Source organism: Centroberyx gerrardi, chromosome 5, assembly GCF_048128805.1.
Source record: "Centroberyx gerrardi isolate f3 chromosome 5, fCenGer3.hap1.cur.20231027, whole genome shotgun sequence".
NCBI lineage: Eukaryota > Metazoa > Chordata > Actinopteri > Beryciformes > Berycidae > Centroberyx > Centroberyx gerrardi.
This window is the reverse complement of record NC_136001.1, coordinates 3937132-3998079: the sequence shown is the minus strand read 5'-3', so window position 1 is coordinate 3998079 and position 60948 is coordinate 3937132. Positions and strand designations below refer to the sequence as shown.

The 60948-nt window shown below is 41.8% G+C and overlaps 2 protein-coding genes across 3 annotated transcripts; both read left to right on the top strand.

Moving 5' to 3' along the window:
- Nucleotides 1-1809: 1809 nt before the first annotated feature.
- ppp1r15b (protein phosphatase 1, regulatory subunit 15B) lies at nucleotides 1810-10999 on the top strand. The gene is made up of 2 exons (XM_071914836.2): nucleotides 1810-4661; nucleotides 8648-10999. The coding sequence occupies exons 1-2, from the start codon at nucleotides 2616-2618 to the stop codon at nucleotides 8858-8860; spliced, it is 2259 nt and encodes a 752-aa protein (XP_071770937.1). The 5' UTR covers nucleotides 1810-2615; the 3' UTR covers nucleotides 8861-10999.
- Nucleotides 11000-15300: 4301 nt separating this feature from the next.
- LOC139923913 (uncharacterized) lies at nucleotides 15301-29267 on the top strand. 2 transcript variants are annotated; one of them, XM_078283638.1, is made up of 17 exons: nucleotides 15301-15511; nucleotides 16402-16566; nucleotides 17181-17229; nucleotides 18117-18266; nucleotides 19278-19350; nucleotides 19630-19824; nucleotides 20136-20304; nucleotides 20476-22911; nucleotides 23221-23351; nucleotides 23922-24045; nucleotides 24775-24924; nucleotides 25554-25650; nucleotides 25931-26055; nucleotides 26341-26526; nucleotides 27093-27218; nucleotides 28396-28509; nucleotides 28584-29267. In XM_078283638.1, exons 1-17 carry the CDS (start codon nucleotides 15353-15355, stop codon nucleotides 28716-28718), a joined length of 4584 nt encoding a protein of 1527 aa, XP_078139764.1. In that variant the 5' UTR covers nucleotides 15301-15352; the 3' UTR covers nucleotides 28719-29267. The 2 variants fall into 2 exon arrangements, with proteins under 2 accessions (XP_078139764.1, XP_078139763.1); XM_078283637.1 differs by having other exon boundaries at nucleotides 25551-25650.
- Nucleotides 29268-60948: the final 31681 nt, after the last annotated feature.

Here is a 60948-nt window from a genome sequence, read left to right as displayed (position 1 = left end):
CTATCCCAACAGTCTCAAGGCAAATAAAGTGACATCAGGCTGTGTGTGAATTACGCTGGATTAGGCGTACTGTCTTCTATGTGACAAATATTCAACTGTTGCGTGAGTGTTACTCATAGATGACATGGTAGCTCATAGAAAACAAAATATTTGGAGTCATGTATACTAAAGTAGTGCTGATGCTGCTGCCAAATCAGCACTGAGGCATCCTGTATCCCCTCCAGTGTGCCTGACTGTACTGAACTTGGTCTCTATTTTGAGAGTCAACAAGTAACTTGAACATGCAGTACTGCTCTGCATGGCACTCTGTAGATAGTTATAGTCAGGGATGTATAGGGGGTAAATCATACCCTCCATACATACATATTATTTGCAGAATAGAGTTTACAACCTTTATAGGCTGGCATGAATCCTAATGATGTAAATACTTAGTCTACATCATAGTAAGTAGTATCAAACTGATGTATGAAGATAGAGTCTATAAAGGGGAAAAAAAACCAAATCAATGCTTTTGTGAAAATATTAATATATTTGCACTATCCCAATGTTGGCCAGTAATAAAAATGTGGTATAATTGCAGTTAAATCATCATATTTTTCTGAATAAGTTTTATGTTGTGCTGTCATTCCCATGTTTTTTTTTTCATGAATGTTGTTCATATTGGTGGCTGTGGATGATGTCACTAACTTACCCTTTTTATTTACCACTACATCAGTGATTACTACTAAAGATCTCAACAACATATTGACTAATGGGTGTTATTCCTCTCTGGTCTTTTAAGACGGTACCCAAATTTTAATTTATGAAGACTTAAGTGTATTTCATGCTTGTTTATGGGATATTGAAGGCTGTTAAAGTCAACAACAGTAGTCAATGACGCCATGGAATATTGTCTGTATATACTGTTTGTTCCTAATGTCTCTGATGCTATAAATCATTGATGGATCACACAGAGACAGCTGCGGTTGCTGCTGTGTGCAACCTTGTTTTTAAGTGGAGAAGCATTCCTCATGTATCTTTAATGCAGAATAAGACAGTGCCTTGCTGAAAGAGGACACGTGATGCAGCTTGACGGTCCTGTACTACTCACTGGATCTAAAGTACAGTAGACCCTCCATAGAATTGGTAAATTTCTAAAAAATAAAAATAAAAAATAGTATTCTATTCCGATAAAAGTTGTCAACATTGAAGTGTTTACTAGATATAGTAAAAAAATAAAAAAAATAAAAAATTCACTGCTGGGATGTTTGCATAGGATAAGATAGGATAAGGTGCTAAATGTGTTTCATCCAACAGCAAAACCGGGTTCTTCAATAAATAAAATGGAGTAAAATTACAATTCTATGCAATCCCTTTAGGGGTTTAGTGAACTGGCTACCTAACTTGAGATATTCAGCTGTTAGGCCTACAGTGCTGTGCAGGCACATAAAGGAGACAAAGCCACTGGAAGGTGAAATCAATAATGATATTACACAAGTGTTGCATGTGTAAAATCTTGTCTTGCCTGCAAAAAATGCCTGTTTTGCAGGCAAGACCATTTGTCTTTAATCATTTTGATGCCCTGGACCCCAAATAGGCAGGAGAAGCTGTTTGAGAAGGGACACGCTGATAAGCACATGGCTTTGAAAAAGACTTGCAGTGGGCGGATTCAGACCTTGGGCTCACTTTCATTATGTAACAAGCCTATGTGCGCCATATGGTTTACATGCTTCCTTCGCACCAGTAACACAACGACTCTCCCTGGCGTGTCATTTACACAGCCGTCAACTCTTCTGCGACGGTCCCTAAACTTTCTGATGAAATCCTCAACTGAAGCGCAACCCCATAGAAGGAAACGACACGACTGAGAAAATTCGCTTTGAGAGCGAAAGCAAGACAATCTTAACACTTGAAGTCACTTTCAGTAACATAACGAGGGTAACGTTAACGACAGCTGTTTTCGGATCTATCGCTGTTTTGTTGAATCTGTTATCGCTCTCGTGTTCAGCTGCTTATGCTAAGCTAACCTACTAGCATCACCGGCTACCATTGGAAGTGAAGGGAACCTCCAGCCGCCACCGGCGTTTTCACCGACATAAAAGAAACAAAATGGCTTGTCTTTCATCGTCTGGCCTGGATTTTTCCTTACACGACGATTCAAGAGTGCTTTCCCTGTCTTTCCATACCACTGCTGTTCCTGTTTTTACGAGGCTCACTACAAGAAAGAAGTGTAACCACCACCACCCTCAGCAAAATGTCCCCGGTCTGAACGCCGCGACAGGCGCCTTTAACATGGACAATGATAGTCACTGGATTCCCTCTAGCAGAGCTAACTCGTATGTCTGCTGGTCAGTGTAAAAACATGGATAACTGAAATAAACAGACGTTCTCATGTGAAAATGGACAGTGCTTGGAACTGCTCCTAGAATTAACCTAGACTGTACCCATTGCAGCCTTGTTCTGCAATTTGACAGCTGTCAAATTATCACTAGCTAACGTTAGCTTGCTAACCGCAAATTGCATAGCACTAACGATTGAGTAAGCTATGTTGGTCACTTAAATTCATATACATATATATATATATATTTTTTTTTTGTTTGTTTTTCGCATTGTTTGTTTTGGACGAAGTGTGCAAAATGTTCAGGAATATGAGTGGCGAGGGACATTTTTCCGGAGGGCAAAGCCCATCCTCTCCGACCGGTCATGGAGTGGCCTCTCCCGGACTTGACAACCAGGAAAGCTCGTGGATTAGCCTGCTCTCCGTGGTGTCGAGGCCTGCACTGTCATTCCTCCAAAAATACCTACCGGGGCGACGTCGGAACTCTGCCTTGTCTGATAATGTAGCCGGCTGGGTTAGTGGAGATTTAAAGCATCATTTTGTTGATGAAGAACGCGCATTTTTAGGGCAGCTGGACGACATACTGCCTCTAACGCAGCATCCAGCGCCTCGTCTGGCCTACCTGGGGTGCCAGCATGACGGAGCCGCCGGCCTCATGGAGCCGAGGAGTGGGAGCACTTTGCATTGGCTGACCACAGACTCCCTCCGCGAAATAGGGATTCAAGACGCGGATGAATTGGACGTGACCATTAGTCAACAAACCCAGATTGGATATTTATCGACCGCCAGGAGCTTTTTCAGTCACGTTTTGGTGAGTCCGGCGTCAACTCAGGAAATAAAACACGCCGGAGGAGGGAAGGACTGGCCGACGGAGGCGGCGAGTTCCCCGGTGAAGAGTGTCGGTAGGACCTGGTGGGGCGGCTTTTGGGGAAGCGAGGAAAGCTCTCAGAGCCTGTCATCAAATTTATCTTGGGGTAAAGAGGGGACGGTGACAGGCCAGCATTGTCCGCAACAACCGGCGGCTGGTACAAAAGCCACCGTTGCCAAAACAACCGAGCTGTTTGTACAGAGCAGCAGCAGGGAATCGATGCCAGGAGAAAACGCTGGACAGTCCGGCCACAAAGAGGAGCCTGCTGACAATGGAGGCCTTCAAACAGCCCAACCAGAGTCTCTCCAGAGATCAGATGGATCCACACCAAACCACCAGCCCATCATCAGCATCAGTAGCCATCTAATTAGTTCAGGAGCTGCCGCCGCCTGCAGTGAGGTGGCACTTCTGACCCCAGACCAGGACAATGGTTACTCCAGTCTGGAAGAGGAACACTCTCATATCTGCCACCTTTTCATGGTGAAAGCCCACTGTGAAGAGGAGCCACAGCAGGTAGCTGAATCGAAGGGAGGCCGTGCCACCATGAAGACAGAAATGGAGGGAGAGATTTCTGAGGAGGGAGACTCTACGCCAGTTAAAGGAATGGAGGTAGAGGAGAGACAGGAAGTGATGGAGGGCTCTGACATCAGTGGTTCAGAGGATGAGGGAGAAGAAGAAACACCCACTCAGGAGGGTCCGTCTGTGGCCGCTACAGTGGTCACCACTCCCCGGTGCCAGAATAAGGCCATCGCCTACATCATGGGCAGCCCCTGCAGCGACGAAGATGACGACGATAGCCAATCAGACGGAGAGTCCAGTGAGGATGACGATGGCTTTGACAGTGAGGGCTCCTCAGAGTTGTCCGACTCGGGTGATGAAGATGACGACGACAGTGAAGGCTCTGACTCGGACAACGAGGCCGATTCTGAGACGGAGCGCCTGTGGAGCTCCCTGTGCCAAAGCCGGGACCCATACAACCCCCGAAACTTCACCGCACGCCTCCACACCAACAGTACCGCCCCGAGGACCATCCCCACAGCCGCCTCAGCAGCCTCAGCCTCCCCCCACTCCACCCCGGCCTCCTCCCCCGACCAGGCCCCGTCGCCCCTCTCCTGCTCCCCGGCCTCCCCACCACAGAGCTATGACACCTGGGACGACTCGACCTCGGCCAGCGAGGTGGACGAAGCAGAGAGCCTTCGCCTGTGGACGTCTTTCAGTTCCTCCTCGGATCCCTACAGCCCCTTCAACTTCCAGGCCTCCCTCAGGACTCGAGCGCCCGCCGAGGCAGGGCCCGGGGCCAGGGCTAGGAGCAGGGGCAAGAAAACCTCCCCCCGTCATACTGCAGCCGTGTCACCGCCCCAATATAGGAAGGAGGAGGCGGAGGAGAGGCTGGACAGTGGCTTCTCTGAACCCTTGGCCAGCACTGTGGCATCATCTATCACCTCCACCACCCTGGGCTGTGTCACAGCGAAAAAGGTCAATATGCTCTTTGTTTTCCTTTCTTTCTTTGTTTTCCTTTTTTTCTTTTTTCTCTGTCCCACTTCTCTTATACATTACATTGTCTTTCTCCCTCTAATCAGCAGTCACCGTGTGTGTGGTTAATTTTGACGACTTGTGCTAGGCAATGTTGGGTAGTAACATATTACAGTAATAGTATTGGTTTTCCCAGTATCAAGTGGCGTACAGTTGTCTGTCCTAAAGTCTAACATTCAGTGTAAAAGGTCTCAAAAATGTCAGTTTATTTCAGTTGGGAACTTGGTCTTATATTTAACTCTAACTGGCATCAGACAGGCTCTTAAAAAGTCTTATAAAACAGTTAGTTCCGGTCAAGTAATTTGATTGGACAGGAGGCATTCCATGAGACAGGGACGTTTTACTATTTGTATCACTCCGCTTTCTAAAGCTGTTCTAATATAAACATATTTTGTTGCTTGGCAACACTTGGTAGTGACATCCTGAGGGAACTGCTTTTGTTGGCGGAGATGAACAAAAGGCAACAGTCAACATTTGTTGTCTCAAATTACCATTGCTTTGTTTATAGAATTGTTGTATAAAAGCAATATTCATGATCTTGATAAAAGCTATTTATCAAGTAATGGTAATGTATTAAATTGTAATGTACTGGTAATATGCAACATGAAAACGTGATAACTATAATATCATTTATAAACAGAGCTTCAAGTTTTCTCTGAGCATGAAAAACCTTCACAGGCTGTGTGCTGCACAGATATAATGGCTACTGAGTTCTTCTATTCATTTAAAACACAATTGGCAATTTTGAAAGTAACTGAAAAAAGTAATACAATGAGTAGTGCAATGAATTACTGCTCCCAGGGCATGTTAGAGTTAAGTAGCAATGTACTTTTGAAATTATTTGAATAGCGTATGACTTTGAGGCCAACACTTGCTAGACTAGTCAAACCAGGCCATGATGGCTCCTACTGAAACTTTGATGCAAACCATCTTAGACTGAGAGGTTGTGCTTCCTTGTTACTTTATTTAGAACATCTTATTTTACTACTGGTTGACACAGGCAGGAAAGGCTTCAAATGACTAGTGATATGACTCATATAACAGTACAGGGTCTCCTATGCTCTCTTCTAAAGGTCAGTCCCCTTTGGGCTGATGAACTATGCACTTTCACGCAGACCAACACACACATACTGAGCCAGCAGCTTGTTTGGGGATATTTGTCATAGTAGTCTTCTGTATGCTAAACTATAACACTTGACTGGAACTGGAACTGCTGGTCAACAGCAATTTTTGTTGAGCTTTATATAAAGGTAGATCTATCAAAACAGATCTACTGTATCCAAGTCACATGCTAGCACTTAAATTGTAAAAAACATGTGATTTAATTTGTGGCTGCCATTTCTTGGAATCCATGAGTTCCTTTTTACCACAGCGATATCACCAAGAAACTGTCAATAAGTAGCTAACTGAGGAGGAAGTGTCGACTCATTTCTCCTATGTTCAGATAATAATTAAGGGTTGCATCTCATTAATTATTAGCAACATTTGTGGTCGTCTGGAAATGCGTCCTCTGATCAGACAGGCATTTCCAGTTTGGAAATTCCATCTCGACTATGGGAGAGTTATTTTTTGTTTGCAGGAAGAAATGATGTAAATCCAGTGCAACACATCCCTCCCTCCTGGCCCGGGATGGTCTGGTGGAGGCTTCCTATTGAGGCTCTTAAGGAGAGCAGAGTGCTTTTTAAAACCTGCATTTATACACTTCATGTCATACCAGATGGCATCATCCACAGCCAAGACCCTAATTCATTAGCATTGAAACAGCCACGCTAGAAAAAATACTCTCTTGTCGTATTCGATTGTGTAGACTTCACAGTCTCCATTGGTGGCTTTATAATGTACTCATGTCTGTTACTTCAGGTGTAATTGCAAACAACTAGTACTCCAGTCTTTTGGTGTAACTATTGAGTAGAGAGATGAGATTGAGGAGCAGTGTGCAATATAGCTGCACTGTATTGTGGTCTTGTGGCAGTAGCACCATTAGAAGATTACATGGTTCCTACCCAGGTCTGGAAATGTGTGGGAAAAAAAGGTTATTTCCAGGTCTGGATAAATTTGGAAATTGCACCAAAAAAAGTGTGGAAAAGTATGAAAAAATATTGTACTGTCCCAATATACATGCGACTACACATTTTTGGTAGTTTTAGACCCCTGTCACCTCACATATTCTGATATTTGTTGCTGTGAAGAATAATCTATATCTGTAGAGTGATATGGGATAGTTAGTAGGGGCAAGATGACTTTCTGCATAAATCATATTGAACACCAAAGTCCTGCCATCCTTCAACTGTGCCCTTCTCTGTTCGACCATAAACTGTGACCTGGCATTTTACCTAGCAACTGCAGTAATAGAAGTGGGTTGAGATGAGGGAGGGAGGCAGAGAGAGAGGAGAAAATCTAATATCTGATGGCCTCTTTCTCCTTCTAACAGTGTTGGGATTTTAATACATTTTAGAATAATAAAGTTGTGATTGTGTACTCTAGAATGATGATAGTCTGATAGCTTAAGTTGCCTTAAGCTCTGAGTCTGTGTAGAGATGTGACTTTCATATAGGGCTAATAAATACTGCTTTGATGCTGTGCTCCATTTTTGCTACACTTTTCTCTAAGGGGACTTGCTTATTAAGAACTTGGATGTTCTCTCATCCTGGTTATTTCATGGTTTTTCCAAATTCTTCTAATTCTGCTTCTGTGGTATCAGCAGTCTTTTATAAAAGCAAAGTGGTTTGCATAGAGTAAATGGAACTGACATACAATGTAAGAGAGCACAGCAATGATTACAGTCACATTAGTATTGTAACAGCTGCCATTTAGTGGACACCATTATCCAAAGTGTATACACTTTTCACACGGGTGGCCGCAGTGGGACTCAAACCCTTAACCCTGGCAGTGTTAGTGCAGGATTAAACTCCTCTGGCTCAGCTGGCCTGATCCTTCTGCACTGATCTAGCCTCTTTAACTCCTAGCTTCTTTCATTACCCCACAGTGATAATTCACATTTCATCTAATTCAGGCTAATCTCAGAAACTGTGTTGCCTGGTGGCCCCAGAAAGTATATGGGAGGTGCAGCTTTTTCTGATCAGACTAAACTATTTACTATTTTAAGTTTGTAAAACTGAAAGTGAAACATCAGCCTACAAATCAACAGGATTCCATAGTTGTGCACAGGGTATCTGTGTGAAAAGTCTTAAGTTATGAAAATTTAGGGCCTTATAACTATTTAAATGTCTTAAATACAGTTTTAGCAGTTGTAATTTTCACAAATGACAGGTTTATTTTAATTAAGTTACATTTTGATGCAACAATACAATTAGATAATGGTAGAATCTTTAGGCTACATTCAGTGATTTAGTCAGGGCAAAGTTGCAAAGTAAGGCAAACCCCCTAAAGATGTGAATGGGACCGGAAATAGTGTTGGGTTTTATTTTCTTAGATGGTATTACACTACTTCACTTCCAGTTGGTCACATTATTCAGATAAATACAGGACAGGGTTAATACAACTTGCTAAACAGGCTTTGTTTTCATTGCATCAGCTTTAATACACACAATTGTCCCTAAACATTTAGTTTCCTGGTTTCCTTATACTGCTCATTTATAATTTTAGAACTTTCATTAGCTTTGTACAGTCAGAAATAGTCTGTTTTTGCCTGCTCTTTGTTAATTTATTTTTATTAAATTCAATTCCATTTAGCATTATAAAGGTCTTAAAAAGTCTTAGACTTGACTTTCTGAAACGCACAGATACCCTGATACAGGACTTCTGAGGCTTTTTCACTTCCACTACCCAAACTTTGTAAATTCAAATTCTTTGTACACCCTGTTGAAGACCTATTTTGGCTCTCAACTTCTAGTGCAGGTCTGGACAACCGCCACTAAATGATCCAACGAACACTCTTAACTCGAGACCTTTCCTCCTCCCCTGTCCAGGTTCGTTTCTGTGAGGAGGTGGAAGAGTTCTTCGCCAGTTGTGGCGAGGAGGAGGAGGACCGGCGCGGTCCCTGGGAGGAGCTGGCCAGGGATCGATGCCGCTTCCTCCGCCGATGCCAGGAGGTGGAGCAGAGCATCGCCTACTGCCTGCAGCCCCGGCACCGCAGCCTGGTTTACCAGAGTCGGACCGTGTGGTACAGTCAGGAAGCTTGAGGACAAACGATGAACGATCTGACAGCCGCACGGTTCAGCACATCACGTACTCACGAAATGCAAGCCTACACTTATGAATTCTGTTCAACAGTGACATCTCTTCAGAAATTTTGTTCATCGTAGCTTATTGCACACATTCATATAGATATACACACACCAGGTCGGAGGTGTCTGATAGACTGCTTGAGAGCTGCTGAACTCTGTTACAACTCCAACTGGTCTTCTCTTTTAGTTTTAGTTGTCTTCTTTTTGAGATGTGGTGCAGGGCATGGACCGGCTTCCTGTCTGTCTGTTTTTGTTTTTGGAGCTTTCTGTTTTGGAATTAATGGATTAATTTAATGTGATTCAGGGCAACTGCATAATTGCATAAACGACTAATTAAAAGTATTGACTTGTAAGGTATTATTGATCATTTGAAGGGCTTAACTTGTGGTTACACTGTGACGAAGAACCCCTGTTAAGTTGAGAACAAGTCACAATCTTCAAGTTGAGAACTGTGTTGGGACGAAAGCCAAGGGAGTCCTTTCTTTTTTGGAAATAATTTTCTTTCTTCCTTCCATTTATTGTACTTCTGGTGTTGCTCCTTCTGTCACAAGACAGCCAAACACACAAACACTTCAAGTGTCAGTTGGCCTTTTGGCTGTTTTTCAGTTTCATCAGGTTTAAATCCAGGTGTTTCTAACCTTGCTATGATTCATTATCTCAGTTTAGCTGTCTGCTCACAGCATCACCAGCAGAATGTCAAACTACAGTTTGACCTGTTCAGCTCCTTAACAACTCTGTGTCTACTTTTGGGAAGTGAAACCAATCAACTGAAGATCCTTTTTTTTTTTTTCCTAGGCGAAGTCCCAATTTGAATGTTGAGTTTTAAAGAACTTTGAACCTGTGTTGAGGATTCAGGTGTTTTGGAAAACTGATAACACCAGGCTTAGTATTTGGAGTCATGTTCGGCAGCCAAAACCTCGGTTATATCAGATTTTACCTTCAATGCCAAAGAATGCTCATCTTTTATACAGCTAGTTGAGTGCTTGAACCTAACTAAGTTGAGAGGGAGAGGAGCAGTATCTTGTTCAAACTCTAAATGCACCAAACCTTGTTCATAAAGAGCAAGTGTAGAAATTGGGTCGATTCGCATGGATTCAGCCAGATGTTGCAGAAAGGTTCTTCTAACTGCACAAACACTTGCATAATCACTGATAATCAATAATGACTCTTAAGTATTTTACGTCTGGTTAATATGATATTCAATAATGAAAACTGTGGTATTAAAAAAAAAAAAAAAAAGAGTGCCCTTTCTATACATAGAGCGTCCACACCTAACCATAAGGTATTTTTAGTCCAATCCCAACCAAGCCTCTGGCTCACATAGTGCTATTTCCAAGGCTGAAGTAAAGGATTATGGATAAGGGTCTTAAGGGAAAGTATTTGCGTGACCCTGACTGAGTCCTGACTGCCTCATAGTAGCCTCTTCCTCCTGTTTCCTGAACCCAGTGGCCATGATCAGTATCCAATTGGGCGTGAAGTTGGCACTTGGTCTTTTTAATACACATCAAGAAAAAGAAATGGGGAAATGAGGTTTTAGATGAATGGGAGGTGTCCCAATTGTCTAACAGAAAATGAGACTTTGGGCTAAGAAAGGCTCTAAGGATCGCAATGTCTGTCGTTGGGTCTGTCGCTCTGTTCACCTAGCTCTCCCAGCTCTCAATCAGGAGACCCATGTTCGATTCCCTGCAGGGACACTTCCAAATTAAATGTTGCGGGACTGTTAGACTCTTAGTCTTTTTTAAATGGAGGTAAATTCACGCCTGCAGAGTGCTGTGTAACTGGACTCTTCTCTCCTTCACGTGACTCGAGGGTCAACTTCGGTGGGACTATAAGAGAAACAAAGGGACGCACGACTTTGTGAGCCCCGTCTCATAATAAAAGATATCCAAGATGCACTTGGATCTAAGGAGGAACAGAAAAGGACGTACCTTTGGTGTTATCTTAGTCAGTACAATTAACAAAATCCATTTTATTTTTGTAATACATTGTTTGGCGGGTTAGTTGTTCTGCTCAACCATTTCCTCACAACAAAATTGAATGACTATTCTATTGAAATAAAATCAATATTTAATGACGACTGATGTTTTTTTGCCGTGTTCATTTTGGCAGAATGTTTTTTCATGAAACCCGTTCTCTGGAGCATTTCCACTAAGCTGATACATCATCTGAGGCCAGGATGACCAAAGCTTTATCTAGTCCCTCTAATCAAGACAGGGATTGGACTGGGACTCAAGCTTTATCCCACTTACTCTGCTATTTCACTACATTATTTGATATACTTTATATTGTCCAATTCATAAATGCTTTAGGTCCAGTTCACTACAGTGTGCCTTTAATCTTTAAGAGGAAAGCCCATGGTTAGTAATCAGAAGTTGTTGCTTCAGACCCAGATAACCAACAACTCTACACACCACGTGCATTCATGTCTTTACTTGAACATTAAATTCATATTCAACCCACATTAAGTCTTGAAAAGAAACCCAGGAAGTACTCAGTGGCCACTCTGTTGGATGAATGCAGGAATTTACATTGCAGCACACTACAACATTGATTATCCATATCCTTTCTAAAGGGTAGAATGGTTATAGAGGAGATTTAAGGCACAACGTCCTGGGTTCAAATCCGGCCTGGGACCTTGATCGCATGTCATCCTCCTCTCGCTCCCCATCTTTCCTGTCTGTCTCTACTTTGAACTGTCAAAAAAGGCAGAAATGACAAAAAAAAGCCTCCCAACTGTATCTATTCAAACTCTGCCGCCACAGACCGGGAAGTGATTACGTGAAGTCACATGCATTTCAAGAGCTTGGTGTCATCAAAATAAAAGTTAGATGCTATTTCCCTCCTTGTAACACCTTGAGGCATATTTGTCCAGGATTCGGTCATTATTTGAGCCACTGATACAACCACAGGACTGCAATGATTAGAATGGCCATATCTAATCAAATCAGCACTCTTGAATGGTCAGTTGCCACAGAATGTTTGATGTTATGGATTTCAGCATGAGACCCAGGCAACATCTTCAACCAGCTGCTGTGGTCTTTGATTGTAATGAAAACCTGCAGACTCTTGGCCCTCCATGACACATACTTGCCTATTCCTGACTTAGCTTAACATCCTGATGGCAGCCATGCTGAATATTCCAACTTTCTGTGACTCATGCACTGTCCACAATGCTCATGTCCATGACTACAACATCAAATGGCAGCGCAATCCTTCCGGCCCCCCGTCAGTGATATACCTTGATCCATCAGAAAGTGACCTTTCTATTTATAACACAGGACATACAGTATTGGGACATATTGGTGGTGAAATCTGCATTAGGCCCAAGTCTATCTCCTAGGAAAGCAGACATCCCTTTTGCCTTCCCCAAAAACATTGAACCCTTAAAAAGCCCCTGTTAGATTGCTCACAGCACCATTATAGGCCCCCGATTTGAGATCGAAAACTTTTATCAGGCCAGGCTGGAACCAATACCCTATTCCCCTTTCATTTTTCTCCTTCTCTTCTGGATGAGAAGCCAGTTTTCAGAAACCAACTTCAACCTTGTCGTTCTTTTCTCAACACAGAGAAAAGTTCTGGTTATGACAACAAAAGATCTCATCATTACACGAAAATCTGGAGCATTGTTCTTTTCAAGATTAATGCATTAACACTGTGGCCTCACAAGAAGGGTGAGGGTTCGATTCCCAGCTCCAGCCCTTTGTGTGGAGTTTGCATGTTGGCGTGGGTTTCCTCCAGGTACTCCCACATTCCAAAGACCTGCAGGTAAATTGCCCGTACATCTGAATGTGTGTTTATCTGTGCTTCAATAAAAGTGTTTGCACTAACTTAAGGTTTTGATGTTTCTTTTGCTATCAGAGGTGGACAGAGAAGTATTTTATTCATGTCAGAGTAATTGTCTAGAAAATCAGTCAAGTGAAGGTAAATGTCACTAGTCTGTCTCCAGTGAATCTGATTCAACCACTAGGTGGCAGCAAATAACCATCACTGTTTCTGCAAACTCTTTACCGTCATTCACATTGGAGATACACACACACACACACACACACACACACACACACACAAACAAACATAGATACACACCTGTGAACTTAGTGGCATAGTGGCAAACGCATGGAGTTTTCAAAGAGCAAAATTTGATACTCCTTAATTACACACAGCATGAAAAATACAAATAACTGTGTCAAATGAGGTAGTACATCATACAGAAGAGTTATCCTAGCATCAGAATATTGGAATTGTTCCTTGCTAAATTTTAGTCCTTGCTGCATTTTGATATAAAATGGTCAATATCAAATTGTGCTGCCAACCAAAACATAATTCTTATCAAAACAGAGTATGCAATGGAGTGTCAGACTTTAAGACACAAAAAGACATAAAAAAGACACAAAAAGGAGTGTGTCCAAACCACAAAATTGATGCAAAATGAGATGAAACACTTGTGTGTGATTGTACCTTAGCATTGATTTACTGTATATTTTATTCCCTGCTGCTGGAAATAACAAGATGTCCCAGTCAACTTGCTGTGTTAAACAAGGCTTCAGCATTTTCCTCCCATTTATTCCTTCTAAATTCTATAGTGATGTCTGAAATTCTGTCTTCATATAGTTTGAACATCTGACCTACTAAAACTTGCGTAGTCTATACATACTGTATTATTTGGAATATGAATGTTTATAAGATGGACTTGCCTTAACAAAGTGGTTGTAAATGTTGTACATCACTTAAAGTCTGCTGTGTTTAAGAAAACACACAGATTGGAAAATATCACCCATTTGAAAGCTTTAAATGGAATTACATGGTTCTTTGTCTGAGGAATGATCAGGATTCTTTTTTCTGTTTTTTGCAGGAGGGTCGGCAAAGACGGCGTGTTTTATCAGGAGGGAAACCATCAGCCTTCACCCCCATCCCAAATGAACCTTGATTCTGCCTAGCTACATTTTCTGGGTACCCAGATTGTAACTACTTAGAAAAAATTATTTTGAAGAGGATCCATTGAGGCTTAAGGGACAAGGACACAGGGAAAAAGTGACGGTAGACTACTGTTTTTCCATAATACAGTCACCCTATTTATCTGATTAAATGGTAACACATTGTGCAAAAGATGCCCATTCATATGGTCTGGCTTAGCCAATTCAACCGCCCATATTGCTGAGATTGTAGGAAAAACCCCATTCACTGGCAAACTCTCATTACTCTCTCATTACATACACTATCCAGCCCAGATTGACCAGACTGCAGGGAATCCCATCCACTGGCCAACACAACAAGCCAAGTGCTAAATCATTAAATGACAAAGGCACTGACCCAGGTTGCTGAAAATCAAACACATAACCCATTCACTGCTCTGTGGTATAACCCAGGTCGCTGAAAATCAACCCAGACCAAAACGGATCTGGCCCAAATCCACATCACGTGCCGTAACTAGGCCAGCACTGAGCTACATCCTGCTGGACCGGACTTGGGCCAAATCTGGACCAGAACTGGCTTATTTTCTTCATTGTGTGTGTGTGTGTGTGTGTGAGTGTGTGTGTGTGTGTGTGTGTGTGTGTGTGTGTGTGTGTGTGTGTGTGTTGGGGAATACAAACGCTGGCTCAGGTAAGGGAAACCAAGTAGGGGGTGAGGAAGGCAGGATATGAACCACATCAAATCAATATGTTTGATTTGGGGACAAATCACATTGGGTCTATGCAATATAGATATGCTTGACTTAAACAATTTAATTACATCCAATAAACATGGTAAGATACAGCTGGATGAATCTAATTGTTTTACATGGAAATATTCTGGCAAATATTTTATAAGAAAATGAAAAAAACCTGTGTAAATACTTTGTTGAGCATTTAGATATCATTTGTTAATGTTCAACAAATTATTTGTTCATCATTAATTACGAATAATGATGACTTCACGTTCTCCTTAGGAAGTTACATGTACACTACATTAGGTAATGTTTTGCAAATTATGTATTAGCAAAACTATTCTTGACTTATAAATCAAATACAAAGGGCTTATAAACATTCATTTGATTTTAAAGTTACCTCTTATTTTTTAGAGTAGGCTGTGGGCTCATTACAGGCAAGAAAAATCATATCTTGCCATTGTGAGTTATTTCCACAATGAAAAGAATATCTACATCTGTAAACTACAGCGATGCAATATGTTATCGACTAATTCTCTTCACATAGAACCTGTTGAGTGACAATGTCATCCTTTGGATTGTAGTTGTTCTGTGTAGGATGTGGTAACAGCAGCAGTTTCCTGTGTTAGTCGTCAGAGAGGTCAAACGCCTCCTTCGGCAACTCCAGTCTCCTCCCACCATGCCACTGTGCTGCTGCTGTGGGACACTTCACATCTTAAATCATTTACCCGCTGCCTGGTGGGTGTCAGAGAGAGCCGCTGTTATTTCCTAAAGTCCCGCCAGACGCCACCGGTTGGGAGAGCCGGATGGCGGACATGGCCTCCCTTCTGATGCGCATCTTCCACCGAGGAGCGGAGAAGAAGAAGCCGAAGCACTATGAAAACCTTCGGAGGGACGTGGATCCGCAGGAGAGCTGGGAGGCCAAGGGAGAGCTGGGAGACGGGGCCTTTGGGAAAGTCTACAAGGTGGGTGGACATGGCAATACAGTTCTGCTTAGACATTGAGCTAATACTCACCGTGTCTGTCCTCATAGATAGTCCTAAGCATAATATCCAATAACACTCTTCTCATAGGCAGGACTGGCACCATATAGTCTGCACTTTTTTCAGTCCTCCCTGACTTCATGACTGTTGACCTTAAAAATTATCTTGAACCCAACACTTGACTCCCTTAAAACACACAATAAACCCAAAGCTCAAAATAGAACTACAAACATTTTAAGGAAGACAAGGTTTTTAATATACATCTGATGAATTGGAGGCTTCATGATGTTAAAATTGTAATTAAATCCAGCTGTGTTATTATCAAGCTTTGACACCCGCATGTGGTTTTTGTGATTTCCTGTTAAACCAAAAAGGTAGAAACGATAACTTCCTGCTGTCACTGGGACTCTGCCCGTCTGTCTGCTAACAAACCTGTTCAGCAAATTCTGCAAATTGACTGATCATAGCAAAAGCATGCATTCAAATTTCTAGAAGATTGCTAGAATAGAAAGGTCCTGCATTGTAGGGAGTAACGTAACATGATTGTTTTTTTAAGTTTTATGTCTGAACCAACTCTGTCTCACTCAAACTACATTTTTACTTAAAGAAAAGCATTAATTTATGCTTTTTTTCCCTTGAAAGACTCCATCTCCATCTAACATCAGTACTTTGAGATTTAGAAAATTAATGTGAGATTAGGACCATTATCGGTGTAAAGTTACAGCACTAAAATTTGTGAAACTGCATTATGTAACAAAAAGTCAAAAGAAACCTGTTCATCTTCTTTGCATAACCTATATTTTCATAAATCTAATTTGAGTGCAGCGTATCTAGGATAATGCTTTCTGAAACTGAAGCTGTGTTGTGTTCAGGTGCAGAATAAGAGCAGCGGCATCCTGGCTGCCGCTAAAGTGATGGAGGTGCACAACGAGGAGCAACTGAAAGACTATATCACCGAGATCAACATCCTCGCCGCCTGCCGACACGGCAACATTCTCACACTGCTGGATGCCACCTACTTCAATGGCTGGCTATGGGTGAGACCTCCTACTGCCAATTACACTGACATAAAAGCATACTTTATTTAACAAGTGCAGATCCTGTACAGACCCATGGCGCGTGTGTTCTATGCACTGAAGCACTGCGATACGGTTAAATTACCTAATTCCACTGACGTCACCTACGGTTAAAGTTTGAGTATGCAGCTTTTCATTCCAACCAATAACTACACTAGGGCTCTGTCTCATTTGGAAGGTGGCTTCTTTCTTCCTTGACTAGGAACCTAACTAGGAACCTTCCTAACAAGGTTCATTGTTTGACTGTAAGTAGCAGAGAAATAAAGTTAGCGTCACTATTTCAATGTCAAACCACTGCCTTTTTCTAGTCGTGTCTCCTCCACCTAATCCTTTCCTAGCGGGGAAATGGATTTCTCTCACTTTCAGAGGATGGAGCATGGAGTTATTTTCATCGTGCTCATTTCACCAAATTTCAAATTGTTTTCTATTCCAATTATTTCTTGCCCATGCCCTACTTTTTATTCCAATGTATGCTTTTTGAGGATTGAAACAAATCAAAACTCAGTGTCCTTACAATCAATTTACCATCAACAGCCAAGCTACATTAAATCGCTCTGTTCTTTTGTGTTTTGTAGATCATGCTGGAGTTCTGTCCAGGAGGAGCGCTGGATGACATTATGCTGGGTACGTCCAACCTGGATCTTACAAACACTACGACTCTCTGTGTGTTTTTGAATAACTAGATTTCAGCCAGGAAACTTGCGTATTGGATAAATGTTTTATTGAACAAGAATGGCAGTACATTTTAGGTTTTGGATCTGCTTTTATGTACTCCTTGTCCACATACTGAGTGCACTACCTACCAGTCAGGGAGTACACAAAATCCCCCATACAGTATGTGAAAGCAGATCCAAGCAGGTGGTAGATGCCACGCACGCATCCAGCAAGCAGCAACTTAGCAGCAGCAGCAGCAGCATAGCAGTGAGCAGAGCAGACAGGTCGGTTTTCCCAGTTTAAAAAGATCGCCCTCTTAGTAAAAGATGCTGTGATTGGTATATGGTGATACACTCATTTGTTATTTGTTATGTTGTTGCACGCACTTGAGGTAAACTTACGGTAAAAATTTGGTTGTTACAGCAATAATAATAATAATAATACTAGGATACAGCAAAGAAAAACCTATATAAGATAGCAAATGGGGATATTAAACATAATGCTAAAATGTGTTAAGTGAAAACATTTAAAATATATCAAATATATGCATGAAAAATGTGAAATACATAAATTACAGCATTATGCAGTGTGTGTAAAATACCACCAGCAGAACATTCTGAGAGAAATAAATTAATGCAAAATATGATATGATATGATATATGATATGATATGATATGAAAATACACAAAAAAATTAAATATATTCAGTATGAATATGAATATAACAGAATGGAGTTGCGTGAGTGAAGGTAATCACTGAAAAGTACATAAATAGTAAACAGTCCTACAAACAAGTATTATAACAGAAATATGTGTGCATGTATTTCTGTGTGTGTGTGTGTGTGTGCACGTGTGCAGAGCTGGAGCGCGGTCTGTCTGAGCAGCAGATCAGTGAGGTGTGTTTCCAGACTCTGCAGGCCCTGTCCTACCTCCACCACAACCACATCATCCATAGAGACCTGAAGGCTGGAAACATCCTCCTCACCATGGACGCACGCATCAAACTAGGTACTACACACACACACACACACACACACACACACACACACACACACACACGCACACACACACACACACACACACACACACACACACACACACACATGCACGCACAGACACACACACAAACTGCAGGTATAGTTTGGTCTTAAATTCCTTTTTCTAGCCTTTACCTATCCAGCATGTGTGCTGCTTTTACCAACATATAATTACACTTACGCACACTCATCTGCATTGACAAATAGGAACAGTGGTGGCAAATGGAGGCTAAACACTAAGAACCACAAAATTACAGGGACAGATGGACACTAAACACCATAAATTTGCATGGACAGACAGACACTAAACTACAAAACTACAGACTCAAAAATTGCCACAGAATTGAACCAACACCCCTCTGACACAGTATCATTAAAAACTGTGCTGAATTTGTCAGAAACTTCTTGTATGGGGGGCCCTGCAGAAAGATGCATAACCCGGTGTAAGAGGCAGAAAACCTGGGCCCTCACTTATCAACATTGCGTAAAAAGTGTCCTAAATTCTTTCTTATGAATAAAATTTTGAATGTTCGCACGTACAAGAAAATTGGTATTTATCACCTGTAAGTAATCTGCCTTGATAAAGACTGCACTTTCTAAACCACCATAATGCTTGTGCACAGCCACTCATTAACATAAAGATATGCCCTTTATTGACAATATATGGTAAGAACCTTCCCTTTAAATGCTGGCAAAATTTACTTACGTCTCATTAAAACTTAGCATGGCTCAGACACAAAAAGAAGTATTTTTCTGAAGCAGAAATTGAAGTTTTATTAATTGAGGTTGAGGTGAACCACTTCAGAATAAAAAAAACAAGCAAAGAAATATAGCCTGGGAGTACATGAGAGCTGCTGTAATTAGGGTTGCCAACTATCCCGTATCTACCTGAAAAAATGAAGACGTCCCATACCTACCTGAAGAAAATGCCTACTAACCTGACAAAACTGAACTTCCAAAATTTTTCCTTGGTAATTTCTAGCGGATTTTGGGGTTTCTGCCAAAAACACAAACACTCTGGAGAAGAGAGCCACATTCATTGGAACCCCATACTGGTGAGTGTAATTCCATTTTCAATTTATGTGTAAACATGTATCAACCATAACATGAATTTGTCGAGAACAAACCATTTATTTTCTCTGTTATGCTTTATTAGAACCAGCAAGGTGATTTTGTATTCACTAGTTACTCCATTGTAATGAGATGCAATTACATCAAACGCTTATAATGAGAATATAATAATTCATCCTAAACTATCTTGATTCTGTTGTCTTGATCTGTATCTGTCTGTCAACCTGTCTGTCTATCTGTCCGGTCTTGTGATATCTGTCCAGGATGGCTCCTGAGGTGATCCAGTGTGAAACATCTAAAGATACCTTATATGGTCCCAAGGCTGACATCTGGTCCCTGGGGGTCATGCTAATAGAATTGGCTGAGATGGAGCCACCACACCACTCACTAAACCCCATGAGGGTTCTGCTGAAGATCACCAAGAGCCCTCCACCTACCCTCAGCAACCCACGCCAATGGTCAGGGCACACTAAACATTATGATCAAAGCAAACTCAACTTGAACAACATGTATATGAAGTTTTGTGTCAATCGGACATACGGTTACGGATACGAGTCCATAGGCCGTAGGAGCCCACGTGCCAAATATGGTTGCTCTATGACTTATGGTTTCTGAGCAGAAAGAAAGAAAGAAAGAAAGAATAATCAATTACAATATGATTCCCAGCACTACATGCCTAAATACAATTTATTTGGTTAGTAGCATCTCTGCACAACCCTAATAGCTTGGGACTAGGTAGTGATTCCACTGTCTGCTGCATTGCCCCCAGGTCCTCCCATTTCCAAGACTTCCTACGTCGGGTGCTGCAGAAGAAACCAGAGGCTCGTTGGGGAGCTCAACAGCTTCTTGCCCACCCATTTCCCTGTGCAGGCCAATTCAGCCAAACACTCAGAGAACTCATTGCGGAGGCCAAAGCAGAAGTCATCGAGGAAACCTCAGTATGGTTTGATGTTCAAATTTAAGCTACAAAAGTTCAAGCAGCTTGAATTTATATACAACATAATTCAGTTCTGTTCAAAACTACTACACATTCTCTCAGCATTTCAGAGCTTCTTGGTTTATTTTCAAGCCTCATGCAATACCTTCCCTCCTCTCCATCCCTCTTACAGTACCTGATAGACTTCCATGGTCCCTTGGATGGTGCGATCTTTGTTGAGAGTCCAGAGAGGATGGAGTCCTCTCAGAGCAAAGAGAAAGCAGAAAGCCCAAAGGTCAAACCCACTATAGACAGTCAGACAGGTATCTCCAACTCAGACCAAGACCTTCCTGATACAGCGCAGAAACACAAGAAGATGGAGGCACTGCGGAGGAGGAGCAGCAACACCGATAAGAGCAAACAGAAAGCCAGACGTCTGTCTGTTCCTGGAGCTTTCCTCTCCTTTCTCACCACCACTTCTCAGCGCTTCAAGTCTGGGCCCTCAGAAAATGGACAGCCTGATCCAGCCAATAACAGTCAGAGCCTGAATGATCCCATTGGCGAGTCAAATGGACAGGTGGTAGCAGATGAAGTGCCAGAGCTGGAAGTATGTATAAAGCCAGATAGATGCAGCTTGGATGGAGGAATCAAACTCAGCTCCTCTGTGTCTGAAACAGATAACCATGAAGGGATTAAGGAAGCAGAGATCGGAGGCCAGAGAAAAGAGGATATGGTTGAAAAAGACTGTGAGGTTGGAAATCTTAAGGACGATTTGGAAAGTCATCCCCTCAAACAAGAAAATCCACTTGCAGCAAAAGTAGCTAAACAGGCATGTGTGAACTTTGCTGAAGAAGACGGCGATAACAGTACAAGTGACGCACCAGTTACTGAGGTGGTTTGTTCTCGCCAAACTACAACATACCGTGTGGCTGAGGGCCTGGGCCTGGCTACCCCTCCTCAGGCCCACGCTCACAGTCTATTGGTCTTGGCCTTGGCTCTAGAGTTTCCTCAAAAAATCACCAGCACCAGAGAGGAGAGAGAGCACTCCCAAACAGAGTACCTCTCCCTGTCCACTCGAATATTAACAGTTAGGAACCCCCCAGTTACTGAGGTGGTTTGTTCTCTCCAAACTACAACACACCATGTGGCTGAGGGCCTGGCTAACCCTCCTCAGGCCCACGCTCACAGTCTATTGGTCTTGGCCTTGGCTCTAGAGTTTCCTCGAAAAATCACCAGCACCAGAGAGGAGAGAGATCTCTCCCAAACAGAGTACCTCTCCCTGTCTACTCGAATGTTAACAGATAGGAACCCCATAAAAACTTTAGCTGCCAGTGCAGTGTCCTGTCAGGAGAGAGACCTGAGAATCAATATACGGACTAGTGAAGTGACTGAGAAGGACAGACAAGAACAGAGTGAAGAGGAGGAGTTGGATGAGAACCAACCTACTGAAAGAAAGACTGAGAGAACAGTGAGGCATGAAGAACATGGAGTCATAAAAGAGATGGCTGTGTTAGACAAGGACTTACAAACCCAGAGGTCCACGTCTGATGTCAACGACGTGCAGGACACTCTTCATTCAGGACAAACAGATAAGATGCAGATGGCATCAAACCAAAAAAAATATTTTTGTCCTATTTCTAACACAAAAACTGCAGGCGATGAGAGTAGATTAAATACAACAACTGAGAAAACAGAAATGGAAGAAAAAAATCTTGACACAAAAACGGTTGAACATTTAGTTGGAGAAGAAAACGACACAGCAGAGGAATGCAATGCTCAAGGACATATGCAGTATAAAGAGGATGCTTTATTTGATGAGGACAATTTAACAGAGTCATCAGAGTCAGAGCCATCTCCTTCAGCTCAGACAGTACTAACAGAGATAACAAACTTGCCTAAGACAGCACTAACAGAGGTGACAAACCCAGCTAACACAGCATCAACAGAGATGGCAAATTCAGCTAATACAGTATCACCAGAGGTGACACACTCAGCTACGACAGTATCGAGAGATATCACAAATTCAGCTATGACAGTATCAGGAGAGATGACAAACTCAGATACGACAAACTCATCTACGACAGTATCAGGAGAGATGACAAACTCAGATACGACAAACTCATCTACGACAGTATCAGGAGATATCACAAACTCAGCTACGACAGTATCAGGAGAGATGACAAACTCAGATACGACAAAATCATCTACGACAGTATCAGGAGATATCACAAACTCAGCTACGACAGTATCAGGAGAGATGACAAACTCAGATACGACAAAATCATCTACGACAGTATCAGGAGATATCACAAACTCAGCTACGACAGTATCAGGAGAGATGACAAACTCAGATACGACAAAATCATCTACGACAGTATCAGGAGATATCACAAACTCAGCTACGACAGTATCAGGAGAGATGACAAACTCAGATACGACAAACTCATCTACGACAGTATCAGGAGATATCACAAACTCAGCTACGACAGTATCAGGAGAGATGACAAACTCAGATACGACAAACTCATCTACGACAGTATCAACAGAGATGACAAACTCAGATACAACAAACTCAGCTACAACAGTATCAACAGAGATGACAAGCTCGGCTAAAACAGCATTAACAGAGGTGACCAACTAAGATCAGATTGCACCAACAGGTGTTTATCATCCAAGGGTGATAAACACAGTAGTGGCACCAATTCGCAGATTGTAAATCAGAGACAACATTCAGAGACAGATCAAAATGGCATATCAGACAATTCCCTGGTCTGTATATCAATGCAATGATAGCAGTTGCAGTTTAGTTTTTTATCGAAAATGTGGTGCCATGTTTAGAGTTTTGTCAGAATAAAGGACAATTCATTCATTCATGTGTACGATGAGCTGCATCAGGAATAAGGGGGTCTAAATCTGTAATAATGGTCTTGTATTCCAGGGTTTTGCCCCTTCCAGGAAGACGATTAAGAAGACCCGGAAATTTCTGTTGGACGGCCGGGAGGTCACCATTACCACGTCCAAGTTAGTCAGTCAGAACGACAAAACAGAACAACGGATCCGATCCCACAGGTCTGACAGAAAGCCCACAGGCTTTCTTTACATCAGTGTTTTATGAATAAAGTGTATCAGAGGGATTCTCCATTCATTTGTTGTATCACACCTGCTGTCGTGAAAACCTTGTAATTTTCAAGTATTAACTTCAACTGAAGGAATAGACAGTCCTCTATGGGTTGATGGCTTTCAAAACACATTGGATAAACTTTGACATACATGGTATACATGGCATATTTTTACTGCTTTGACTAAGTTTCCTTGGTCGCTCAGCTCTATAGGGAATGCATGGACATCTGCTGACTTGTTGACTGTATTGCACGCAGTTTGAATGTAGGATTAGTTCCTGAAAAGTCAACATTTTGCAGATGCAAGGTTTTCACCTGATAGTGGCAATAAGGATGAGTGCTACAATCAAACATCATAAGAAGTACATAGCAACTAGAATGGGGTGGTAGTACGTAGTTGTCTCTTTTTAAGTCTTTTGCTCCAGTTTTATTCAGCAGACTGAGATTGTATGGCTTGCACCAGTCCCATTGTGCGTGCATGTGTGTGTGTGTGTGTGTGTGTGTGTGTGTGTGCGTGCAGGCGTGAGGACCTGCAGGCTCTGAAGCTGCTGCAGAGGGAGGAGCAGAGGGAGTACAGCCTGCTGGAGCGTCGCCTCCACCAGCAGAGAGATACACTGTTCAGACAAACCCACCAGGAGCTGACAGTCAGTCCCTCCTCTGCTTTCACCAGTCACCTTACTATAGTGCACTTCACCACATTTCCACTAGTTGTCAGCCAATATGGGTTTCTGAAGGCTGATACTGATACATTTGGATTGAGGCTATATATGATATTTCATGTCGATATTCAATACCTTTAAATTTGAAAAACTATTACCCAGTTTGATTTGGGTACTATATCCAAATGAAAGTTAAACAGGTCTGATTTAATGGGTGGGGTTCTTGATATTCAAATAGGTTTAGTATAAAATTCAAAAACTATCATGGATGGAAACCAGTACGTGCAAAGGACACTTATTTGGTCACTGCATAATTCCATTTGTGTTATTTCATAGTTTTGATGTCTTTTCTATTATTCTACAATGTGGAAAATAGTAAAAATATATATACACATATATACATAGGTATATACATGCAGAATATAACAATGAGGGAAATATGTGAAATATGTGAAAACTGAAGAAACGAGTATGTTAATCTACTCTAATGTGCATGATGTGTAAATGTGCATTGTATTAACAACCGTCAGTGACTCTCTTTTTTACATTCAGTATCCAGTATCACAATGAATGCAATAGCAGAATAGGCTACAATCACTAGATTGATTTATATTGGCTATATTGACAGCTCACACCACTTTTACTTAATTTGTGTGTGTGATCTGTGTGTGTGTGTGTGTGTGTGTGTGTGTGTGTGTGTTGCTGTGTTGTCAGAGTAAGAAGCAGTACTATGTGGTGGAGCTGGAGAAGCTGGAGAAGCAGTTCGTCCAGCAGAGTGGATGGCTGGAGGCTGAGCATACCAGCTGGCTGACAGAGTTCAACCGCAAGATGAAGAACCAGCAGGACAAAGCTCCTGCAATGAAGGTTCACACACACACACACACACACACACACACACACACACTGGTGAAGACTGATATATTGGTTCCAATAAAGGGCTTTAAACCACCTCTGATATAATGAAGGTTCTCACCCTGACTACAGCTGCTCAATAAGTTTTTATTATTCTTCTTATTTTTATATCAGATGTCTGACCAGATAAATAATTCCAGAGTTTTTGGGCATGAAAATAGTCAAATTAAACATTGAAAATCTACACAAAATATTGTCCAAGAGCATAGACAAGTCCATCATGCTTAGCTGGAATCAGATTTGTTTTGACTACTGCCAAAATCTCTAACCTGGTTGGATGACAGGTTGCCAAAACTCTGTCCAATAAAAAAGCTACTTGTTAGTCATGTGACGTTTTTTTTTTTTTTTTTTTTTTTTACAATCCCTGTTTTGCTCGAAGTTGGGCAGTGTGAACCTAAACAAACGAAAAACAAACTGGAGGTGGGCTCATACCCTAAGGCCCTGACCTTTGACTTTCTTATTTTTGGTCGCTCATAATTTTTGGAGATCTATGAACTGAAGCTCATTCTACTGATGCACTCAGTGTCACTCTCTCTGAATAAGAGAGTCATAGAGCTGTTTGTTTGTTTGTGTTGCAGCAGCTGAATGAGGCGTTACAGAAAGGAGTTCACCAGCACAAGAGGAGAGTCGCCTCCCTGGACTGGGAATACACCACCAAGTCCCAGCAGCTGCACAGATGTACACACACACACACACACACCTACACACACACACACACACACACACACACACACACACATTGCACATTGGGTGAAAATCAGTTGTAGACATCAAATTGCAGAAGTACGCAGTTGAATTTATGACCAAAATTAAAAGTGAAAAGATCTAAACCAAGCTTCAGCCAGAATGACATAATTTCTTTGCTCTGCTGTAAAGTTAGTCAAATCTCATTTATACTCCTCTGGCTCCAGGTACTGTATTTGATGTAAAGTACTATATGTCTGTCCCCCTCTTTCAGCGAGGGAATGTGTGATCTGGGAGATGGAGCAGCGCCACCTACAGGAGAAGTATCATTTGTTTAAACAGCAAGTCAAAGAGCAGTTCTCCCTGCAGAGACAGCAGCTCACCAAACGCCACAACAAAGTAAGAGACGCCACCTATTACACCTGCTAAAAAATATGTCTTCACCCCAATTCCTAAAACCCAGATTAACAGTTAACAGACACTGCCCCGTCATGAGACCGTGAGACTGGATTTAAGACGTTCAAAACCCTCATTTTATCAATTATTTCAACTCTCTCCCTTTTCCTCTCCTCTGGTTGGTCTGGCGGTTAGAGAGACCGTCTGCTAATCAGAATGTCTCAGGTTTGATCACAGCAACATTCACTGTTAATCCGCTAAATGGGAATCTAATGCTCTGGCTGGCAGGACACGGAGCGAACCTTCCATTTCCACAGGGTTCTTCTGGTGGAGGAGAAGAACCAGCATGTCCAAGAGAGGAGTCAGCTCCAGAGAACCCAGCGCTCCCAGTCCAAAGCCAGGCTTTCCCAGTTCAAGTTGGAACTAAAGACACTGGGTCTGACTGGTCCTGAGCAAAGGCAGCGCCTTGCACTGGTCAGTGAGTCAAACTTAAGCATGTTGTTATGTTTGGCTGGGGACACACTGGAAGACTTACAAAGTCGATAACAAGTGATTTTGAAAACACATTGTATGGGACAGTCTGCTCGTTCACCTCATATGATGGATATGGTGGAGTTCCTTAACCCCAATTGATTCTAATGGAATTTTTTTTTTAGCATGTTTTTATTATTATCATTATTATTTGTAGTGGTAGTAGTAGTCTAAATTCTGTTTCAGAGGCTTTTCTACCCTGATAAGAATACAATTCTGGAGGAAACACTTTGGAATTTTGTGGCATAGAAATGGTAACGTTTTTAAATATTGAACAGCAATAGAAATTGTGTCAAAAGTCCATATCGGTTGAACCATACTTTCAAATGTTAGCCATTCCTAAGGGCTTCAGATGAGGCTCTAGGTTCTGTTCTTTTGTATTGATATGTGTGATTCATTGCGTTAATGTGTGTGTGATTGCTTCAGACAACTATTTGTGAGAACAATACAGTTAGAAACATTACTATCTACATTATTATTTAGTAACGTGTGATTCCCTGTGCTGATAGTTTGTGACAGAGGAAGATGGCCAACAGCAACTGGAAAGGCAACATCTCCAGCAACTTGAGGAACAGCAATTATCAGAGATCCAACAGCAGTTTGATGCCAACATGGCTGACCTCCATCAGATACAGGTATTATCACATGATAACAGACATACTACATGTAGCATCAAGCAAGCAAGCTGTCCAACAAACACCAATTATGTTCAACATATCAAATAAGGTGGTCCATTTAACCAGTCAGCTCCTCATTCATCCAGTGCAGTTCCTACCTGCCACACTGCTGTTGACTAGTTGCGCGTTATCGCTCAAGATTTCTACATGGATCAATATTTGCTAGTGATGAGAAACAGACACGGCCTTCGTCGTGCCTTGCCTTCTGTCTCGTGTTTAAGATGTCTCACTTTGAGCCAACTGAAGGAACTTTGGAGGCAGAAGATGTTATTTTGGATGCTAAAATAATAAAAACCCAGATATAGAACTTGAAATGGCAACACCACCTCTATCCAGACCAGCCGTCGGAGCTCTCGTGTGGCAAATAAAGTCTGCATCTACTGCTTCTAGAAGGCTTTGTCAGGAAAGAACCAAGGAAAGAACCATGCTTGCTCCTGCGAGAGTCCAACTTGAATAACTTTGACCCAACAGCCTTCATAATATTCAAACTTCACTCAGTCATATGAATGCCCACATGTGTATTTTGGCATATGTACGAAGATGCTGGCATGCTGCTGGCTGTCACCTCAGTGAAAAGCACATGCGTTAAATGCCTCAAATGAGAAGGGCAGCGTCAGCATTTAAGGGGAATTGCAACATGCTGTTTCTACACACAGGGGTCATTCCATGTCAAATCACATGCGATGACACCCACCATCTCAGACTGCTTTGAAAGGGTTCCTGTTGTTAGAAACCAGTAAGAGTGTGATAATACCAGGTTCTAGCCACCAGATGGTGGTGGTGCTGTTCAGTGAAAAAGTGAGAAGAAGAAACACGAATGTTCTCAATGTTAATTTAAAGCTTTACCTTTATACATGTAGACTTTAGAGGTAATGTTAAAGAATGTGTGGGGCATCAAGGATTCATGTGGCATGCCACATGAATCACTTTTGTCACAAGTCACTTTTGCAGGGTTCACAAGGGCCATGAAAATCCTTGAAACTTTATGGATTTGAGAAAAATAAAATAAGTCCTTTAAGTTTTTTTTTAAATTAATAGATTGCCTTGAAAGTACTTGATTTTTATTTATTTATTTATTTTCATTTATTTCACCATGGTGTGTGTGTGTGTGTGTGTGTGTGTGTGTGTGTGTCAGAATGAGAAACTCCAGCTGCTGGTGGACATGGAGAAGCAGAAAATCCGTGGCCTAGAAGATGAACACACTTTGGAGCTAAATGAATGGAGAGACAAGCTGGCCCGTAGGAAAGAGGTAGAAGAGTTTCCCTCGTTAGTCCTTCTTCCTGTTGCCTTTATATGCTGAACTGAAAGGTGTTTGCACTGCAGGCATTGGAGGAGGACCTGGCCCGACGAAGAAGAGAGAAGGAAGAAATCCACCAACAAAGAAGTGGGCTGGACTTCAGAGATACTGCCCGATCATCACGCTTCTCCCAGTTTTTCCGGACCGACAAAAAACATTGACAGCCAGAGCCACATACTTTAGAATAGGGTTAAACTGATATATTGGGCCGATATTGAAGTGTTTTAAGAATTGGAATCTGGTCCAGTCTGATATGATGGATATGATGCAGTTTGATTGATTACATATTTATTGTAGAATTGATCAATACTACCCTGAGTCCTTAACCTCATTTGATTCTAATGACACATTAAGATCAGATTCCACACAATCATGCATGAAAATGTTAGTCCTCATTAAAAATATCAATATTGTTATCAGCCTCCTCTATTGCTCCTTGTAGGGAAATCCTCTTTTCTCTTGCCCCTCCACAAGGAGGTCAGATATATATATACACTCTGCATTATTAAATATGTGGACAGCAATAGGAATCACTGCCTGAAGATCAAAATGATTTTTACATTATTACAATAATCAGCATCTTTTTAAACATGTATAAAATAATTATTCAAAGTGTAGGTGGAGTCTTTGTATATGAGATGAACACATGAAATGGACACTGGAAATGAATCACAGCCTGTACATGGAAACATTAAAGAACAGTAATACAGGATATTGGCATTCATTTCACAGCTTGTATATGGAAAACACTTCAGAACAGTAACACAAAACCGTTCACAGCACAGACATGTCAACATACTGGCACACACAAAACTACCAAAAAATAGTCCATGACATTATTGGGGTAATTTGTTGAGAGCTGTGATGGCAGAGGACACAAAGCTCCTGCTGAAATGTACTTTTAACTTTGGTATTCCAAAACTTTAGACAAGAAGCCATTCAGTTTTCATCATTGCCATATTCTAAAGAAGTATAATCTGCTCAGCTGGGAAAACCTCATCAAATACAAAAATGTCTGCCTAGTTTACAAGATTATGCATGGTTTAGCTCCTCCTCCTCTGTCTGGCTTCATCAACTTCAAATCTACCTCAAACAGAGCTACTAGAGGTGCAGCTAGGGGAGACTGCACAATCCCACTCAGAAAAACTGCATTTAGCCAGGCCGTCTTTTCCTTCAGAGCATCACATCAATGGAATTCAGTACCACGATCAATTAGAGAGTCCCCATCCTATTATTCATTCAAGTGTAACGTTAAGAAATGGCTTATTGAGAACCAACAATGTCAACACTGATGCTGGTTTTATCCACCTTTAACATGACTGTACTCATACTGTACCTGTATCATCTACCATTGGATTTTGTCCGCTCATGTTGTTTAACTGTATTGTATATGCTTTTTATCACAATTATGTTTTTTACTATTGTATGTTTTATTTTATTATTCTAGGATGCCTAACAACATCAGGCAAAGGGACTACCGATGAAAACTAGCCTTTTGGCTAACTCGGGTACATTTACATTTGTTTGAATGTCGATTAATGTACATTGTCCCTTTTCAAATAAAATAAATTGAATTGAAATTGAATTGGGAAATTTGTAGAGCACCCTCAGGAGAATATATATACCAATAAGTTTCAATAGGACTAACAGTGCAGGAGTTATGGCCTTTGAAATATTTTAGTTTTAATTCTAACGCCACCACTAGGCTAATTTGGGTAAAATTTGCTGTGAAGCATTTGCACACCAGTATCTATAACTGTCGCGTGCATGTCAATTTCAAAAACCTGATCCAGCTGTTTTGTTTGTTTGTTTGTTTTTCAAATGATGCAAATCAGCAACAAATCTATCTAGGCAGACCTTGGTGGTCCAATTGACAAATCTGTAGAGCACACTCAGGAGAATATGTGTACCAAGCTTTGTGTCAATTGGACTGACGGTGTGGGAGTTACAGCCTTTCAAGGCTTAAATATTGGACATTTAATTATAGCGACCTGAAGAGGGCAATTTTGAAGATTTTTGGTTGACCAGCATTTGCACACTATATCCAACCACTGTGTGAAATTCCTCTCTCTATAGGCTGTACCATCCCATGGTAAATTACCAGCTGATTATCAGCTGATGAGAGTCTAGCGAGAACGCCCTATGTCAGAAACCTATGGATACACCGACATTAATACTGCAACAGAGATATGCAACGTGAACTCAATCCTGGGGAGATATCCCAATAGAAGTAGACCAGATCAGGAACTGTTGCAGTTATTGGAGATTTGAGATTTTGAGATTGATGAAAAATCAAGGGAACAGCTACAGGCCCAGGATGCACACTATCGTCAATCTACATATGAGTGAGTGGGAGCAACAGGCCTTAGCCAAATGAGCACTACAACCCACATTTTACCTGAGATTCCTAGATAACATCATAGGAGCCTGGTGACAGTAGCCTCTTTCAGGATTGTATAGATACACTAAACAGGCATCATCCTTCCATTAAGGTGAAATACACCTTGGATCCACATCGGGTTAATTTTCTGGATACCACGGTTTTCTTTGAGTCTCTTAACAGCACACATAAAAGAATGCTTAATAAGGTTTATTTTACGGCAACCGACACCCACACTGTCCTCCAACATGGTCAACATGACACAGCTGTTTCATTGAATCCAGTTTTATTTCTGTCTTGGTTTGAGACAGCGGAAGATATTTGTGTCTTTCAGTAATTGTCAGTGTGTTGACTTGCACAGGGCACTTTAGGACTTTAGGGTTGCTCAGATGGAAAGCCCAGTTTGATCTGCTTCTGAAAATCTGGGCTGAAAACACTAGCAACATGCTTCACTATGTACATCACAATGAAGAACTTTGCTTTTGAGTCTTAAATATAGTTGCTGTTTCTCTTTGCAGTACTTTTCTAGTGAGTCCCGGTTACGCAGATGTATACTCCACCACTGATTAGAATTACAAAATTACACTGGGGCCTCAACATCTGTTTACTTGTTACTGATTGGCCCAAGTGGTGCCTGCATCATTCGTTTACTATAGACTTATTTAGGGATGAAATTGGTCTTAAATTTTATTTGAATTGGCATTACAAAGGTCTTTGTTTTCGCTCAGAAATAAAAAAAAGAAAAAAAAGAGAGATCTTTTTTCAATCATAATTGTGTTCATTCAGATATGGTTCAAAATATTATGATATCAAACCTTGAACCCAGTATCAAATCAAACCATTGGTTGAATGAATCCTTATATACCTGTTTATTATTATTATTATTATTATTATTATGAGGTTCAATGGAGAGTTTTGGTTTAAAGAATAAAATTATGGGAAAAACACTGAATACTTTCAAAAACCCATATTGGTCTAAAATTTGTGTGGAACTTCCATTATCTTCTTTCTTTATTAACTTCCTTTTAACATCTATGGGATGGATGGGATTTGAAAATGTTAGGGTAGGCCTGCTGATGTTTTCCACGTCATAACAGACCAATGACAAACAGCAGGGGAAGTGAGGATTTTCTGAAGCCCTCCAGTTGTCATATCAGACTTGTGTCATTAGGGGGCACTGCTGCCCCATAGATCTACTAATTGGGTGGCGGCTCCTGAGCAATGCTCCTCTTGGTAAAGCTTGATGATGATAATGAAGAGCTCTTTGCTGTCATTCGGATTCCATTTTGTGCCTCTGCACAGTTGGATTCCATTTTGTGACACTTTTGCCCTGCAACAAGACACATGAAGGAAATAAGGTCAATGTGTCTGAATTGAATGAGTAGGATACGAGAAGAGAACGTGACTCGCATTGCATACATTCCTCTCTATTGTAAGCCACAGCTCTTGAGATTTTTGAGAGACGGCTATCCATAAATTGATTTATTTCCATTTTCCTTTTTTCACATTTATCATTCAGTACATTTACCTATCTTCCCTGAGATAGTCAGAAACGAAAGACTATAGTATAGGGTATGCGCAAACCAACCAATCATTGCATGTGATGTGACTGCTGGACAAATTCCCCAGTTAACGCATTGCACTTTCCATCTGTGTGACATTCAGAGGCATTACATCACAGAGCATTAAAGACGCCTCTGGACTGGCTATGGGGCAAGTCATGTTAATGTATGAATGGGCAAGAGCCTATGTGTTCACCATGGATGACTAGCCTTTCTCATAGTTCACACCACTTACATAACAGTACTCTTAAACAGAGGCAAGCAGATGTGTTTGCATGTTTCCCAAGTTGATTTGTTCAGTCAGCAGATGATCTATTTTTAACATTTATTCTAACACAGATTGCTCAGCACCAATCAATCTGTTTACCTCTACTGGCTTCTTAAAATTAAATCTGCAGTTGTTGTCCTGTATACCACACACACTGAAACATTATGTAGTACCATTTTAATTACTAAATTGCTAAAAATGTCTCTCTGGTTTAATTGTTGCTTGGCTTTTTCTTTTTTTCCTTCTCTCCCTTTCAAGTCCAGTGAAGAAGTTTCTGTGCGAAGCAACCACAGATCTTCCCACTATTGCATTGTGAACCAAACTGCATCATCTGAAGTGGTGCTAGAACACAAAACCTTCAGCCTCAAAACAACAGTATTGAAAGAAAGAGCCTGTGGTAATATAAATAATAATATAATAATAATAATAATAATAATAATGATAATAATAATAATAATTGATTACATTTATATAATTTATATAATAATAATAGTAATAGTAATATAATATCCGTGTTTTTCCATTTTTACTGAATGTTGTCGCCTAAACTTCTAGATCCCACTGGATTCCTAATCTTCAATTTTAATGCTACAACAGGAACATTAAAATTTTCCTCTATATACACATCTATGATCAAACATGTTTAACAAAAACATTATTCAAATTTGATTATATTTGAGAGGTTAAATTTTAAGTTATTGCATTCTCAAAAAATCCATCCTTTTTTCCAGGCAGTGTCAGACTAACTCCAGCAAGCTGGACTTGGTCCTGATTGGCTCCCCTCACTAAAGAATTACTGAAATCCTTCCAATCAGACCACTTTATAGCATTTGAACTAAGCCTCCACTCAGCAGATTTACCTCATTTGAATTAGAGGAGCTGGTGTTGTTGGCCACTGGGAGTTGAAAATAACAGACGAAGAAGAGGAGCTGGCCTGACAGCTGAGGTTGGGGGGCTAGGACCCCCAAAAGAGACGGGACCCCCCCATAAGAAAGAGTCAGGTTATCAGCTAAGCTAAAACCCAAATTTCAGAAAATGTAGCATACTGTATAAATCTCCGCAAGTGTACCAAATTTCCAAGTTTAACTGAATGCAGTAACAATCTCCCACGTTGGTAATGTGATGAATAAACACACAGATTCTTGTGTGAGTACAACTCCCCATTTGACATGCATGAATAACTTTAGTAACTACCTACTTTTATCATAAAATTTCCACTTTGTTCTAACTACTTTTATCATAAAAATTTCCACTTTGTTCGAAGTACTTTTATCATAAAAAATTCCACTTTGTTCTGGTCTCTTCAACAATTAACATGTTTTACTTCTAACTTCTAACAGTAGCTAGCTAGCTACCTACCTAGCCTAACTGCTATCAACTGGGTCACAGCCAGCCAATGTTTGCTAGGTCTAGCTAGCTAGTACTGTAGGCTGAATTTAGGGCCGGACTGGTAGCCAAATTTGGTTCGGGCCTTGACCAACCCATGCAGTCCAATCCTACACAGAAAGGCTGAATGGCAGCCAAATGGACGCACACATGTATGTTACAGACTAATGAGATATGTTGGTAGTTTGACACTGCAAAGTCGGCAATCGGCACTGAATAGCGCACTTGCCCAAAGCCTATCTGAAAACAGGATCCAAATAATTTCACAGAATAACACGCGCAACACACACACACACACACATCCACACACACACACACACACACACACCTGGACACAAATAATTACACAGAATAACTACTCAATAAATAGGTAATAGCCATGACAATTTAACAACACATGAGGAAGCCAGATAATTTCACAGAATAAAGTTGCTCAATAAAGGCAATAGCCACCCAAACTCTAGGTTATGTCTACATTATCATTCAGCAACAGTAAGAACAGTAAAAATCCAGCACATTTGGTATGCTGCCAAATATCATTCAAACAAAATGCACAATGCTCACGACAATCACACACTAGCAAATGACAGGTGCAGCGGCCTGACCAGCATGGCACGGCAGCCTCCATCAAGCAGCACATAGCTTAAAGGACGCCTTGGCCCCTTCAAATTGTGTCTTCTGGTCTAGACTTGTTGGGGCTGGGGTGCTGGCTTTTTCGGCTGAGGTACTGCTGTTGCTGGTACTGGGAATGTCAACACCGGTGTTGTTTGTATCAATGCCACGAGGCAGGTTGTCGTGGCAGGTCTGAACATAATTATTTGCAAGTTTGCTGCAATTAGCTGCATCAGTTTGTGGTATTTTTTGTTTTTTCTCACGTATTTTATCTGCTCCACCTTTACGTTTTTTCGCTGTGAGTTGGTCCATTTTAGTGACTTTGCCAAAACTATAATTTACGCTGTTAGCTAGCTAACTATAGTGGGTCAGTTGGGCCGGTCCAACTTTGTGAGGGGCTGCCACGCTATCAACCCATACCTGTCTTAATATCACACTGCTGGTAATCAAAGATATCCTCCCTTCCCCCTGTGAACTTGGACTAGCCCACAGGACCTGCTCATCTTAAGGGTTTGGGAGGGGTAAAATGAGCAAACAGAGCGTGGGAAAGGGTTAGGGTCAGGTTAGTTAGAATGAACGTTTTTTCTCTCTCTCTCTCCCTGGCCCAAAAGTGGACCAGCCAAATTTGAAAGGCTAAAGGGCTTCTCGTCCGCACTTGGTACTACGACTGAATCACAGTCGTGCTGATATACAGTATAACAGCACTGCCTCTCGTGTGATATTGCTTAAATGTGCTACTCTGCATCTTCTACCAATGTTTTCTATTTAACCCCCTTGACTTTGTCCTCATGCTGTGGTGTTACAGCCTCAATTCAAAAGGGTTTAAATTAGGATTGTTTTGCCACTGAGAAACACACAATAACCCATACTGTCAAAGTGGATGGTAAAGGTGACTGGAAGGGATATTCCACCCAAATAGCAGCACTGTATTGTGAACCCATCAATGAAGACACAACAAGACGTGGTCATAGCTAATTAAAATCTCTTTATTACAACCACATGTACGTCATCATATTCCAAAAAGCTTGTCATTCTGAAAAGTAGAGTTGCACAGATAGATGGTGATGGTGTTGCAGGCTGGATGGAGGGACTTGTAGGTGAGGGATGTAGGAAAGCAAGCAGAGGTGCACGAGGCTTAAGTTCCGAGTCCCCCACCAGCAAGCATCTCTTCTCCTGTGTGCTTTCAATTTCACATAACATGGGGAAAGGGGGGCTATTCTCAGCACTCTTAATCCTTGCGTATCGCAGGAAAAGAGATTGAGGGAGGGGGCGGGTGGAAGGAATAAATCCTCTCTTCTTTATCCATTATTCAGTCTGTTTGAGTCACGCCGAGTGTGACGTGGCACAGACACCTCCAGCAAGGAGTGAGGGTTTGTTTCCACATGCTCTCTCTCTCTCTCTCTCTCTCTCTCTCTCTCTCTGTGTGACTTTCTATTTTGCTCCACCTCTTCAATCAGCAGGCAGGTACAACTCGTCCTTGCTTGCAAGTGTACGTGTGATAATCACATACATACAGTGTTGGAGAGTTTTACATACATAGAGAACACACTCAGTACAATAAGGGTGAGCGTCTGTCAGTGAGATCCTGTGTTACCAGGTGCTACTGATAATTATGGATGCCACAATGCACAAAGCTGTTTACACTTCAGAGCAAACTGAACCATTTTCCATTAATGGTGACAATATTGTGAGTGTTAATAGTACTAATACTACAATGTTATTCTTTGTGCTGTACATACAGCCTGCATAACACTGGCATAAACCTTCATAATCCTATCATAAGCCATTGGAGGCATTTGATCTCATTAACATGGCCTGTTATCTATTTTGAACCTTGCCTGCGCCTTTTGACAAAATCAATATGTACATGTCATGATGACACAAAACAACAGTAAAATTAGATAGCCATTTTTAACAAACCATAATATTCACATTTCTTGTTCACTCTTTCAAAACAGTAAATAAAAGTGGATACCATTTTTTCTTTATAAATCATAAAAGCAAATTCTTTGTTTACATTGTTTTTGTAACCATCACAAGAAAAATATTCAAATATGTCCAACACAACTACAATAAACAGATTTTTTTCTCCATAAAATCACTATGATAGTTTATAAACAAAACAACACGCTGTCGTTCTATCTACAGTCATTCCACTGGCCTGGGTCCCTTCTACATAAAGTCAGGGAAAACTATCAGCTATTTGCATCAAAGATGATGTGCAAAAAGTTTGGTCTTTTCTTAGGTCCCTTGTCTGGAAAAAAAGCAAATATCTACATATCCTTTGCTCCTGCCATTGTAGTCTAGGATTCGTTTTATGATGTGTACTTGTGGTGACTGATCATTTTAGTGCATCCATTTGATTTGACTTGTGTTACTGCATTAGATGGAAACCTGACTGCTAGCTCACGTACCCCATCATGTAATAGAACTAGCTTGAGGTATTATTGCACATTATCCCTAACTGCAGACCTGGAATCAGTAGATTCCAGATTTACAAGTACTGACATTATCTTAAGCTTTTAGCGGAATGTAAACAACCCTGACTTGTGATCAGTATTGAGGTGTCAATTTTAACCATAAAATCCACTCCACAGACCAACTCAACTGATCATTATAGACCTCAATGTCAGTAAACATGCATAAGCTAATACCTGGATAGGCATTGGTAGATCTGTAAACATCCTGCCAACAGTAGGGTGATGAGCCGGGATAGGCAACCATGTGCCACGAAGGACCAAGAATCTGCAGGTTTTCATTCCACCAAAACACAGATTGCACTGGTTAACGCATCTTCAATCACAGGAGGAAATAATCAGTGACATGAGCTGCTGTAGCGATTGGTTGGAATGATAACCTGATAGCCTGCAGACTCTTGGACCTCCATGGCTCCATGGTTGCCCATTCCTGGTCAAGAGGGTTTGGCTAGTGTTGCGCAAGTAAGTGAATCAGGTCACATTTTTTCATTCATCATTTTAGTTGCAAAAACCCCATGAAGTAACCCCACTCATTGATATTTTGATTGTAAACAGAGGTTCTATAAAAACTGCCCAGGATTTGGTATTGGATCCTAGTTGTCATTGTACACAGTGCTACACTTGCCGTACTCTGTGGCATTGATGTAAAAGCACTCCTTGTATGTGATCAATAGCTAGTACACAGCCAGGTACATTACGCAGTGCAGTATTGCTCTTGGAAATCTCATGGTTCTGCTTGAGGCATTCAGTCCAACCCCTAGTTTTTTTTTTTGTAATGTCATCAAAGATTTTGTGAAATAAATGTAGCATGAACCAAAATACAGCACCTACATGATGCACACACACTCCCTCACCCACATGGAAATTCATTCGACCTTAGACTCATTAATTTGTTATAGTCATTACAAGCATCATGCACTGACACGCACACTTTGTCAGGGGTGCTGTACAGTGGTGGCACACCCATACATAAAGCTATTTGCTGAGGTGATGTTATACAGGGATGACAGTTGTGAGGCTCCCTCTCACGCTCACATTCATAAATATCATACATACAGTCATAGACGTAGACCCTGTCACCGCAGTTAGACAGTGGTGACAGTCAGCAGGGAGCTGGGACAGAGCATGTCCTCCCCGCTTCCCAGTCTGGTCCCATGAGTCAGCAGCTCCTCCACCGTTGTCCAGTCATCCAACAGCTTCCTGTTCCTCAGACGACTCAACTTCCTCTGGCTCAGCTCCAAGACAGTGTTGCACCGCCCTTCTGCAAAAGATCCATGTCCTCTGCTATCCATAACCACTCTATCTCCCACAGAGGCTCCTCCTCCTGCAATAACGCCTCCCCTGTTGAATCCATCTCGTGTTGGTCCTCCTCCTCTAGCCTGCTGTTGCTGCTGCCTCTGCTCACGGGCCAAAAGGAAGTGTTCCCTCCTTTCTGTGCGGCTCCAGTACCGACCCATCAGCATGTCAGTGTTGGTTTCCTCGTCAGTGCTCATCCCACTGCGTTCATCTGCTAGCCGTGATGCCCGGTCTCTCAGGAGTTGATTCCTTGAGATCCGTGAATTGGGATTGGGACTAGGTTGCAGACTAGGATTGATATTAGGGTTTGGATTAGCATTCTGGTGTCCTTTCGTAGCATCCCATCCAGGTGTAGATCCAACCCCAGCACCAATGTGACCTTCTAGGGTGCTGTACAGACCTCCACCACCTCCACTGCCCTGGGACTGACGGTTGGCCGGCTTAGGCCATGTCTCATTGATGTCACCCTGCTGGAGAGGTTGGCCCACGGTGTGGAAGCACTGCTGCTCCCTTGCTCTGCACCTATCCAGCTCTCGCTGCCTCTCTCTATCCATCACCCTCTCCTCGTGCATTTGTTGTTCTCTCTCTAGCTCTTTTTCCCTTTGCAATTGTCTTTCTTGTTCAATTTCCCTCTCTATCTCCCTGTCCCTTTCCGTGACCAGTGGCTCGGTCATCAAGCTCCTCTCTTGCGATTGCTGCCAGTCATGATGAGCTAACTGGTTATTATGGTTAGCATTGTTGTCATAGCATGGCTCATGGGACATGGCTCCCCGGAGATGCCCCAGAGAGGTGGACTGTTGCTGGGGTGAGAGGACCAGGCCAGCTGGATGTGAGAGCACTACACCTGGCTCTAGTTCCCCTTCCTCTGGCAGGCCCAGTTCCTGGCTGCTACGTGGCACTACAGCTCCACAGTGGTGCAGTGCTGCACAATAGGAGGGGGAGGCCGGGTGGCTGGCCCGGCGACGGTACTCCTGGGGCGGTGGGCGGTGGTGTAGTGTCCGGCTTCTCCTCAGCATCCCCACCAAGCCAGAGCCCTGGTGGTGCTGTTGTATGGGCACTAGAGGCCTGCGGTGGCTGGAGGGAGTACTACAGGTGGAGAGGACAGGGGCACCCATCTGAGTGAGCACAGCGTGGGTGTGGGAGGGGTTGAAGAGAGCTCCACTGCTTGAGCTGTGACGGTTCAGACAGGGCCGATCGGCTTTACGAAACTGGACTGACGACACCCTGGAAATACAGAATGAAGTCAAGAAAAAACAGCAGTGAAGCCTACATTATACAATGAGAATATGGATATATAGAAATCAGGTTGGAAATTGTCATTCATCATTATTCAATCTTCTAATTACATTTGATCTGAAATTTTGAAATTGCAGTAGTTCTGTAAACTGCTACCTGAAGAGGCCACGGGGTGGAAGGCCCATGGCTGGACTGGTGCCCTCCACCATCCCAGTCTGAGGGCACTGGTGCTGTGGCTGCATGGTCAACGCCTCAGGAATGGCCTCCAGCAGCTCACGGTGGCTCTTAGGGCAGCTATCACGTCGCTCCCGCCTCTCACAAGGCTCACCCTGATGGTGCAGCCTGGCATTGTACAGGCGCATTCGCTTCTCCAGCAACCTCTGGAAGCGCCTGAACTCTCCAGTGCTCACGCTGTAGAAGCCTGAGTCGCTAAGCTCCGAAGAAATGAAGGACTCGGAGGAAGGGGAGCCGCCGCCTCCAAAGCCTGGTCCCCCACAACCTCCTGGAACTAGGCCCCCGTGTGGATGGCAGTCCTCCAGGCCTCCCTCCTCAGTCTCCAGCCCAGAGAGGTCCCCCTGGTGGAGGGAGCCATCAGTCCAGCCCAAGCCACTGTCCAGCTCATGATGTAGGGGCAGGTAACCCAGGGGCTTCTCTAGCATGAAGTCCTCATCCTCCGTCTGCCAACAGAGGACAGTATTTTACAAACCCAAGTACATTTACACAAATACACACACAAGCACACAAACACAATCCACACTATCCACAACTCCACACTACAAACACAGTCACAGATACCTGGCTGTGGAAGCTGCTGGGCTCTTCCAGGTTGGCATTGCAGCAGCCAATCAGGCAGTCCTGTTCCTTGGGCCCACGATTGGCCAGCTCTGGATCCTGAGAGATAAATGATGTGAGAGAAAGAAAATGAGAGAGAGCACGAAGCCTCTGTCACTCTACCACTCTTAACATTACCTTCATCAGTTATTATTCATTAATTATAATTGGATGGTTTTCTATGCAGAACCTGAAACCAAGAGATTCATTATCCCTATTCTTTACATGTTTTAGGTGACAGGATTGTTGATATGTCACTGGCAAGTATTATGCTTGGTTAAACCGGAGTGCTTTTATCTGTAGGCACAAGAGACCAGAAGGGACTTTGAGACCACATAGACACACAGAGTACAATATGTCTGAGTGCTGTCGGTTCACAGCGATAGCAGCTGTGGTAAATTGGTGCTGTAAAACACAGCGAACGGCAAGCAGAGTGAAGAAACAGCAAAGGCGTGTGTTTTCTTTTCTCTCTCTCTCTCTCTTTTTCCTTCCTCCAGCTCAGCATCCCTCCATTCTCAAGGGATTTGAATAGAAGAAGGCAGCTCTCTGTTCAGCCAGCCAGACATGTGAGGGTCTGAGCACACGTGAATTCAGATTAAATTTATGCAGTGTGTTATGTGTTGTGGTTACATGTAATACACATTTTGAAACTAACCATGCCTACGTGTCTCCAAGCAATAATTCCAGTCGGGCTAACCAGTGGATAGAGCTGCTCCATTTAAAAAAATGCATGATTTTGCTGCCCTGGTTTACTGGAGATATTCAGGAATCCAAGGCAAAAGAATATCCCTTTCTCCCACTTATGATACTGAAAGACAGCTAACTTACTACAGATCTCTTGTTCTTGACAATACTTTTTGATTGATGTGATTATCCTGATTATACCAGGACTTTAGTAACTTAAGTTACAGTAATATCTGATACCTAGCTAGGTGCCGTGGGACTGGACAGCATCTGGACTTGTCTATGTATTTGTTTGCCTAAGAACAAGTACAGTGAGGCAGTCCTCTTCCTATTTGTGAGGCCCCTCCTTTGTGCCAAAGTCAGTACTGCACAATTTGTGGGGAATTGTACCCATGGGACACACAGAATAAACACATAGAAAGCATCAACACATCTGATAAACCAATTTTCACATTCTACTGCCATTATGCAATCAAAATTAATTTAAGAATGATATGTGTATTCTACATGTAGGGGCTTTAACCAAAGGCTGAAACAATTGTTTATCTTATGAATTTATTGAAGACAAAACTTCCCAACATAATTTTAGGGGCGAACATGCGGTAGACTTTTGCCGTACATTGAAAAAAGATACATCATTGATGTATCATGATGCTATTTTACTGCCTTAGCTGATGTACCACCAAACCCTTGCAATTTTTACACAGTTCTCTCCTACTGAATTTGCAAATCCTGGGCAATTCCTTTCTCTGTTTAGTAATGTTGCCCTTTTGAAAATATCACTGATAAGAAAAACTCCTGTGGTATACACATTCAGGGGGGCAAATGCTGGAGCTTCTGTTGTTTTCATGAATTAATGTCAAGTGTGTTGGAAAATGAAAATATAGTCAAATAGCATTGTAACACCTACCTATCTGCCTAGCCAGGGCAGGGTCACTCTATAAACAGCTAATCCGGTGCAGCAGTTTGACTAATTTTGAGTTGCAGTGGGGTTGATGATACATGCAAATGTGTTCTCTCTCAACTTGTCCATCTACCTTCCCCATGTCAGTACCTACTCCATCTCTTTAGGCATAGCCGGTCATTTTGTCCTGCCAAATAGTGGCAGAGGAGGATGTTGCCAGTCATTGTGATGAACAGGCAATAGTTTGGTTCACTGCTTGTAATTGACAGCTGCTGTCGAAAAGGCACAGCGATCTGGTTGTCACACTGGGGAGATGATTACAAGCTAGGGGAGACTGATTGTACAGGACTATTTTTGGAGATATATAACAAGGGGAAACTTCTCAGTGTCCTCTCAGACAGGTAAGACGCATGATTCAGTAACACCTTAATGGAAGTTGACAATGGCCAATGGCCTTTTGCAGGGGTTTCGCATTTAGGGTTGCAAAAAAAAAATCTGCCATGATTGATAATGTGTATTTTTATCTGATTTCAGTGATATAAAAGCATCATATTATACTACATCAACACTCCTAACATTGTATCCATCTTCAATATGAAATGCATTTCTGGCCTACACCTGGAAATCAGCAACAGTGGCAAAACCTGTGGAAATGGGATTGTAATGTGCTTCATCTGGTGTGCGAAAGTGTGTGTATGTGTGTCTTAGTGTCACCTGGTAGCCAATGTCCACCGTGTCCCGTGGAGCAGTGGGAAGGTACTCATACCTTCCACTATCACGGTGATCTTGTGGGAGAGAGAGATGGCTGTAGTAGTGTCTGTGAGAGAGAGGCCGAGAGGAAGCAAGAGAAACGTTAATTTGCACATTTTTAGGACAATAGAGCTAATTTATCAAAATCCCTTTACTACCCTGTAATTAAACACATTGAGCAGAATGTGCAATCTAACCATATTTTTTGTTGATAATGAAAATTTGTTGGAATTTGTTTATTTTTCATGTGCTTTATATGAAGCATTGGCCTGGCATTTGAATATATCTCAATCAAACGTTTTCACTGTTCTGCACTAGAACCATCTAACAAAGACAGTTTTGCCTCTGGAAACAGAAATGCTTCAACAATCCCATGCAATGCTTCCTGTCCAAATAAGCTAATGTTACTGGGGAATACATACAATTCTAGCTAGTAAGTGGATATTTTCTATCTACAAAATGTGGCACCAGAAGGTAAAAACAAAAGTTGTTATCATAAGCACAGTTCTATGAGCTAAGGACTGTGCTAGTCACTCAGTTAAAATATGAATTTCAAAGTAATCCTGTGCAATGGGTGAGGTGTGCTCTACACCCCCTTGATACCAGGTGCACCACGTCAATTTCTCTAGAGTTACTGAGGCCAACAGGAAAATAATGCCAGCTTATAAAACCTAACCTTGGTTTTATTTCACTTTAGGGACTATTCTAGTCACTCTGTTTGGGAGACAATACCAGAGTGTAATGGTTGCTGTCCAACACCATTTGCCAAAGCGGAACCTAAGAAGGTTAAAGGCAACAGGCCCTATTCACCGGTTAATGCTGGAGAATAGAGGAGTACCAAACAAAATGTAACCAACTCTTTATGTGGCAACGACATTCATGTGGTAGGTTCTTAGAGATAGGTTCTTAGAGCAGAACAGATACCAGCAACTGTCAGACTCCCTTTGCTGTGAAAGGGTGGCTGGCCAGAGTGCTTTCAGGTCCCTGATCAAGTAAATATCACAGTAGCATATTCCTTGATTGCACAACCAACATCATACCAGGGTTGTAGAAACAGGAGGACAGAGTTGATGCCACATAACTGCCTCCTTTTGTCATATGTAGACATATGTCCGTTAAACTCTTTGACACTGTCTTATCATCTCACTCCTCCCCAGATGAAGTCCTTAAACTCATTCATCCTTCCAGTCAACTAGAGTCACTCCTCAAGAAACCTACCCTCAACACATCTGATGTAAGAAACTAACTACTGCTCATTTGCGTCCAACAAAAAAACATTGACACGAACACCATCACAAAAAAAGTTGGTCAATTTATAGAAACTGATCTAAATCGATCTCTAATGCGCCTGATATGCACATCACATGATGATTGTCATTTGGCGAAGCACAGATCAGCAGACCAGTAGCATTGTACTCAATCCAACAGAGCCTCCTGTTGTGAAAATGAAAGGGAAACTTCGTAAACCAAACCACAATTTGCTCCGAACTCGCATGTGTTAGTAACAGCATTTAGAAACAGTAACTTGATAACACGTCTTCTGCTGCCCTACAAACTTTAACGGTAGGTAACGTTATTACCTTGTGGTATTTAAGTAACGTTTGAAATTTGGAATTAGAAAATTTAACCAATACCCGGGTCGCAATGCTTCTTACATCACATTGAATTGAATTGAATTGAATTGAACACACGCGCCATGTCAGGTTTCTTGTCAGTGACTATTCACTGCAACAGAAATATATAAAAAATATTGAGTTGTATGCAATACATACAAATGACAGAGACTATGAGGAAAACATGTGAAATTACAGCTTAGGCTATATAAATGATGTGCAAAATGTGTATTTGCATTAACAGTTGTACAGAAGTCAATTGTACAGAGTGTCTAGGTGTGCAGATGTACATTGTAAGAACTATTCACTTAGTATTCACCTATATATTCAGTTTACACATTAGATAATGTGTGGAGAACATGCAGATTTAGATATATTAGCTATTCACCTTATCAGAAACTCTAGATGGAGGAACCACATATACAGAAAAGTAACAATGTGCAAGGACACACATTGTTGTGCATATGTATGTTCTTTGCAGCAGTCACCCTAGTGTGTGTGTGTGTGTGTGTGTGAGTACCTGTCCTGGTAGGAGGGGCTGGCGGTGGTAAGCCCTGCTCCCATCGATGGGTGTGGCAGGTTGAGGTGCTGCAGGCTGAGGGGGAGGCGCTCCCAGGACCTGTCTGTCTGGGTGCTGCAGTCCTGAAGGCCACACCCCCTCTGACCCTTTATCTGCATGGTGATTGGATGTTCATAGGCTGCCAGGATGTGCAGCGCATCCCGCTGGCTCAGGTGGGACAGACTCTGCCCTCTCAACTGAGACATACAGAGAGATGCAAAGGGAAGGATATGATGACTACAGGTAGACTGAAATTACAGGCCCTCAGACTGAATTGATTCCAATGACAAGACACAAGTATGAATATGTTATTATTATTAGTTTTTGTGTTTTATGGTCTAAATGCTGTGCCTGAGGCTTTTCCACCATGACAAGAATAACATTCTGGGCACAGAATACTCAATATTTATGTAATGTTTTGGCATGAAAATGGTGAAATGTAAAAATTCTGAATATCAGCTACCAGCAGCTTCAATCCAAAAATATTGGCACCAGACTTCAAAAACCCATATCTGTCGAATTGATTATTACTTTAGTATTGGAGGCTGGTCCATAGAGGCAGGGGAAGATGCTCCTCCTGCATTTTTTTTCTTTTCCCTTAAAGACAAATACCCACTATTGAAATCTGAAAATCAAAGTGGCTCAACAGTGACCCCCCAAGGCAAGAGGGAAAGTGTAGTCTAATGCAAGATAAACCCTGCTGTCCTCCATTAGGGCAGGCATTCCATACATTGGTTTATGCAGAAAAAATGAGGATCAAGACCGATGGACGACCAACTGCCGAAGTACAGCTTACAATGAAAAATGCTAGATCAGGTCATCAGGAAATTTCCACTGTGAATAAGGTGGTATGAGAGCCATATCCTTGGCTAATAGGCAGTCCCACCACCCTGATTGTATTGCTGGCCATGTCTTCTGATGGGGAATTTGGACCGGGCGACTAAAAGGCACAATAAGTGCATTGATCTGATCTTTGCTAATAGCAGGCTGATATGTCATTTATTCTCTAAAATGCACTAGTCACTAAACAGCTAGCTAAAGTACTAGCTACTAGTACTTTAATCACTAGTCAGTATTCTGCCAGCTACTAGTCGCTATTGTAATTTTTCTAGTTGCTAAATAGATACTAGTTTTCATTGAATAGGTACTAGTGACTAATTTGTTTTTTTCTAGTGTACTAGAATAAGTACTAGTGGCTCATTTTTAGTGACTAGTGCATTTTAGGGAATAAATGACAAAATGGCCTGCCATTGACGTTTAGGCTGGGTGCATATCTACAAGTTGATAGATGTTGCAGAGAGCAAATTAACTGACGCTGTTAAAAATTAAGCAGTAAAAACTGCTTAATTTTTCAGTGAAGACACAGAAGTAGAGTCAAGTGGCCAATGTAACATCTCATGGAGTGGTGGGCTGCTTTTCCTTCTATCCTCACCATCCTAACCATTTGCAAAACCAGCACCAGTCTTTCATTGTTTAATTAACCATACACACTGGTTACACCTATGCAGTAATGTTTTAACTTCAGAATATCAGGATTTTACAGCTTCAGGAAAAATAGATTTCAGCTGACTTTAGTTCTTCATTCTAATCATTTCTGTTTGCTAAATCTTTTTTTTTTTTTTTTTTTTCATTTATTGTCTGATAGAGGTGCTTGATAACAATTAATGGATGCATGCATTCATGTACAGTAATCTTAAGTGAAACATATGAAGGGTGTAAATTCAGAGGAAAAAGCTTGTGTCTAAATCTACATCTGTTTTCTACATCTGCAAAAACTCATGTGTAGCACAACATAGAATGTAAGGCTTTATGTAAGAAATATTTTGGTATTGATAGTTCATAGTTGTCAATTTCTATGCTTTTTGTAGCATTATAAATCAATTATCAATGATTTCTACAGCTATTCAAAGCCTGGTAAAAATCTTTCCCAGGATCCTGTAGGATCTTGAAAGATCCTCCAACAATCCTGGTTAGACTGGGAACACACTAGAAGACTTTTAAAATCCTAACCAATTTTGAACACATTGCATCAGACATAACAATGGATTTCACAGATTGTTTTGTCTCTTAAGCTGGGGACACATTAAAAGATTTTTCCAATCAGAAATGACAATGAAAAGATTGAGCTCACATTTAACAACTAAAATTTGCAGATTTCCAGTCTCTTGTGATGGTCACACACAACAATGGCTGTCTTTGAGGAGCACAAATCAAAAGTATACAAAAGACTGAGAATAAGCGGCCACAATTCTCTCGCGAGAATGTGATATTTCGTGGTACACCTGCACTCGCAGGTGTTTCCACGATATTTTGATACCAAAATTAAACATGCAGCCCATAGAGCTTGCAGCAATTGTGGTTTGTGCTGCAATTTGCATGGAAAAAAGACTGAGAACACATTCAGGTTTCTTTTTCTTTCCTGGCTCAGCCATTGTGCACGTTGGATCTTGTGTTTTCTCTTACGTATTTTTTCCCTCTTGCTTTGTATGTCGCAATCTCCGTTTTCATTGGCTATTGAAAATTGGCATTAAAATTTGAGTCTTTGACGAGCACACACCACAGGATCATGCAAAGACTAGCCCCGATAAAATCAAACATGTTTGATCTAATCGTGACATTGCCGATTGGGATCATAGGAGAGAGATTTGAGTCTTTCACTTCCACACACATAACGATTACAGGTGCGACTAAACAACGCGACTACCCTGGACTACCCTGGACTACCCTTGACTACCACCGACTCTGCCCAATCTCAAATCGTTGCCAAATCGGGCTTCAAAAGCTTGTAATGTGTCCCAGCCTTTAATCGTAAGTATGACTAGACAATTAAGGAAGCACAAGGTATCACACACTTAATGATTATCCTGTTGACTCCTGAAACGTCAGTGACATCAGAACCTCTAATCTTGTAGAACAATCCAATGTGAATCAATATGTATAAATATGCACATTAATGCAACATGCATTATGCACTGCAAAAAAACACAAACAAACTTCTCAGACACTTCTCAGCTGGTGCTGGAGGTAAGTAGGCTTCATCACAAGGTAGATAGGCTTGTAACTTAGATTCATTGTAGGATAGGAGTTCCCTAATTAATTATCATTAATATAAGTTTTTAATATAACTCTTCAGCCTCACCTCACTAAACTCTGCTGTCATTGGCTATTGGCAGTCTCCACTTTAGGATTGAATCTGTGATCCCCACACACCTTAGGACCTGTCCAGACATCAGGTCGTAAATATCAAACATGAATCTGTAAACTCCTCATACTACCAGATAATCTATGGTGACCATCGGTCCTGACCAAGCCTCTGATCGGGGATTCCCCTCCTGATTGTTGGGATGTACAAATATGGTGCTAATTGGAATGATTATCCTCTAAACTAGTTTTTTCCCAGCTTTATGGGTAGGACATCTCTAAAATATCCTGTTAAGATTCAGGATCCTAGTGAAATCTTACAAATCTTACGAAGACGTAGGATCCTTGTAAAGATCTTGCTCTGGAATTTAATCTATCTATCTAATTTAAAATATGTCGAATTTTCCTTAAGGATCTTTAAATATCTTGATAGGATCATTTAGAGATCTTTGAGGATCTTGATTAAGATCCTCAAAGATCTTAGGGTCTTAAAATATCTTGAAGAGCTATTTAAATGATGTTTAGGATCTTTATAGGATCCTTAAGGGATCTTTCAAGATCTCGTTAAGAGTCTTCAAAGAATTTTCAAGTTCCTTAAAATATCTTAATAGAGCATCTTATTGGCTTGCATAATATCTTCATGAGGATCCTGAAAGATCCTGCAAAAATATTTAACGATCCTGGCAGTATCTTTAAAGGTTCTTTAGGGATCCTTATGGACCTTTCAAAATCTTGGTTAGGATCTTTAAGGATAATGCTCAGGATGCTTTAACGTATTTTAGGATTAAAGGATTTGCCAGACCTTTATAATGAGAAAACCTAGGATGATGGTGTAAGTATCAAGCACACACTATTAATAATTATGGATAATTATGGATGGGACACCACCAGCAGCAAAACAGCCCCAAAGCATCAATGATCCACCACCATATTTTACTGTGGGGATCAGCTGCTTTTCCTTGTATGCAGTTGTCTTTTGTCACCAAATGTGCCGATGGTGTGCATGGCCAAAAAGTTCAATTTTGATCTCATTGGACCACAACACACTATTCCAATTGTAGTGCCAATGATGCTTGGCAAAGTTCAGCCTCTTCAATTTATGGGTTGCGCTCATAAACAACATGCTCTTCCAAAGAGCTTGTTGACATGGAGGTGTTGTCTAACAGTTGATTTTGAAATTTGATAACCCCAAGGTTCCACTAAACTGTGCAGTTCTGAAACTGTAATCCTTGGGTTCTTCTTTGCCTCCCTCACCATCTTCCTCACTGCACGTGGGACAATACGCACATGTTTCCTCTTCCTGGCAAATTTGCAACTGTTCCAGACTTATTATTGTCCTGACTGTGCTTAGTGGTATTTTTATCTGACTATCTGATTTGTGTAGGTCAACAACCATCTGTCTCTTCTGAGTTGAAAGCTTCTTTGGTTTTCCCCAGGTAATGGATGTCAAAGGGATTTTATGTGTGCAACCTCATATTTATACCCCAGTGAAACAGGAAATGTTGAAAGGCAGCAATACAGTTTCTAGTTAAGAAAAAAAAATATATATATATATATAGAATTTCATCACAGATGCCACATGCCACGTTTGGCTTTATTTAAATATTCTTTAGGGGTGGCAATAATATTGACCCCTATGATTTTGAGAAAAATACTCATTTTTGGGGGGGAATTTTTTTTTATCAGAATGAAAGTAAGTCGTTTCCCCAAATGTTTGAGCAGAAGAATTGAATCATTATGTGTATTGTTTATTTTATACAATCATTTTTGCTCATTTTCATGAAGGATGGCAACAATTCTTGAGTTGATTGTAATTAAAAAAGATTAGAAAAAATGCGTGAGCAAGTGAATGAATATCTGTGAGTGTGTGTGAATGTCTATGTGTGTGCATGCGAAACACAGCGAGTGTGCCTGTGCGTATGTATGGATGTATGTATGTATGCGCATATATGACTGTGATTTCATATTGGACTGCTTAATCAGTCATGCTCTAGCCTCTTAATGGATAGCGATTCTTGAGCTATATACCCATAGTGATTCCATAGGCGTGCACCTCTATAAGTAAATGAGAATTTATGCTGGGTTGTGCAATATAAACTCACTGCCGACTGGCTTCACACACACACACACACACACAGGCGCACACACACACACACACACACACACACACACACACAGATCAGCAGCTGTTGAATTAGACACATGAAGAATATTGTTAACTACAGCACATCGCAACCATGACTCACCCTTCAGTACATTCAACCAGAGAGAGGAAATGCATGGCTGAGTGCAGGCGCACACATACACACGCACACACACCTACATACACACACACACACACACACACACACACACACACACACACCATGTGCTGAGAAACACAAAATGGCACCTGTGTGTAGATACAGAGGAAGCCAGCAGAACTAGACTGGCTGTTAGCTTACAGCTGTGTATGTGCGCGCGCATGTGTGCGTGTAGAGAATAGAGAGCGACAGTGAGGAGAGGAAGAGAGAGGGAGGGAGAGAGACACAAACAAAGACCAGAGAGAGAGATGAAGTGTGTGAGGGATGAAGGAAAGATGGAGGGATGAGGAAAGAAAGAACATGCATGGCATTCCCACATACACACATATAACTATGTCTATAAATACATCCAAAAATATGTGTGTGATATAAGCAGTTCGAACTATTGAGCATATCCAATATTTGGATTCACAGATCTGAAATGTATTGAATTCAGCACACGAACACATACACACAATGCAAAAATGAGTTTTATTATCCTTAAACATACAAATCCTATGGAATTACCGCATATTACCCTGCAATCTACACACACACACACACACACACATACACAAACCTGTGTGTTTTGCACACCTGTGTGTGTTTGTCTCAATCTCCTACAATAACACTATGCAAGATTGAAACACACACACATACGACATACTGTATAATGCACACAGCATATAATACACGCACACATAACACACACATACACACACACACTGAAGCAAATTGAACCCATGTTCTGCTCACCGTTTGATCGCCCATCCATGGCCCAGAGAGCCGACAGCCCATCGTCACGGCAACAGAGGACGGCTGCCTTCGTTCCTCTGAGCAACGAAAGAGAGAGAGACGCTGCTTCCTCTGACAGATACTCCCTCTCTCTGTTCCATAGGTAGGTCTCTCTACCCTCCTCCCCTCACTGCTACTCCTTGTAGACTCTCTCTTTTTGCCTCTCTCCCTCTCTCTCTTTTTCTCTCTTGCTGTCCTGCTCTCCTCAGTATCTCTCTCTCTCCTCTCTCTCTGCAGTATCTCTCACTCTCTTCAGTATCTCTCTTCTCTCTCTCTTCAGTATCTCTCTCCTCTCTCGCTCTCTTCAGTATCTCTCTCTCCCTCCCTCTCTCTCACAGTGGATGCTCCACCCCCTCCCTCACACATCCAGTACGTAGTATCCCACATATACACACGAGTACACACACACACACACACACATACACACACATACACACATACTCGCTCACCCAGCACTGCGAACATACAAATATGCGCAAACACACACAGAGGAGAGGGATAACACACACGCACACACACATACATACACACACACACACACACACACACACACACACACACACACACACACACACACACACACACAGCAAGGTTGCAATTGGTCACCAGCTATGGGCTGTCAGCCAATCAGATGATCAGACTGCAGGGTTTCCCTCTGTCTCTCACTCTCTCTGGTTGGTTGCAGTGCTCTTGGGTGAATCCCTCATCTTGTACAAAGGCACAGTGTACTGCAATGGATATAGACCACAGCAACATGAACACACACTGTAACAAACACAATAATAACACACGCTGTAACACACACACACACACACGCACACACACACACACACACACAAACAATACACCATCCATCAATTTTCATTTATCCAAGCCGACGTCACTGTGGCAGTAGTCCCTCCAGGCATGCTAGGAGATGTAGTCCCTCCAATGTGTCATGGGTCTGCCCTGAAGTCTCCTCCCAGACACTCATGCCTGGAACACCTCCAAAGAGAGGTGGAGGGTGGGGGGAGCGGTGTGTTTACCAGGAGCCTGAACCTCTTCAAGTGGCTCCTCTAAATGGGGAGGAGCAGCAGCTCCACTCTGAAGTCCTTCTGGATCACTGAGCTCCTCACCCTGTCACCCTGAGAAGAACGCTCATGTCACCCTGACCCTGACGTGCTGGAGACCACAGGTCAAAGTTAACCGTCATTGACTTGTATTTACTTTTTTTTTTTTTAAAGCATGCTTGCCATGCAGCTTTGCCTTGCGAAGCTCAGCCGCAAACTTACATTGCAGCGATGAGACTTGCCAATCAGAGCCCAATAAGTTGAATCTTTCGGAGGCGGGATGAAACTTGAATGAAGAGACTGGCTGGCTGAACAGGCGGCCATTTTACTTCTTTTTTGTTCAGCCACATTTGTGGCATTTGTAAACCTCATTTCACAATGAGGAGAAGCCTCATTTCACCCTGAGGAGAAACCTCATTTCACTCTGAGGAGAAACCTCATTTAATTCTGAGGAGGAACCTAATTTCTCTACCCAGAGCTCATGACCATAGCTAGGGCAGAAACGAAGATCGACCAGTAAATCAAGAGTGTAGCTTTGGACCGTCCTGGTAGCTCAGTGGTGTAAGGCGCGCACCATGTAAACGCGACACCCTGGGTTCCAATTCCAATCCTCCAAACCGGGACCTTTGTTGCATGTCATCCTCCTCTCTCCCAATCTTTCCTGTCTCTCTCCACTTTGATCTAAGATAAAAAATGCCCAGAAAACAATCTGTAAAAAAAGTGTAGTTTTGTGGCTCAGCTCTCTCCATCCATACCATATTACTGCATTATACTGCAGCTGCTGCAACTAACTAGCCAGCAGTCAATCTCCCAATACTTTTTACCATTCCTGGTGAATATGGCCGCGAGAAGCCTGAATTCCTCCACTTGGGGAAGCTGAATGGGACAGGGCACCTTTTTCCAGAGGAGCACCATGACCTCATGATCCTCATCCCAAACGACTCCAGTGCACATCAGAGATCACGGTCTGATGAAGCCAGAACAAAGACATCATCCGCAAACAACAGAGATTTACCTGAATGTCACCCAACCAAGGCTGCACCTTGATACCCTGTCCATGAATATCATAAATAGGAGAGGGGGCAATGTGCATCCTTGTCGAGGACTACCGAGTCCAATGCCCACCATGAACCAGCTCGTCTTGATGCCAAGAATGTGAATGCTCTCGGTCCCAATGTATAGGACGTACTGGTTCACAGCAGCGACAACGGCACGCACGCAGACACACACACATGCACACACACACACACACACACACACACAGTAATACACACCTCTAATAATAAATGGATGGATACATGGATGGATGGATGGATGAAGAGAGGGAGGGAGCAGAGATAGATGTAGGTTTCATTTCATGACTCATTCTCAGTGACCCTGCTCTGACTGTTTGGTTGCCATGGTTACCACTTCGCCTGCCAGAAGAGTGTGTGTGTTTTGTGTGTGTGTGTGTGTGTATATATATGTGTGTGTGTGGCTTTGTTAATTCATTGAATGATCTTCTTGAGAAATGAGAAACTGAATCTATGTAAAAAAAAAATAAAAAATAAAAAAGACCTGCTACCCTCCACTTGCTTTTAGTGATTAGTAATGATCAGCAAACTGTGTGTGTGTGTGTGTGTGTGTGTGTGTGTGTGTGTGTTTGTGTGTGTGTGTGTGTTACCGGTGATGAGAGCATTTGGATGTCTGTCTCCACGCTCTGCCATTTCTGTGCTGAAGTATGTGGGTGGAGAGAGAAAAAGAGAGAGAGAGCATTTGTCAGAGATGCACACACACGCACACACACACACACACACACACACACACACACAGTCTAACACAGCGTTGTAAAGCTGTACATCACATGTACAGCCTTCAGTCAGCTGCTACATAGAAACCTGCCTGTGGCTAAAAATGGAAAGCGCAATTCCTGTTGCTGTGCCACAACAAGGAGCACTATGAGGAGTGTGTGTGTGTGAGTGAGAGGGTGCAGTGAGAGAATACATTTGTTAAGGTGAGTTTTTTTGCTGTAGTTTATGTATATAATACTGGTATTGCTCTTTTATTACAAATCAGATATCAGCCAGTCAGTGTTTGTCCTCTGACACATTACCCCACCCAATCTGACTTGCACTGATGTGGTAATCCCCATCTGAAAGGGTTTACAGAAAACACTAAGAATTATTCATTTGCAATTAGTGTTTTAGTTAGACTGATATATGGAGCTGATATTGCTCTTTCAGTAAAAATCTGATGTGGTCCAGTCAGTGTGGTCCACCTCTGATATGATGGAGGCCCCTCCCTGACCACAGCTAGTCAATATGTTTTTATTATCATTATTTTTATATCAGATGTTTGACCAGAGAAATCACTCCAGTGTAGTGTGGGAGGATTTTACTCAACAGTCTGTAAAATCAGCAATGAACTGCCTCACCCTCCATTAAGGAGCTGCTAACCCCCCAAAAACAATTTCATTAGTATGGCTTTCAGTGGAAAGTTTTAGTCAAGGGTGTAGGAACCATGGGGACACAGGGGACATGTACCCTCCAATATTGCCAAGCATTAAATAAAAAAACAAAACAAAAAAAAAACCTTCCATGTATGGAGTATGTTGAGCCTGATTGGGACTTTTATTGTGAAGGATTTTGCCGCAGTCGAAGTAAGAGCGCTGCCTACTTGGACAAAGTAAATGGACAAAGATAAATAAATACTACAATCCATAAATATCTAGTATTTATTCACAAATTATAAATACCAGTGGCAGGAAATGTACTGACATCTATTGGTAAGATAGGCCTAACTGTATAGCTAAAAATTTGGAGGCCCATTGCTGAAAACATTGGGCTGCTTGGTCCATGTTGAGTCTCTCCAACTTCTTCTACGTCTTCTTCTTCTTCTTCTATGTTAGCAACAATCTCCTCCACCTCTGCCAGAGAAGAAAAACAAAATAAAATGTAGGGGCATCCTGGTGGCTCAGGCGCGTACAATGTAAACACAACGGTTCAAATCCAGCCCACGACCTTTGTTGCATGAACATTTGATAAAAAAAACCATACACATTTTCAGCAGCGGCGCCGCTATTGCCACCACTCTTTATGAGTTATACCATTATACTATGCTATTAAAATTATAGAAAAAGAATGATATAATGAGGTAAATGTTTTACACGTAGGCCTAGTGGCTTTAACAAATCTTAAGTGTGAAAACGTTTCCAACTTATTGCAAACATTATTTTGATAGCTGTAGGTTTTATGCCTTTACAGGACTATAAACAGGTGACTCCCACTGTCTGTCTCCCTGGGGTCTTTTCTGTGTGCGTTATTTCTATGTTGCAGATTGGCCCTGTGGGCAGGCCTATCATAATATTGGTTTGTGTATATATTGTTTAGTTTAAAGCTACACTAAGCGATTTTCCGACCACTAGAGGGTGACAGAAACTGCTGACACATTTGTCAGCAAACCACAGCAAAGCTGGTGGGCTACGGGAGCCCCAAGGACAAACAGGGCCGGGAGGAGCTTCGATTTGGTTCGACTTTGACAGCTTTAGAAAAGCGGTGAAAACAGCAACACAGCTGGCCTGCATAGCACACGGTAGTTTCAGGATTGAAATAGACTTTGTGATCATCATGAGGCAAAGGTCATGATACCCACCTATAGAATGATAATAGCCACCATTGATCACGGTGTAGTGTTTCACAGCTGATCTTGATGTGGTTAGAGCTTAATGGTGGTATTATCATACCAAACAGATGTAGGCCTAGATGACCCCGGGCAGCTTTCACCTTTAACCACTGATTGACTGAAACTTCTTCCTGGTCATCATCACATCATCTTTGTGATTCTCATCTAATGATATTCAACAAAATCCATCTATTTCGTTCTCATCCGTAACTTATGTCACAAGTGCCAACAATTGATCAAGTATTCTTTAAAATACTTGGTTAATGGTACCCAAAGTTCAGTGCATTGCATTTGAGAAAGTAATATTCAGTGAAAGTAAGGTACAGAGCCGTATATCATATTTATTAGACTGTATGTTTCTTCATAGTAAGAGAATGTGGCAGATATGGACTCTTCTTCGACAGACCACAAAACATTCTAGAGATTTTCGTAATTTAGAATGCATCACAAGAGCCAAATGTTCACCGTATTGGATCCTATAAATGTTTTGACATTGCAATTTACAACACACTTGAATGCAACATAATAAAATCTGGAAAACTCTATAGTGGAAATCCACATTCAAACTATGATTATAGCCAGGATGTAGTGGTAAATAAAAAGGTGGATAACAATGTCTATTTTATTTTAAGCATTAATAATTGTAATAATTTGTATGAGTGAGAAAAGGGGAAAAAGAGCAAGAGAGAGGTAAACAGGAATATACAGAGTTGTCCTCGCGCATTGTCATTTATTCATCCCTTTGCTTTTCTCTGGGACTCTGCTCACCAGCCACAAACAACACAGATCTGCACTTTCCTACTGCTGAAATCCCTTAAGCAGCGTGCACACACACACAAACACACACACACACACTAAACCGGTTGGACTGTAAAGCTCTCTCTTGCGTATTTGTGTTGTCTGCATTTATTTTCCTCACCACTGTCAAGTCATGTTAGATCCAGTTTCGCTCCAACGTGCGTGTGCTCTAAATATCTCAGTTGCTGGATAAGCAGAAGCACTGTGATGTCCTGGCTTACCGGTTGGATCATGTATTCCTAATCAGTGTCCTGTTTGGCTTACTGGACCATTAGATGTAACCATTTAACAGGGAAAATCTTCCTATCTCTAACAAGACAACATTTAAAGAATTTTGGAAGAAAAGGCTTACACAGCTTACAATGCATATTTACAGGGTTTGCTTGCGTCTAAAGGTTCTGAAATGCGAAATACTAAAATTTGGAAACACTAGGTGCTAGTTAATAGGAGCTAACAGTAGGCTAGTAGGCTATGACACTGTTTTTCTTTTGTGTGTAACCTATATATTCTGTTGTTTTTCTCCATGTACTGATGTGTCTAAGAGCCTATAGTATTTTCATTAGGTCCTTGTTGAGCTGCCATGTCTGAAATGCCTGTGGTAATCTTTATAGACCAGCTGATGCTCCTGCTGCTAGTTTTCACTGCAGCTGCATTGGAAGATTGCGGTATTGGTTATTGGTTTGGTTTGTGGCATTGTCGGTGACTCAGCTGTATTTCCGATCCGTTTGGTGTTGCCCTGGTGGATTGGGGTATCGGTCTCTTTCGGGGGCATGGAGGTTTCTTGGTGGTTCCGGACTCTTGAACGGTAGTGTAGCCTACTTGTACCTGTATCTCAATTTTATTGCTTTCTTGTGTTTTGACACACACTTTTATTTAAAGTTCCATCAGTTTTTAAATTGTATCTCTGTTTGTTTGTTTGTTTGTTTTTTAGTTGTACCTGTTTATCTCTTGTATTACCTTTTATTCCTATTTTCTATTATATATATTTTTTTTAATTTATTTTTATTTTTCTATCATTCATTGTGGTAGTTTCACATCACTGCTTTTGGGTTTTATTGTATGTAAAGCACTTTGTAAATATTTTTAGAAAAGTGCTATACAAATAAAGTTATTATTATTATTATATACACACACACACACACACACACACACACTGTACTTTACAGAGCTTTTTTCTAATCTCAAAGGTAAATGAGGGCACACAAAGATAAACAACCTCAAGTCAATATTGTTTCAATAAAATACTTTTATTTCTTAGTATATATTGGCATTGCTTTGTCTTTTCCTTTTAATGTTAGGCTTTGGTTGGGTGGTGGTGGTGTGTGTGTGTGTCTGTGTGTCCACAAATATGAGGGGCAATTCCTAGCTCCACCAGTAGGTGGCGACACGTGCACACAGGGCCTAGCCAGGGACAGGGGTCACTTTTCAGGCCGGTTTTGTGCGTATGCAATGTTTTATAAATGAGGCCCCTGCTGAGGGGCGAATTGGATAAAAATCTGTGAAAAAATGAGGGAAGTCACAAATGTCACGTGGTCCACAAACCAACTTGAAGCGATCCACAAATGCATAGGGATCATTTTACATGCATTTTTTGTTTTTTTAGAGAGAGAGAGAGAGAGAGAGAGAGAGAGAGAGAGAGAGAGAGAGAGAGAGAGAGAGAGAGAGAGAGAGAGAGAGAGAGAGAGAGAGATTCCTTCAAATGGAATTAACAAAGGCAGACAAATAACTGTTTGTGTATGAGGAGGAGTCCACCTGTCCTATCCTAACCATCAACCTATAACATACTGGCACCATTTTGATCCAGGGACCAGAGAACAGTCTGGATAATTTCTGTGACAGTTTCCACACAATGAAGGGCATTGCACAAATGACAAAAGAAGAGACAGAATACAAACAGACAACACAACAACCAGGGACCAGAGAGCCCAGCCATCCTCAGCAGAGACAGAAACAAAGCTTAATCTTTACACATGCACCAAAGAGTGTACATTTGACACCACAACATTTAAATAATATATTTGAATCGAATCCAGCCTGGGACTTTTGTCACGTCAGTCCCCCCTCTCTCTCCTAATCTTTCCTTTATATCTCTACTGTAAAAACTATCATAATAAAGGCAGAAGCCCAGAAAAAGAATCTTAAAAGAAAAATGGTATGATAATGAATGTGCCTTTGCTAGAAAACTAACCCTAACCCAGAGATCCCCAGGAGAGTAGAATCCAATATCACCAGTCACTTAAGGATTACAAATGACTAATCAACAAGAATGTTATATATGTGTACTGTATAAGTGTATTAAGGTATAATATTACAACACATGAATGTATTTATACAAACATACATCATAAACATGTAAGGGATAATGCCTGACGAGGTGTCCATTATCAGGAATTAATGGACGACGGGGAGGCCAGCGCGTCGGACGGTTGCCTCCGCAGAGTCCATTAATTCCTGATTATGGACACCTCGAAGGGCATTATCCCGCTTATACCATGGTCACTTGCCAAAGAAAAAAAAATTAAGACCATTCATTTATATTTTCATGCGTTTTGTAATCAAAGTCTAAAGTTTTTCACAAACCATAACTCAGTTTCCCTGGTAACACCTGAGGGTTTGCCTAATACCTGGAACAATCATTACCATCCCATAAGGTTCTTATGCAATGGAAACGTTGTTCACTACTCCAGTAAATAGGACGAACCTTAGATTCGACTTGGCAACGGGAGATATAGTCCGCTCAGCTCATAGAACCCTTTGGCTCAGCTATGAGCCAGAAAGCTAACGTTATGCTAGCAAGATTCAAAGTCAATAACATTGCGTACGGTTGACATTTGACAGTATGTTTAACAACAAGACTAGCTAGCTATCCAGCCATGTCATTGTCGACAAAATCAAAATCAAGATTTTCACGAACAAATGATAGGCCATGTGTACTGTCGGCCGCAGCCTGAAATCAGCCTGAATTAAAAACCACAGGTAGTAATTTGTGTTTTTATTGCAAAGAAACATGTCAACAATTAATTCTGCTCCACAGATTGGCGCCAATGGAAATCATATAAATAGAAAAAAAACTGAATTGCACCAGGCAAAGCAAAGACCCACAGCGGGAGAACTATGTGCTAGCTACAGTAGCTGTCTTATTTAAAATTAAATTTGACGTTTCTATTTATTGTGAAATTCGACAGAGATATAGGCAAGTCCAGCTTAGCGGCCTTTGAAGGAGGGTGTTTGACAGCTGGGGACTGGCCATGATGGGCACTGCTTGTCGGGACATTGGAAGACGACAAGACGTGGCTCCATTCTCGTCTCTCCCGCACTGACGGAGCCCAGTAAGCCCGCAGGCTGCCCTCGCATCAATGGCCTGTCACCGACATTATCTGACGGCTCTCCAGGCCGGCATCCGAGAGCCGACCTACAGCGGTGCTTCGGAGGCTGTGGTTTGTGTAGACCCGCGAAAGACCCACCTGAAAGGTAGAATGATAAGGATATTTATTATATTTTGGGGATGGAGGGAGACAATACTATTTAGTCTCATACAAAATTATTAGACTGTCATGTCTTTATTAGCCGATAGACATTAAGTGTAATCACCTCTTCACTGATCTTTTTCAGCATGTTCCCGAGGTAGTGGACACCCATCGGCTCCCGGCTGTACCACACGTCGGAGGCCACAGCGCACTTCGGGTGGAGGTAGAAAGATTTGGCATCTGGTGTACATTTGGAAATATATGTCTTGAAACTTGCGACCGGACACAGCGGATCCTCGGGCCTGGCAAACATAAAACCTCTTAGGTTTTCCTTGTCTGGGTCATTCGGGTCTTTATGATTCTTAGTTTGTCGATTGTGCGCCAGGCTGACATATTTGACCCCATCCTCGTCTCTCTGGAGGATAAAAGATGCCATGGATAGCTCCCGGTTGCCCTCCCTGCCCCACTGAGCCAAACATAGTTGGATGTCGAACCAGACTTTTCTGACCAGGCCGAGGGGTGTATCGGGAGACAGTGCAGTGGAATTTCTAATGAGTTCAAGGTCCGACTCAGAGATACGGGGATGGTGGAGGCTGGTATCTTTACCGCCTTAAAGTTTAAGTATGGCTTTAAAAACCACA

Coding starts and splice junctions, on each gene's coding strand:
- ppp1r15b (XM_071914836.2), top strand. CDS start 2,616: ATGTTCAGGAATATGAGTGGCGAGGGACATTTTTCCGGAGGGCAAAGC. Junction 4,662..8,647: donor GCTGTGTCACAGCGAAAAAG/GTCAATATGCTC, acceptor TCCCCTGTCCAG/GTTCGTTTCTGTGAGGAGGT.
- LOC139923913 (XM_078283637.1), top strand. CDS start 15,353: ATGGCGGACATGGCCTCCCTTCTGATGCGCATCTTCCACCGAGGAGCG. Junction 24,046..24,774: donor AAACCCACCAGGAGCTGACA/GTCAGTCCCTCC, acceptor CTGTGTTGTCAG/AGTAAGAAGCAGTACTATGT. Junction 26,056..26,340: donor TCACCAAACGCCACAACAAA/GTAAGAGACGCC, acceptor TCTGGCTGGCAG/GACACGGAGCGAACCTTCCA.